Source organism: Coregonus lavaretus (assembly GCF_964263955.1).
Source record: "Coregonus lavaretus genome assembly, chromosome: 19".
Classification (NCBI taxonomy): Eukaryota; Metazoa; Chordata; class Actinopteri; order Salmoniformes; family Salmonidae; genus Coregonus; species Coregonus lavaretus.
Genome location: NC_140006.1, coordinates 37,856,797 through 37,927,475, shown reverse-complemented (window position 1 = coordinate 37,927,475; position 70,679 = coordinate 37,856,797). Strand labels below are relative to the sequence as shown.

At 44.2% G+C, this 70,679-nt stretch overlaps 4 protein-coding genes and 1 long non-coding RNA gene across 7 annotated transcripts in view; 4 read left to right on the top strand and 1 right to left on the bottom strand.

The window, feature by feature from the left end:
- Window positions 1-11,289: 11,289 nt before the first annotated feature.
- On the top strand, window positions 11,290-15,245 carry LOC311146420 (large ribosomal subunit protein uL18-like). Its single transcript, XM_084182926.1, has 8 exons — window positions 11,290-11,385; window positions 11,915-11,984; window positions 12,360-12,475; window positions 12,582-12,716; window positions 13,314-13,516; window positions 14,197-14,374; window positions 14,716-14,804; window positions 15,074-15,245. The coding sequence occupies exons 1-8, from the start codon at window positions 11,383-11,385 to the stop codon at window positions 15,174-15,176; spliced, it is 897 nt and encodes a 298-aa protein (XP_084039052.1). The 5' UTR covers window positions 11,290-11,382; the 3' UTR covers window positions 15,177-15,245.
- Window positions 15,246-15,328: 83 nt separating this feature from the next.
- dipk1aa (divergent protein kinase domain 1Aa) lies at window positions 15,329-28,751 on the bottom strand. Its single transcript, XM_084182915.1, has 5 exons — window positions 28,498-28,751; window positions 20,333-20,467; window positions 18,590-18,697; window positions 17,793-17,969; window positions 15,329-17,569 (listed from the first exon to the last, which is right to left on the bottom strand). The coding sequence occupies exons 1-5, from the start codon at window positions 28,549-28,551 to the stop codon at window positions 16,757-16,759; spliced, it is 1,287 nt and encodes a 428-aa protein (XP_084039041.1). The 5' UTR covers window positions 28,552-28,751; the 3' UTR covers window positions 15,329-16,756.
- A 5,241-nt stretch (window positions 28,752-33,992) lies between these two features.
- On the top strand, window positions 33,993-45,691 carry LOC311146409 (metal-response element-binding transcription factor 2-like). Its single transcript, XM_084182914.1, has 12 exons — window positions 33,993-34,088; window positions 34,946-35,046; window positions 36,040-36,179; window positions 36,256-36,351; window positions 36,475-36,543; window positions 36,837-36,960; window positions 40,437-40,504; window positions 40,586-40,744; window positions 40,992-41,100; window positions 41,199-41,242; window positions 41,320-41,445; window positions 43,289-45,691. Exons 1-12 carry the CDS (start codon window positions 34,013-34,015, stop codon window positions 43,668-43,670), a joined length of 1,494 nt encoding a protein of 497 aa, XP_084039040.1. The 5' UTR covers window positions 33,993-34,012; the 3' UTR covers window positions 43,671-45,691.
- An 11,403-nt stretch (window positions 45,692-57,094) lies between these two features.
- LOC311146427 (uncharacterized protein) lies at window positions 57,095-68,609 on the top strand. The gene is made up of 9 exons (XM_084182933.1): window positions 57,095-57,598; window positions 57,876-57,984; window positions 58,942-59,036; window positions 59,285-59,476; window positions 61,830-61,944; window positions 64,963-65,126; window positions 65,353-65,566; window positions 68,224-68,314; window positions 68,471-68,609. The coding sequence occupies exons 5-9, from the start codon at window positions 61,868-61,870 to the stop codon at window positions 68,570-68,572; spliced, it is 648 nt and encodes a 215-aa protein (XP_084039059.1). The 5' UTR covers window positions 57,095-57,598; window positions 57,876-57,984; window positions 58,942-59,036; window positions 59,285-59,476; window positions 61,830-61,867; the 3' UTR covers window positions 68,573-68,609.
- Window positions 68,610-68,708: 99 nt separating this feature from the next.
- The window catches only part of LOC311146438, an 8,658-nt gene continuing 6,687 nt past the window's right edge, over window positions 68,709-70,679 (top strand). Inside the window, exons 1-3 of one of the 3 annotated variants that reach the window (XR_014614671.1) lie at window positions 68,709-68,729; window positions 69,019-69,176; window positions 69,324-69,427. This is a non-coding gene — a long non-coding RNA (uncharacterized lncRNA). The other 2 variants (XR_014614672.1, XR_014614673.1) reach the window with 2 other exon arrangements.

The following is a 70,679-nucleotide window of genomic DNA, read 5'->3' as shown; positions in this document are numbered from 1 at the left end:
TTTTGGACTTTACTAAAGACGCTGTTCGTAACCTCTGTGTGTCCTGCGCCTGATTCTACACCACCTCTACACTCAACCTTGACATAATTACACACCGATCATGGAATCAGCAGGAGCTACCGCACCCAGTGAAATTATCGAGGAGCGTCTTCGTGGACAGGAGGACAGGATCAATCAAATCGGACACGCTCTGGATAGAGTTATGAACACCCTCCATCGATGGGAGACCAGCGGGGTACCCACGCCTCCACCTACCACACCATCACCATCGATCAGTCCGCCTGTCCAACTTCCGGAACCCAGTGGGATTCGGCTCTCGCTCCCGAGGGCGTACGACGGCACCGCTGCCGGGTGTCAAGGGTTCCTGCTGCAAGTGGAACTCTACCTCGCCACCGTACACCCGGCACCCTCGGGACACGAGAGCGTTTCCGCCCTCATCTCCTGTCTCACCGGCAAGGCGTTGGAGTGGGCCAACGCCGAATGGAAGAGAATAGACGCCGCTACTATCACCTATGCGGAGTTCTCCCGCCGCTTCCGTGCAGTGTTTGACCATCCACCAGAGGGGAAGGCGGCGGGGGAGTGTCTATTCTACCTCCGGCAGGGGATGAGGAGCGCTCAGGAGTTTGCACTGGAGTTCCGGACTCTAGCGGCAGATGCAGGGTGGAATGAGCGGGCCCTCATAGATCACTTCCGCTGCAGTCTCAGGGAGGACGTCCAGCGAGAGTTGGCGTGTAGGGATACCACGCTTTCGTTTGACCAATTGGTTGACATGGCCATTCGGCTGGACACCCTGCTCGCCACTCGCGGGCGTCCCAGGTGGGGGTCGCCCATTCCACCCTCCAGCGCCTCCGAGCCGAGTCCTATGGAGCTCGGAGGTGCTGGCGCTAGAGAACAGAGGAGAAGGAGCCCGAGGGGGGCCGTCCCCTGCACCAACTGTGGCCGTGGAGGGCACACCGCGGCTAGGTGCTGGGGAGGGTCTCCTGGTGGAAGAGAAGGCAGGCCACGCATTGGGGAGTCCTCCCAGGTGAGTAGACGCCCCACTTACCCAGAGCTTTCTGTCGTACACATAACTATACCTGTTTGTTTTCCACAGGTTGCACCTCGTTCCCAGCATAAGGCGCTAGTAGATTCAGGCGCAGCTGGGAATTCTGTAGATCGTAAATTCTGTGTAGAGTTAGGGAGCCCTCTTCTTTCGGTCAATAATCCTTTCCCAGTACATGCCCTAGATAGCCGTCCGTTAGGATCCGGGTTGATTAGGGAGGTCACAGTGCCACTTAGGATGGAGACGCAGGGGGGTCATGAGGAGACGATTCAGCTCTATCTGATCGACTCTCCTGCGTATCCGGTGGTACTGGGGCTTCCCTGGTTGATTACCCATGATCCTACTATTTCGTGGCGAGAGAAGGCTCTTAAGGGGTGGTCTGCCCAGTGTGAGGGGCTATGTCTGGGTGTTTCCGTAGGGGCGACCTCGGTGGAGAGTCCAAACCAAATGCCCGCACTGCACATTCCCTCCGAGTATGAGGATTTAGCACTCGTGTTTAGCAAGACGAGAGCGGCGCGGTTGCCGCCTCATAGACAGGGGGATTGTGCGATAGACCTCCAGGCAGGAGCTGCGCTCCCGCGGAGCCATGTGTATCCTTTGTCACAAGAGGAGAAGAGGGCGATGGAGACATACATTGCAGAGTCTCTGAGACAGGGGTACATACGGCCCTCCACTTCGCCCGCGTCCTCAAGCTTCTTTTTTGTGAAGAAGAAGGATGGAGGTTTGCGCCCGTGTATTGATTACCGCGGTCTCAATCAGATTACTGTAAAATATAGTTATCCACTCCCTCTGATTGCGACTATGACGGAGTCATTACACGGGGCACGGTTCTTCACAAAATTGGACCTCAGGAGCACATATAACTTGGTGCGCATTAGAGGGGGCGATGAATGGAAGACAGCATTTAGTACTACCTCCGGTCATTACGAGTATCTCGTCATGCCATACGGGTTAATGAATGCTCCATCAGTCTTCCAATCCTTTGTAGATGAGATTTTCCGGGACATGCAGGGGCAGGGAGTAGTCGTGTACATAGATGATATTCTGGTGTACAGTTCTACCCGAGCCGAGCATGTAGCCCTGGTGCGCCGAGTGTTGAGGAGGTTGTTGGAGCATGACCTGTATGTCAAGGCAGAGAAATGTCTGTTCTTCCAGGAGTCGGTCTCCTTTTTGGGTTATCAGTTGTCTGCGTCAGGGGTGAAGATGGAGGTTGACCGTGTGTCAGCCATGCGTAATTGGCAAACCCCAACCACGGTTAAAGAGGTGCAGCGGTTCTTGGGTTTTGCGAATTACTACCGGAGATTTATCCGGGGTTTTGGACAGGTGGCAGCTCCCATAACGTCCCTTCTGAAGGGGGGTCCGGTGCGCTTGCGGTGGTCAGCTGAGTGGGACAGGGCCTTTGGGAGACTGAAGGACCTGTTTACCTCGGCTCCGGTGCTGGCGCACCCGGATCCCGCTTTACCATTCCAAGTGGAGGTGGACGCGTCTGAAGCCGGTATCGGGGCCGTTCTCTCACAACGGTCCGGCACACCACCCAAACTCCGCCCCTGTGCTTTTTATTCGAAGAAGCTCAGTCCGGCGGAGCGTAATTATGACGTAGGGGACAGGGAGTGGTTAGCCGTGGTACAAGCCCTAAAGGTGTGGAGGCATTGGCTTGAGGGGGCTCAACACCCTTTTCTCATTTTGACTGACCACCATAACCTGGAATACATTCGGGCAGCTAGGAGACTGAATCCTCGCCAGGCTCGGTGGACTATGTTTCTAGCCCGGTTCGTGTTTAAGATCACTTACATCCCTGGGTCCCAGAACGGGAAGGCAGATGCCCTGTCTCGGCGGTATGACACGGAGGAGAGGTCCGTAGAGCCCACTCCCATACTACCTAAGTCTTGTCTGGTTGCACCGGTGGTATGGGAGGTCGATACGGAGATCGAGCGGGCGTTGCGCACCGACCCTAGCCCTCCACAGTGTCCGGTGGGTCAGACGTACGTCCCGCTCGAGGTCCGGGATCGACTCCTTTATTGGGCTCACACGTCACCCTCCTCTGGGCATCCAGGTATTGGCCGGACAGTGCACTGCCTTAGCACAAAGTACTGGTGGCCAACGTTAGCCAGGGATGTGATGATTTATGTCTCCTCCTGCTCGGTGTGTGCCCAGTGTAAGGCGCCCAGACACTTGCCCAGGGGTAAGTTACAACCCCTGCCCGTTCCACAACGACCCTGGTCTCACCTCTCGGTGGATTTTGTTACAGACCTTCCCCCCTCCCAGGGGAATACCACCATCCTGGTCGTTGTGGATCGGTTCTCGAAGGCCTGTCGTCTCCTTCCCATGCCGGGTCTTCCCACTGCCCTACAGACCGCTGAGGCTCTATTTACCCACGTCTTCCGGCATTACGGGGTACCCGAGGATATAGTGTCTGATCGAGGCCCCCAGTTTACCTCCAGAGTTTGGAGAGCGTTTATGGAACGGTTGGGGGTTTCGGTGAGCCTTACCTCGGGTTACCACCCGGAGAGTAATGGGCAGGTCGACGTGTCAACCAGGATGTGGGTAGGTTTCTGAGGTCGTATTGCCAGGGCCGGCCGGAGGAGTGGGCGAGATATGTTCCCTGGGCAGAGATGGCACAGAACTCTCTCCGCCACTCCTCCACTAAACTAACCCCTTTCCAGTGTGTGTTAGGGTACCAGCCGGTTCTGGCACCTTGGCATGAGAGCCAGATCGAGGCCCCTGCGGTGGATGAGTGGGTGCGGCGCTCGGAGGAGACGTGGAACGCTGCACACGTCCACCTGCAGCGGGCCATCCGTCGACATAAGACGAGCGCCGATCTCCACCGCAGTGAGGGGCCAGTGTACGCACCTGGAGATCGAGTCTGGCTCTCGACCAGAAACCTGCCCCTCCGCCTGCCCTGCCGGAAGCTGGGTCGGCGGTTTGTGGGGCCGTTTAAAGTCCTGAGGAGATTGAACGAGGTGTGTTACAGGTTACAACTGCCCATTGATTACAAGAATATTAACCCCTCGTTCCATGTGTCTCTCCTCAGGCCGGTGGTAGCTGGTCCACTCCAGGACTATGAGATAGAAGAGACTCCTCCGCCCCCGTTGGACATCGAGGGGGCTCCGGCGTACACTGTTCGGTCCATCCTCGATTCGAGATGCCGGATGGGGGGTCTCCAATATCTCGTGGAGTGGGAGGGGTACGGCCCGGAGGAGCGGTGCTGGGTGCCGAGGAGGGACATCCTAGACCCGTCTCTGCTGACCGAGTTCCATCGTGGTCATCCCACGCGCCCTGCTCCGCGTCTTCCTGGTCGTCCCCGAGGCCGGGGTCGGCGCACGGCTGGAGCCGCGCGTCAAGGGGGGGGTACTGTCACGGTTTCGGCCGAGGCTGCTCCTTCTCCTTGTTCGGGCAGGCTTCGGCGGTCGTCGTCTCCGGAGTACTAGCTGCCACCGTTCTATGTTTCTATGTTTGATTGGTTTTGTCTGTGTTGCTACACCTGTTCCTTATTAGTGTTTATTAGGTGTCCTATTTAGTTCTCTTGAGTTTGGTCAGGTGTTGTGTGTAATTGTTTCCGTGTCACGTTGTGTGCTAGTTCGACATTTTCTGTTCTCTCTGTATTTTGTGTTTTAAGAGAGAGTTCCGCACTTTGTGCGCCTTAGCATACTTTACTGTTGTGCGTGAAGTTCGCCTGTAGCCTGTTGCCGTGTTTGGCTCATTTTGGACTTTACTAAAGACGCTGTTCATAACCTCTGTGTGTCCTGCGCCTGATTCTACACCACCTCTACACTCAACCTTGACACGTTTCCATAAATCAAACACCCCAAGCGTCAAACGAAACTGTACAAGGGAAAACATCCACCTTGGCATAAACACAGTAAATAGTAGCTACACGCTCTCACAACAAACAATCACTCACAAAGACAAGGGGAACAGAGGGAACACTTATACACATACTAATTAGGGGAATGAGCACCAGGTGTGTGTGATTGACAAGACCTGACAAGTGGTGAGAATGGGATCGGCAGTAGCTAGTACTCCGGTGACGACGAACGCCGAAGCCTGCCCGAACCAGGAGGGGGGGCAGCCTCAGCGGAAGTCGTGACAATATTTGGCCTTGGGTTTTAGGCTATTGTCCTTCTGAAAGGGGAATGTGTCTCCCAGTGTATGTTGGAAAGCAGACTGAACCAGGTTTTCCTCTTGGATTCTGCCTGTGCTTAGCTCTATTCCGTTTATTTTATCCTAAAAAAACTCCCTAGTCGGCCTCACGAGTGGCGCAGCGGTCTAAGGCACTGCATCACAGTGCTAGAGGCGTCACTTCAGACCCGGGTTTGATCCCGGGCTGTGTCACAGCCGGTTGCGACCGGGAGACCCATGAGGCGGCGCACAATTGGCCCAGCGTCGTCCGGGTTAGGGGAGGGTTTGGCCAGCTGGGATGTCCTTGTCCCATCGCGCTCTAGCGACTCCTTGTGGCGGCCGGGCGCATGCACGCTGACTTCGGTCGCCAGCTGTACGGTGTTTCCTCTGACACATTGGTGCGGCTGGCTTCCGGGTTAAGCGAGTAGTGTGTCAAGAAGCAGTGCGGCTTGGCGGGTCGTGTTTCGGAGGACGCATGGCTCTCGACCTTCGCCTCTCCCGAGTCCGTACGGTAGTTGCAGCGATGGGACAAGACTGTAACTACTAATTGGGGAGAAAAAATGAATAAAAAATATAACTCCCTAGTCCTTGCCGATGACAACATGATGCAGAAAATATGAAGAGTGGTACTCAGGTGATGTGTTGGATTTGCCCCAAACATAACGCTTTGTATTCAGGATATAAAGTTAATTCCTTTGCCACATTTTTTGTCGGTTTACTAGTGCAAACAGGATGCATGTTGGAATATTTTTTATTCTGTACAGGTTTCCTTCTTTTCACTCTGTCATTTAGGTTAGTATTGTGGAGTAACTCCAATGTTGTTGATCCATCCTCAGTTTTCTCCTATCACAGTCATTAAGGTCTGTAACTGTTTTAAAGTCACCATTGGCCTCATGGTGAAACCTCTGAGCAGTTTCATTCCTCTCCGGCAACTGAGTTAGGAAGGACGCCTGTATCTTTGTAGTGACTGGGTTTATTGATACACCATCCAAAGTGTAATTAATAACTTCACCATGCTCAAATGGTCATTCAATGTCTGTTTATTTTTTTACCCATCTACCAATTGGTGCCTTTCTTTGCGAGGCATTGGAAAACCTCCTTGGTCTTTGTGGTTGAATCTGTGTTTGAAATTCACTGCTCGACTGAGGGACCTTTACAGATAAATGTATGTGTGGGGTACAGAGATGAGGTAGTCATTAAAAAATAATGTTAAACACTAATATTGCACACAGAGTGAGTCCCTGCAACTTATTACGTGACTTGTTAAGCAACTATTTAGTCCTGAACGTATTTAGTCTTGCCATAACAAAGGGGTTGAATACTTATTGATTCAAGTCATTTCAGCTTTTCATTTTGTATTAATTTGTAAACATTTCTAAAAACATTATTCCACTTTTACATTATGGGGTATTGTGTTTAGGCCAGTGACACAAAATCTCAATTGAATCCATTTTAAATTCAGGCTGTAACACAACAAAATGTGGAAAAAGTCAAGGGGTGTGAATACTTTCTGAAGGCACTCTATAAACCATCAACTTAGTGAATACCATTTTATTTATTTTACTTTCACTTTTATTTGTTGTAAATGTTTTGGTGCGAAACTGGTGGCAGTTGTGAAAAAAATCAATAGTTGGAAGAGTTTCAGAAGAGTTTCAGAGTTAATTGAAAATAATGGCATTGTTGATTTAGATGATTTTTTTCATTAATTAGGCTATTTTCTCTTGAATCATATAGTCTATCCAGTAGAAAGTGGAAAATATGGACACATATATATATATATATATTTTTATTTTTTATTTTTAAATGCTCTACATGAATACATTTAAAGGTTATTCAAGTATAAATGACCAAAGTTACCATAGATTGCTAATTATCATAGTACAGAAGATTCAGGTAACTTTGCTAAATTACCGTTAGCTTTGCAACCCTAGTTTTGACAGAGAAATTCTCTTCTGAATAAAACCGCTGTCCGCTTCTCTAAATTAGGTGTTAGAAGTCTGGTCAAAGTGTCACATAGCTGACTGAGAACAAAACACTTTTTCAAACAAAAGTTGCTAGATTTCAACGCCATCTCTGCTATTTCCGATGTATATTTGGCAAGTCATTTACTTATTATTTGTAGGGTAATTTATCGTAATGAGTAAGCCTTGGGCAAGTTTGCCTTTTCCAAGCCAGAAAGCCCATAGTAGGTACTGGCAAAAATTGGGTTTTATGTACTTACTAAATTGAATTGAAAAAACTAGGACTCCACTGAATTGACGTTCTGCACCCACAGTCATCCTATGCTAGATTTCACTGTTCTGCTGCAGCACCAGGCGACCATGGGCGACTTCTCACTCAACCACCAAGGCCTATTACAGCCACTACAAGATGATGGAACTGTACCGAACGGGCATGCAGGGCACGTGCCCCGGGGCCCCCAACCTCCAGAGGAACCACCAACCAAAATATTTTTGAGGTTGGGGGCCTCCCAGATAGCATATGATAGCAAAATGTGTAGAATTGCAGGAAATTAGCTTTAAAACTGCAAAATTATCTCTCAGCCTCATGGCAAAATATGTAGAATAGCAGGAAATGAGAACAATATCATGAGATAAGCTATTAAACAGAACATTTTTCTCTCTGACCTGTCGCAAAAAGTGTAGAATTGCAGGATATTAGCTTTAAAACTGCAACATTTTCTCATAGCCTCATGACAAAAATGTGTAGAATAGCATTATAAAACTGCACATTTTTTCTACACAAAACGTATTGTAATGCATGAAGTTAGCTGTTTTCAAACCCCAAAAAAGATGCCCCGGGGCCCCAAATTAGGTAGTCCGATCCTCCTTTCACAGTTGCACTCTTTTGCGAAATCAGTTCTGCAGAACAGAGCTTGGGAATGGCAGTGACTAGGACCCAATGTGACTGAATAACAGCAGTGATGTTCTCACTGAGAGTGAGAGAGAAAGATCTTATCGGTCATTTTAGCCAGAAAAGGAGAAGACATTGGTTCCTTTTTAAGGGTTAGGTAATCTACAGATAGGGCTTCATTTTAACAAACTCATAGTGTGATGAAGAAATCGAAATGTTTTATCTTTCTATCGTGAGAACAGGGTTTGAGTCGACCGGCTAGGCAGTTGTTTGTTATGTACCTTGAATGGACATATCAAACTCTGGGAAACGTTATTTCATAGTTTATCTGTCATTGATGTGCTATTGTTCTGTTATCTATATATATATATAACATTACAAATGAGAAACACTGTAAAGTTTGCTAAATTGTGCCAAGAGAACATCATTTGGTTAATCAGAATGCCGTAACGTTCTAAAACGTTTTGAATGTTCTTTAATTGAACTGTTGACCCTTTTGGATCTTATCTCAAAGACCGTTTCCCAAACATGACAAAGAGGTGGAAAAAGTTTCATTTTTTGGCGGACGGGTAATGTGATTTGAACATAATTTAATAAACAATGAATGATAGACAACTTAAATATGTCTAGTAATAACTTCTTTTTTTGTATTATCAAATAGTTAGCAATATTTCACCTTGTTAGTGAGGTACACACACAATAGTGATTTTTTAAATAAACATTTCAAGCACCCTGTCCTATAGTTGACCCGTGGAGTAAGGACCTCCCCAAGGTGTGACTCCTGCATGACACTGCACTGATTAATCAAAGCAGAGTGCTCATTGGGTGGGGTTACCACAGGTCAATGGTCTCTACTCATCACCACCGGCCCAACCAAGGAAGAGCTGGATCAGCAGAGCGGGCACTTCACTGGGCGTGGCTGCTTTAATGTCAAGGGAGGCTCTGTCCCAATATATTCACACTAGCATACCATTTAGTATGAAGCAATGTATTGAACATGCATTCTAAGTGGTATACTTAGTATGGGTATTGCAATGTGGCCATTTTCTTAACTACATTCCAATAGGTAACCAACTTTGGCAAACATCAACTCATTTCTTATAGAGGTAGAATTGACCCTTGCTAACTTAACTGGGTGTGGCTGTCCCTGCCATCGCTCTCCAGGACAGCAGAGCAGATACTGTGGCTGTCCCTGCCATCGCTCTCCAGGACAGCAGAGCAGATACTGATGGGCAAGCAAATGGAGCAGTGGTTCAATAGCTAGGGTTCAGTAGCCAGGGTATGGGGTTCAAAAGTCAAACAGAGTTCAAAGATTTGTCCCTATTCTGTCTCCACACTCTTAGAAAAAAAGGTGCTATTTAGAACCTAAAAGGGTTATTCGGCTGTCCCCAAAGGGGAACACTTTGAAGAACCCTTTTTGGTTCCAGGTAGAACCTTTTTGGATTCCATGTAGAACCCTTTCCACAGAGTGTTCTACATGAAACCCAAAAGGGTTCTACCTGGAAACCAAAAAGGTTAGACCTGGAACCAAAAAGGAACCCTTTTTTCTAAGAGTGCATCCATCCACCAATGATAAACGGACTTATTATTTCAACATTGAGCGTTCTCATGTTCAACCCAACTTTCATGAGTCATGACGTTTCACAATGCAGTTTACAAAGGAGCATGAGGTAGTGATTAATATCACTACTTTCTATTCAATTCAGATGGCTTATACTCAGTCTCTTTAAAAATGCCATTAACAACAGAATACTTTATTTTTAATTTTTATATTGATTAATTCAATTCAGAAAGCAGCATAAAAACTATTAAAGTAAAGCAGTGGCAGTCTGGTCTGGTGGTAGCGCTGCAAAGTTGAGACTACACATTGCCCCTTTGGGCATGGGTTCGAAACCCGCTCTGCAACCAGCAACTCAATCTCATTCTGATCTATAACTATACAAAAAGGAAGAAATACTCTCCTTCGAAACAGTACAAAGTATATAGGCTATAGGTCCCTCAAATTCAACTCTTGACCTCGAAGCACTTCCACTGCTTTTTTAAATTGTTCCCCTCTAATCAGGGATGGATTTAGACCTGGTACACTAGTGGGTGCAATTCATTATCAGGTACATTAGAAAACCAGCAGGCTCCGGACCTCGTAGGGTAAGAGTTGAATACCCCTGCACAGTAGAGGAGGCTGGTGGGAGGAGCTATAGGAGGACAGGCTCATTGTAATGGCTGGAATGGAATAAATGGAACGGAGTCAAACATGTGGTTTCTATATGTTTAACGTGTTTGATACCATTTTATGGTTTCCATTCCAGTCATTATAATGAGCCCATCCTCCTATAGCTCCTCTCACCAGCCTCCTCTGATGCACAGCTACATCCTTTTTAAACACTGTTATTGGAATTTCAGGAATGCCATGCCTAGCATAGGTAGTGAGCAGTGGAGGCTGCTGAGGGGAAGACGGCTCATAATAATGGCTGGAAATGAGCGAATGGAATGGCATGGAACCCATGTGTTTGATACCATTCCACTGATTCCGCTCCAGCCATTACCACGAGCCTGTCCTCCCCAATTAAGGTGCCACCAACCCCATGTGGAAGAGTGGCTCAAATGCCTAATTCTGAGATCACATACTGCACAGGGCTGGGCTACTGTACACTGGAATGGGTTGCTGCTGCTCTCTGCTGGTGTCTTGGTAAATATAAGCCAGGACAATTACCCTTATTTCTATTTCTGGTGTGTTTTTATTCTACCTTGTTATTTTTAGTGCTAAATTGATATTGATTACTGCATTGTTGGGTTTGGAGCTTGCAAAAAAGGCATTTCACTGTACCTGTGCACTTTACATTCAAACTTGACATTTTGTGATGGTTTATTATCATCATAGTAAGAACAGCCAGTGGTGCTAGAGGGGAAACAAACAGAGATAGTTTTACCACACAATGTCATGTAGAAGTATACAGGGATTCTTTACCTAGTCAGAATTTATTTTGAATGTAGTTTCATGGGTGTTAGTTTTATTTCCTTGTTGTATGTGTATTGTGGCTTTGCTTTCATTATGGTGAAATCCATAATTGAGAGGACAGCATAATTATTCTTGCAAAAGCGTAAATATTTTGCAACTTTGCTTGCAGCCTTGCACAGATAGGAGACACATCAGAGACTAATATTCTAGCCGAAGCTACTAATATCAGATACATTTTATTTGATAATCTTTGTTAATATTCATACAACTTCTCCTCCAATCCACTAGGGAGGGTACATTACCGTTTCTATTCACAGAACACATATCCTGCCTGCAACGTCAGCATATTTTACCAGCTCTCTGCAGCTACCTGGAAAAGGCTGTCAACAGAGAAGTTGGAAAAACTGCAAAAATGGTAAATAAATTGTCATCATATACTGTCAACATGAAACATTTTATGCTATTACTTGTCTTATTCGCTTCCATGTCTGATGTTCGTTTCTTTGTAAATGGATGACGTTGGATTTGTGCCGTAAACTTTCATCGGTCAGCAGAATGCTAGCTGCAGGCTAGGTTCCAGCGTGGCGATATGGCGCTCAAAGGCCTTACTTCGACATTTCCTAGTTATTCCTATTAATAAATGATGTCATGCCAATTGCATAAAAACGTGTTTGTTGTTGATATCGGCCTGCTTATCTTCCATGACAATTAAACTGATCATGGTGTGAAGAAGTTGTCCGTCGATACTCTTGCTTGGAAGTCCTAGTTAGCTAGCAAGTTAAGTTTGCAAGTTGGCCACCAGTCTGAAGAAAGTGTTTCAACAGTCCTAGTTAGCTGTGCCATGGAGAAGTTACACTGCAGGAATATTTATTGCACGTTAGCTGAGTGACACCCCTGTCACCAGAAATATGCAATGGCAGCTGTCTCACATCTCCTCTCCACAGGGCTTCGTGAAAGTAGTGAAAAGTAAGGCGTACTTCAAGAGATACCAGGTGAAATTCAGGAGAAGGCGAGGTGAATAATAAATAAAAAAATTGTTGATGTAATGCACATGTACTCCCCCTTTGGCGAACCACTGTCTCAATAGATTCTAGAACAAACAGTGTTTTAATTGGCTTATTTATTTTAATGGTGAATGCTGGAATACTAACCAGTTGTCAACTTGTGTGTTAAATTAGCTGCTTCTTGATGATGATTCCAAGATCTCTGAGCAATTTGTAGTTGGTCCTTCATTTGCAACAGCTGATGGTTTTTGTTCTTTCAAGATAAGGCTGAGAGAAGCAAGATTAATTAACTACTATTCGATGTGCTGAAGATAGGAAATAGCCAATTCCTAGACTATTGGCAAATGCTGGCATACTAACCAGTAGTGTGATTTGTTTTTGACAGAGGGGAAAACTGACTACTTTGCCCGTAAGCGCCTGGTCATCCAAGACAAGAACAAGTACAACACACCCAAGTACAGGATGATCGTGAGGTTCTCCAACAGAGATATCTGCTGCCAGGTGAGTGCTATGGAGGGCTGCTGTGTATAGGCTTGGTGGGATTTCAACAACTATTTAGATATGGAAACCACATCCTGGCCCTCACCACTTTTATCTATTTCTTCAGATCGCCTACGCCAAGATCGAGGGAGACCAGATTGTCGGTGCTGCCTACTCCCATGAGCTGCCCAAGTATGGCATCACCGTGGGACTGACAAACTATGCTGCAGCCTACTGCACAGGCCTTCTGCTGGCCCGGAGGGTAAGGGTCACACACTATGGCATGCTAACACACATATTGTATTCATACACATACTGAAGTCTCATACAGAGAAGAATGCATAGCTACATGCACGTCATTGTGCAATCCCATAGAGATGACTACATATGCGTGAGCGTACAGACTCTGGTTGACAACGTCACTGTGATTCAACTGGCAAAGGATTTTTTTAAAAAAAATTTAAGGGAAAGGAATTGTTGCTGATGTCAGGGGTTTGGTGAATTTTGACTAACACCTTCCACCACATCCTGTACCAGTATCATTGTGCTGACAAACCCAAGACAGATCTGACCTGTGTGGACTTCCCTTTTCGTGTATAGTTTTCTGATGCTAGTACAAGCTTATCATTTTGTTGTCTAATACACTGAACTATTTGTTTTGAGGGGGGGGTAATCTGGTGTGGGCATATTCCTTACCTGCTTTGACAGTCGGCTCAGTCTGATGTCCAACAGCACAGTTAATGCAACACATTTTCAGTTTAGCAAGCTTCTATTCATTAGACGATGTGAATTGTCAAAAGGGGTTGCTGCTGAATGTTAGACTGCATTTCTCTAATGAAACATCTTTGTCTCTCCTCAGCTGCTGAACAAGTTCGGCCTGGACCAGGTGTACGAGGGCCAGGTGGAAGTGACCGGAGATGAGTTCAACGTGGAGAGTATAGATGGCCAGCCAGGGGCCTTCACGTGTTTCCTAGACGCTGGGCTCGCCAGGACGTCGACAGGAAACAAGGTGTTCGGAGCACTAAAGGGCGCCGTTGACGGTGGCCTCTCAATTCCTCACAGGTTAGTTAGTGATAGTTCGAGATTTTGGCAATTAAGTTATTTTATCTACTTCCCCCCCAGTCAGATGAACAAGGGATACCATTTTTATGTCTCTTCGTCCAGTATGAAGGAAGTTTCTAACAAGCGTCAGTGCAATTGCTAAGTAGCGTTAGCTAGCATGCTAGCTGTTCCTGAGATTAGCAGTCATTGTGCTAACGCTGGTTAGCATTGGCGCGCAAAACTAACTTCCTTCATACTGGACGCAGAGACACATGGTATCTGAGTTTATCTGACACTGGGGGAAGTAGGTAAATGGCTTCGTTGCCAAAATCATGAACTATCCCTTTAAGTGCAGCTGTATCCCCTCTTTTGCCCATCTAGGACCTGAAGTGTCCTATATGACCAACACAGAGGGGTACAGGATGATAGTTCTCTCATAAACCTGTAGTGAAGGCTGAACTCCTCACTGCGGATCCTGTCGGGAGATACAATGTGTCCATGTTTCTTCTCTTGGTCTTCGCTGTGGAAATGTTTGAATAATGAATGGCCAAGACCAGACCATCGGCCCTGTAATAAGCCATGGCCTTTGTCATTATAAAATGTGAATATGAAGAACGTGTTTTTATTTGACTATTCAAAGTCACTGGACACTAAATCAACCAAAGTAATCCAGTGTGGTATCACCATCGTCTCCTCCTCAGCACGAAACGATTCCCTGGCTACGACATGGAGAGCAAAGAGTTCAACGCAGAGATGCATCGCAAACACATCATGGGCATGAACGTGTCGGACTACATGAGTTACCTGATGGAGGAGGACGAAGACGCCTACAAGAAACAGTTCTCGCGCTTCATAAAGAACGGAGTCACGCCAGACACAGTAAGTCCATTGGCACATCCCACTGAGTCAGACAGTAGAAATGTAATGCCTGCCAGACTGATGGTAGTCACTCCTGGTCCTGTAATGGGAGGGTATCAGTTGGTTTGGCAATTCCTTTCTGACACGTAAAGTTGTTAAATTCACTGCTTCTTGATGATGATTCCAAGATCTCTGAGCAATATGTAGTTGGTCCTTCAATTGCGACGGCTGATGTTTTTTTGTTCTTTCAAGACGGGGCTGAGAGAAGCAAGATGAATTACCAGTGCTGAAAGGCTGTTGGTTTTCTGTGACTCGTCCAGAACTGCTACCCTACCTGTCTAAACAATGTGTTGTTCTTTCAGGTAGAGGAGATGTACAAAAAAGCACACGCCGCCATCCGAGAGAACCCAGTACACGAAAAGAAACCCAAAAAAGACGTCAAAAAGAAGAGGTGGGTTTGTCACCGTTGCTGGCTATCCACATGGGAATGCTTTGAAATTGTGCATTGGGGTAGTGCTTCTTGATGATGATACGAAGTACGCTGAGCAAAATGTAGTTGGTCCTTCATTTGCAACGGCTGATGTCCATTGTCCTTTCAAGACGGGGCTGAGAGAAGCGACTGTATACTGTAGATCCACTTATAGCATCAACATTGAGCGGTCTGCCATTAATCTTGTTTATTGTGCTGATGGGTAATCGGGGCATTGTTTTCTGTCGCAGGTGGAACCGTGCCAAACTTTCGCTGGCACAGAGAAAGGACCGCGTCGCCCAGAAAAAGGCCAGCTTTCTACGAGCACAGGAAGCCGAGGCAGCGGACGGTTAGAGGGACGGGGACCACTGCCCGTTCCAAAGACACACCACACCATTGGCTTAATAAATGTATTGCAAATGACGTTCTTCATCACTTTGCTCTCTATGGAAACACTGCCCGTGTGTGGTGTGTCTTAACGACATTTTGGGGAAATTCTGGTGTGATTGAATGATAGACCTGATAGATTCTCATGTTTTCCATTTTTAACATCTTAGTAACCTTTTTTACTAGTAATTGAGTATGACGGAACGTATTAGGTATTACATTTCCTCACTCAGTCACTGCACACTACAGTCAGGATAATCAACAACTCAGCTGACAAAGAAACTAAGATGAGACCACAGTGAGTGGTATGTGGTTTTATTGTGCAAAATCATGCTGGTTCAAACTTCAAGGAAAACATACATCTATATTGATACAATTCATCCGGCAACAGCAGCTATGAGCTTCAGCTCCTTCAGAAACCACATCAGACGGGGTTTCCTGTTTAAAAGACATACAAAGTGTGACCTCCTTGTTTATAAAGGTCGCGCTTGAAAGAATGTAGAAACGGAGTCAAATACAGCAAGCATTCCATGTACAGTACCTCCTTCACAAGTGGTAGTCAAACATCCATACAAAAACGTGAGACTAGTTCCAAGTCTATTACAGTATTTTCAGCATGATCTCTTGTTTATGGCACTAGTATTCATAATACACTCCATGGTTAGTGGAAAACTACAAGTGTTCTTCGTGAGAAATGTACATGGTACACAAACCAAGCATAATGGTTCGTCATAGGCTGATTCAGCATTGCTGTATGCCAATAAACAAGTGAGGGTGGTAATGTCCAGCGACGTGGACGACTCCTGGGTGCGTCCCAATAATATCTCCTGAAGTGTACACTATCCACTATTTCCCATAAATCTAAAGGCATTGGATTAGTCGAGGTATGGACTACAGGGAGTTTCCACCATATTTCTTATACCAGTCATTTCCTTTCAAATAAGAGAAGGGAACAAGTGCACACTTAGGAGGAAGGACAATACCTTAGACCTCTATAATACTCAGTTTCTTCTGATATATTTCTTGGTCACATTGTCCATTTAAGAAACCGAAACATGCTTCAGTCTTCATATAATGTGCAAGTGTACTTCAAATGTGTAGTTCATACAACTACTAAACTACTACCACTTAAAATGTTCCATCAGTTTTTTCCAAGAGGGAAAAACAAGACTCCAATGAGACCCGTCAAACAGCAGATCTACAGTTATTTTCCAGCATCCTGAACATTAATTATAATTATCATTCTTCCAATGACAGTCAGCAAAACGTGGTAAAAAAAACAATGTAGTATGTCTAAAATGAACGATCCACCCAAAGTGGTAGAGTTTTTGTGATTCACCCATTTTGAATGTTATATTGTGTGTATTTCTGCCTGCTTGAACAGCAATAGCTCAGATACACGTGACAACATGAAATGACCCCGGGAATCCATAGAATATTGCTCAGAGATGCACAAAAACGATATAACATTCAAAATGGGTGAATCTTTCCTTTAAGTATTTGAGCATGAGTCAGGTCTTTGAGGACTTGGTTGTGTTGTCCCCTCATCACGAGTCTTTAGTATGGGAGATCTGTTTCCACAGCAGGGCCTTGAGGTTGTTCAGGATCAGGGAGTGCTCCATGTCCATCTGTCCCGCCGAGCCTCTGAGGGCCATGCAGGCGTACAGCTGTCTCTCCAACTCCTCCCTCAGCTCTGATGGCACCCCTCTCAGAAGGTAGTCCCTCAGCGCCCCGCATGCTTTGGCCAGGTTGGGCTGGGTCACCTCCTCCCTGCATCGTCTCTGAGCCACATCGCACGATGTCCGGCAGTCCGTCCCCAGCACACAGTCGTCGTCCTTCTCGCAGTGCAGCGAGCGCATGGTTTGCCGGAACGCGTCCTCGGAGACGATGGCCCTGGGGTCGGTGAGGCGGAGGTCGTGGCGGTCCGTGTAGCCAAAGTGATCGGCGCTCAGGTCGCACATGAGGAAGCTGCCGTAGGTGCCGTGGAAGATGTCCTCCACTAGCTCCAGGAGGCCCATGGAGATCTTGGCCTTGCGGGGCCAAGAGGGCGTGAACCACTGGTCCATGCTGCGTCGGGCCCCACTGGGGACCCAGGCCTCCAGGGGCCAGGGGAGGCTGACACCGTACAAGGGGCCGTAGGGGACCCTCTCGGTCACGTACAGGTCCCCACAGAAGCCCAGCAGCCGGGGGGTGTGGCCCCGGTCCTGGAGGAGCAGGCCCAGCAGCACCTCGTCCAACTGGAGAAGAGCCCAGGCTGAACGGGCCTCGGGGAGGGAGACGTGCCCGTCCTTATTGCCGTCGGCGACGGTGAGGATCTGGGTCACCAGGCTGGCCAGGTTGGCCTGCTCGCCCAACTTTGACTGGAGATGGAAGGATTGAGGGAAGGGGAGGTAGGAGGAAACGAGAAAGAAGTTAAGCTGATGACCTTATCCTCAATCTGGAGATTTTGGTAAAACTGCTAGTGAAATGACAAAATCCCTTTCAACAAAGACACTAATTATAGTTGTTATGCTATACTATGCTGATGATGTTGCCATTGTGACACAGCATCTGCTAAAGTCAAAGCAGCAGGAGTTCCAAAACCTTCAGGTGGTTGAAGACCATCTCTCTGAACTTCTCCACAGACGTGCCGCGGGTGGGTTTGTCGAAGACTGCAGCCTCCTTCCTGGGCTCCGGCTCTTCTCCCAGCTCATAGTGCAGCACCTCCCCCACCCGGCAGCGGATCACCCCGTCCAGGTCACCCCAACCACCTGTGTACACCTGAGGGCCCAGGCAAGGGGAACGATGAGGACAACCAGACCCAAGTTAGTGGAATTACATTATTATACACCTACAGTCGATAAGAAGAACCAATGGTTCTGACTTATTCTTCTGGTCTGATTATGTGTGGAAATACTATAGTGAACTTCTACTAAAGACACCACACCCTTCAATAAAACCATTGGCTACATACTGGCACTTGCCGAAGTGCCTTCTTGAGTCGACATTAGGGCTGTAAGTCCGGGTCGTAGTAGGTTGTCCCTAGATGCACTGATCTAAGGTTGATTTTCCTGATCCTGGATCTGTACTTAGTACAGACCAAGACAACGTGTCCAGTACAGGGCTCTACAGTGCGACCATTTTACTCGCATATGTGGCTAAATATTTTGCTGTGCGACCTGGAATTTGTATTTAGGAGCACCAGTGCGGCTAGAAAAATTAAGGATTCTAGCTTTATTATCTCAAATATGTTTCATTTTGCTCCTACATTTCTTTGTGTGCGCCTACATTTTTCAACTTAGGCGCAAACGTGCTCCTTTGTTAAAAAAAAGGTAAGCGTAGAGCCCAGCAGTACAGTAACCCCTGCAGCTCAAAGGGAGGGTCATGGTCTGTTACCTCACCTGGTGTTCGGGGCTGGTAGAGAGACATCTGCCCAGGTAGAGGGTGTCTTTGTCACAAAGGCTGCTGCAGGCCGAGCCGTCGATGATGCCCCTCCTGTATTTATCACACTGAGAAGTGGAGAAGGGTTGGTGTTAGTCTCTTCCTGTCCATTTATTTACTCAATACAACAATATGCTAGGTATTACAAAGTCAGAACCATAGAGCATAGAGCTAAAACAAGATTGCAGACTGCTTGTGACACGGATTTGAATCTTAGTGACCTCTCTATTGTTTTTATTTCTATGGTCAAAACAAACAACACTTCACTTAAGATGAAAGTGAACTGCTACAGACTGCCCAAAGACCTTTCACTAACTTCTTTCTCTGTTTGACGCTATCATGCTACATGAACACTGGGTGACAATGTTTAGCCAAGTAGGAATGAAATCAGTCTCGTGGTTGCTGTTTTGGTAACAGCAACGGTCCGAATGCCAAATAGCTTGTCCTTGAGCCTTTGCGTCTGTAAGCTTCATTCGCCTCAGTGCTCTAACCCTCAACGGTTGAATGAGATGGATGATGTCAAACTGTGGAGTATGAAAATGGGTGATGCCTTGTACCAGGGATCCCCAACCGGCGGCCGCAAGCCGAATTTGGCCCGTGGGTGATTTCATTTGGCCCCCCAAGTTTTCTGAGCAAAACGTTTTTTATTTCATTGTATTTTTTAAATTGTTGGACATAAAATACAGTAAAAACACCATCAAATAAGCTGCAAGTTATTTTAATTTGAGAAATCTGTTCCGAAGTATTCCCATAATTCCGCATAATAGAGAGATATATGTGATTGTATACAAATGTAAGCAAGGCTTGAAATGATTATATTTTAGTCAAATGTTATATCTGTTTGGGCTTCTAGTTGATGATTCTACACTACAGCAGTGCTACTACTACTACTACCACCACTTGCTCCAGTACCACAGTAGAACTGGGTCGTGGTCTAGCAGTTAGTGCCGCCGATCGTCCGCCCCCATATTGTGTCATCATTCCAATCTGGCCCACAGCCTGTTTGACACACTCCTCCTGTCATTCCTGTCCAGTGGTGGAAAAAGTACTGAATTGTCATACTTGAGTAAAAGTAAAGATACCTTAATAGAAAATGACTCAAGTAAAAGTGAAAGTCACCCAGTAAAAGTCTAAAAGTATTTGGTTTTAAATGTACTTAAGTATCAAAAGTAAAAGTAAAAGTATAAACCATTTCAAATTCCTTACATTAAGCAAACCAGACGGCACAATTGGTCTTGTTTTTTTTTATTGACGGATAGCCAGGGGCACACTCCAACACTCAGACTGAATTTAGAAACGAAGCATTTGTGTTTAGTGAGTCCGCCAGGTCAGAGGCAGTAGGGATGACCAGGGATGTTTTCTTGATAAGTGTGTGAATTGGACCATTTTCCTGTCAAAATGTAACGAGTACTTTTGGGTGTCAGGGAAAATGTATGGAGTAAAAAGTACATTATTTTCTTTAGGAATGTAGTGAAGTAAAAGTAAAAGTTGGCAAAAATATAAATAGTAAAGTAAAGTACAGATACCCCAAAAAACTACTTAAGTAGTACTATAAAGTATTTTTACTTAAGTACTTTACACCACTGTTCCTGTCCCCCCTACTGACCGTCTATCAATAAAAGCATAAAAATATGAAAGTTCCCACTCCTAATAAAAAAATAAGTGGATCATGGATATGATATGACAGATGTGTCCGTACTCACTATGGCGTTCTTGCACTCATGTCCTCGGCAGAGCTCAGTGTAGTTGGAGTACTGGACATAGATCACCCAGCCCCCCACGAACACTGTCAGCCAGGTGAGGAACAGGTATTTCACCCGCACAAAGGAGATGCGAGCCTGCAGGGGTCAAACAGAGAAAGAGGGTTGGTTGGTTGCTTCATTCAACATGTCTTCACATTCCCTACCATATCATGTTGTGAGATTATACAGTGTGCCGAGTCCCTACCCTACATAGTAAACATCATACCATCTGATATAACTGATTATATCTTAAGTTCAGTTGATAGATGTTATTCGATTTTCAATGCATCAGAAACAATGGATTTTCCATTAATTTCATTATTATTTATTATTATTATTAATTTCATGATCTGGCTAAGGTGAGCTATTCTGTTATGACTTATAACAGTGGTTCCCAATCAGGGGTACTAGGACCCCTGGGGGTACTTGAGAAGAGTCATGAGACCATAGGCCTACTGGTAAAATGCACATGAGGGGGTACTTCAGGGGTACTCCGGGCAGAGCAAAATTCAGTTGGTGGTACAGTAACCAAAAAAGGTTGGGAACCACAGACTTTAAATATGACACATACACACGCATCTACAGTACAAACAAATGGAGCGGGAACATAAAGAACATGCCCCATTTAGCCATGAGATGGAGAAATGTGGCCAGCTTGGTCAATGGCAGTATACTAATTAGCACTTCCTAATCAACATCGTCATGTGACCAACAACTGACAGCCCAGCAGTACTGTAGTTTCCACGGTGATGGTGGCCCTTTTGAGACTAAACAACAGAGTTCTGGGGTTAAGTGTTGGTTTGATCCTAATGTAATAGACGGCTCGAGACATAGTTGTAAATCAATTGAGTTACAACTTCAGCTGTGGCACGTATCACATGACAAGATATCGGGCTGTATACAGACAGAGGCTAAGTTCCAATGTCCATATTAGCATACTACTTTTGCATGCCCAATCAGGGATTGACGTTAAGGCCTGCCCCATTGCCATGACAATACATTTATTCATACTAAGTGGTATGCTAGTGTGTGGATATTGGAATCAGACCATGTCAGAAAGGTCAACTGCGACCAATAAGATCCTTGTGAGACGACAGGGACCAATCTCCTTCGACTTTCTCTGACTTGGTATTTCTAATCAGAACTATTACCAGGGCTGGAGATTAGAGAGGTGTTGTTTTGGGATGAGAAGAATGAACAGTGACAGAGTTATGGCTTAAAGGGGTGTGAGAGAGTGAGCGTGAGAGAGAGAGAGAGTCCTGAGTTGTGTTCACCTGACACGAAATGAAAGAAAGCGATCTGAATTCTGAAACGGTGTGAAATGGGAACCAACTATCTGAACTTGTATGAGAAACGCTCGTTTCCATTTTGTTTTGCTACTGTATGCCCCAATGAACACGACCCACATCTTTCAGTGTTGTCCTCACAGAAAGGCGGTAACAGATAGGGATCAGATATTCCCCTCCCAAAAGCCTCGCTAGCTGAAGGCACCAGGGGAGCACAAGCTGCTACACTATCTGATCTGATCCCTTTAGTGTGTGTGTGTGTGGGCTAACACATACTTTAAGATACAGGGCTCTGGCAGTCACTTACAGTGGGGAAAAAAGTATTTAGTCAGCCACCAATTGTGCAAGTTCTCCCACTTAAAAAGATGAGAGAGGCCTGTAATTTTCATCATAGGTACACGTCAACTATGACAGACAAATTGAGAAAAATAAATCCAGAAAATCACATTGTAGGATTTATAATGAATTTATTTGCAAATTATGGTGGAAAATAAGTATTTGGTCACCTACAAACAAGCAAGATTTCTGGCTCTCACAGACCTGTAACTTCTTCTTTAAGAGGCTCCTCTGTCCTCCACTCATTACCTGTATTAATGGCACCTGTTTGAACTTGTTATCAGTATAAAAGACACCTGTCCACAACCTCAAACAGTCACACTCCAAACTCCACTATGGCCAAGACCAAAGAGCTGTCAAAGGACACCAGAAACAAAATTGTAGACCTGCACCAGGCTGGGAAGACTGAATCTGCAATAGGTAAGCAGCTTGGTTTGAAGAAATCAACTGTGGGAGCAATTATTAGTAAATGGAAGACATACAAGACCACTGATAATCTCCCTCGATCTGGGGCTCCACGCGAGATCTCACCCTGTGGGGTCAAAATGATCACAAGAACGGTGAGCAAAAATCCCAGAACCACACGGGGGGACCTAGTGAATGACCTGCAGAGAGCTGGGACCAAAGTAACAAAGCCTACCATCAGTAACACACTACGCCGCCAGGGACTCAAATCCTGCAGTGCCAGACGTGTCCCCCTGCTTAAGCCAGTACATGTCCAGGCCCGTCTGAAGTTTGCTAGAGTGCATTTGGATGATCCAGAAGAGGATTGGGAGAATGTCATATGGTCAGATGAAACCAAAATATAACTTTTTGGTAAAAACTCAACTCGTCGTGTTTGGAGGACAAAGAATGCTGAGTGGCATCCAAAGAACACCATACCTACTGTGAAGCATGGGGGTGGAAACATCATGCTTTGGGGCTGTTTTTCTGCAAAGGGACCAGGACGACTGATCCGTGTAAAGGAAAGAATGAATGGGGCCATGTATCGTGAGATTTTGAGTGAAAACCTCCTTCCATCAGCAAGGGCATTGAAGATGAAACGTGGCTGGGTCTTTCAGCATGACAATGATCCCAAACACACCGCCCGGGCAACGAAGGAGTGGCTTCGTAAGAAGCATTTCAAGGTCCTGGAGTGGCCTAGTCAGTCTCCAGATCTCAACCCCATAGAAAATCTTTGGAGGGAGTTGAAAGTCCGTGTTGCCCAGCGACAGCCCCAAAACATCACTGCTCTAGAGGAGATCTGCATGGAGGAATGGGCCAAAATACCAGCAACAGTGTGTGAAAATCTTGTGAAGACATACAGAAAACGTTTGACCTGTGTCATTGCCAACAAAGGGTATATAAAAGTATTGAGAAACTTTTGTTATTGACCAAATACTTATTTTCCACCATAATTTGCAAATAAATTCATTAGAAATCCTACAATGTGATTTTCTGGATTTTTTTTCCTCATTTTGTCTGTCATAGTTGACGTGTATTTATGATGAAAATTACAGGCCTCTCTCATCTTTTTAAGTGGGAGAACTTGCACAATTGGTGGCTGACTAAATACTTTTTTCCCCCACTGTAGGTATGAGGCTCCATGATGAGTCTATGTGTTTGAAGACTCGAGACATAGGCCTAGTTGTAAAATCAATTGAGTTACAACCAATAGGCTAAAGCAGTGCTTGACTTGGACTGAAATAGGTGTCGGTACTGTTTATATTTATTTACATTTAACATGTACATTTAAGTCATTTAGCAGACGCTCTTATCCAGAGCGACTTACAAATTGGATTTATGTGCAGGAACTCCTCAATACGTTTGAGCTGATATTCTATAAGCGGTGGAGGAACTCAAGCAGAAGAAAATTTGAGGTGCCGGTACTCAGGTCCGGTGATCTCCAGCCCAAGTCAAGCACTGGCCTAAAGGCTATGTCACAGGTCTTATATAATCTGACAAGAGAACGGTCTGTAGGCAGACAGAGGATGTCTGAAAAGTCATTGTGTGAGTTTCAGAGAGTAACTACCTCTACCTGTGCTTGTGCTTGTGTTTCGATGAGGAGCTGAGCGTGGGTGTGTGTGTTAATCGATGTGTTTAGTTTGCATGCAGTAATAATACTCCAGTCTAACAAGTTGAAACAGGTAAGATCAAAATTGCACATCTACTAGTCCCCTGTAGCTCAGTTGGTAGAGCATGGCGCTTGCAACGCCAGGGTTGTGGGTTCGTTTCCCACGGGGGGCCAGTATGAAAATGTATGCACTCACTAACTGTAAGTCGCTCTGGATAAGAGCGTCTGCTAAAATGTAAATGAGTACTAGCTTCCGTCTGATAAGTGAAACTGTTGCAGTCAATGAGGAGCCAAAATGCAAATTGTGTTAGCGTGATGCAACAAAAATGAATATAATAATAGGTTTAACACTTCATGCCCTTTGGTTGACCTTTGACTCGTAGACAGTTAGGGGCTCTGTCATGTGTGAGTAACATTTATCCCACAGTCCATTGCTCTTTGCTTCTAAGGGTCTACTACTGTATGCGTTACCTACAGTATGTCATTTTCACATTCCCTGGCACTGTTACGCAATAAAGGCTCTCATGATATGCTGCATCCCCTCCCTCCAGACCATGGCTAGCTCTACAGTAAAAGCATCACTGCATAAGCCAGGCCTGCCACTTAACTCACCACAGGCAACATCCACTAACACATGTTTAATAATACAGTAACAGTAAAAATGGTAATATCACCTGTTTACTGCCCAGGGTCAGTCTGTGCAGTTTACACATAGCACAGACTGTCTTTATACTGAAGGAAAGAATAGCACTTCCTATTGGCCTTGCTCAATCCCACACTGCTCCTTGCTACAGTGAGGGAAAAAAGTATTTGATCCCCTGCTGATTTTGTACGTTTTCCCACTGACAAAGAAATGATCAGTCTATAAATGTAATGGTAGGTTTATTTGAACAGTGAGAGACAGGATGACAACAAAAAAATCCAGAAAAACGCATGTCAAAAATGTTATAAATTGATTTGCATTTTAATGAGGGAAATAAGTATTGGACCCCCTCTCAATCAGAAAGATTTCTGGCTCCCAGGTGTCTTTTATACAGGTAACGAGCTGAGATTAGGAGCACACTCTTAAAGGGAGTGCTCCTAATCTCAGCGTGTTACCTGTATAAAAGACACCTATCCACAGAATCAATCAATCAATCAGATTCCAAACTCTCCACCATGGCCAAGACCAAAGAGCTCTCCAAGGATGTCAGGGACAAGATTGTAGACCTACACAAGGCTGGAATGGGCTACAAGACCATCGCCAAGCAGCTTGGTGAGAAGGTAACAACAGTTGGTGCGATTATTCGCAAAAATGAAGAAGCACAAAATAACTGTCAATCTCCCTCGGCCTGGGGCTCCATGCAAGATCTCACCTCGTGGAGTTGCAATGATCATGAGAACGGTGAGGAATCAGCCCAGAACTACACGGGAGGATCTTGTCAATAATCTCAAGGCAGCTGGGACCATAGTCACCAAGAAAACAATTGGTAACACACTACGCCGTGAAGGACTGAAATCCTGCAGCGCCCGCAAGGTCCCCCTGCTCAAGAAAGCACATATACAGGCCCGTCTGAAGTTTGCTAATGAACATCTGAATGATTCAGAGGAGAACTGGGTGAAAGTGTTGTGGTCAGATGAGACCAAAATCGAGCTCTTTGGCATCAACTCAACTCGCCGTGTTTGGAGGAGGAGGAATGCTGCCTATGACCCCAAGAACACCATCCCCACCGTCAAACATGGAGGTGGAAACATTATGCTTTGGGGGTGTTTTTCTGCTAAGGGGACAGGACAACTTCACCGCATCAAAGGGACGATGGACGGGGCCATGTACCGTCAAATCTTGGGTGAGAACCTCCTTCCCTCAGCAGGGCATTGAAAATGGGTCGTGGATGGGTATTCCAGCATGACAATGACCCAAAACACACGGCCAAGTCAACAAAGGAGTGGCTCAAGAAGAAGCACATTAAGGTCCTGGAGTGGCCTAGCCAGTCTCCAGACCTTAATCCCATAGAAAATCTGTGGAGGGAGCTGAAGGTTCGAGTTGCCAAACGTCAGCCTCGAAACCTTAATGACTTGGAGAAGATCTGCAAAGAGGAGTGGGACAAAATCCCTCCCGAGATGTGTGCAAACCTGGTGGCCAACTACAAGAAACATCTGACCTCTGTGATTGCCAACAAGGGTTTTGCCACCAAGTACTAAGTCATGTTTTGCAGAGGGGTCAAATACTTATTTCCCTCATTAAAATGCAAATCAATTTATAACATTTTTGACATGCGTTTTTCTGGATTATTTTGTTGTTATTCTGTCTCTCACTGTTCAAATAAACCTACCATTAAAATTATAGACTGATCATGTCTTTGTCAGTGGGCAAACGTACAAAATCAGCAGGGGATCAAATACTTTTTCCCTCACTGTATTTTTACATTTTAGTCATTTAGCAGACGCTCTTATCCAGAGCGACTTACAGTGAGTGAGTGCATACATTTTTTTTTCATACTGGCACCCCGTGGGAATCGAACCCACAACCCTGCCGTTGCAAACGCCATGCTCTACCAACTGAGCTACACGGGACTATCTATTTCTCTGTTGCTCTCTCACATAACTGCTTCTTATGGGCAACTCTTATATACTGAGTAAACACAGTATGTCCTTGCTGTGTTAGTGTGTTGTCAATAAAGAAGGGAAAGTTAAACTTTTTTATGACCTTGCGTTGCTCAAAATAACTAGCCAGACACTGGCAAGTGGTGGTAACCTCAGGAAAACATGGGGGGCTCAGGAATTCACACAGGGTGAAACGTCCTTTGATGTGCCTGAGAACTCATAGGTTGTTAGAGGTCATAAAGACCCTGTGGCAGACAGTATTTCACTTCGCAATCAAATAGTACTGTGCCTTTGGCAGCCAAACCTTTTGCATTGTGAAGTACTTACATGACCTGCCAACACATAGCGTTGTTGCTATGACAGTCTGGCAACATAGAAAGGGGTTTGGTGCCAGCCAGGTGGTGGACTGAGTACTCTGTAAACCTCTCAACCCACGTGTATTAATAAGTAGTCAAGGATCCTTTTATTTCTAAACTAGCAAAAACAACAGCTATACTTCATTATCTCTGGCTATACTAAACATAAAGTGTCTGCAATCTTAGGATCCTAGAAAAGTACAGACAAAAGGTTGAAACAATGTAACTGCTTAACTAAAGTGCCTCTATGGGAAGAAATATATATAAATAAATGGATTTGCTAAGCCACGTTTACATTTCCGGTGTCTGGTCTGGTCTCGGACCACTTCGGTCAAGGCTGTTTGGATTTATGGTCGCCTCATTAATCACTGTAGCAGGCATATTCTGTTGACCCTCCTGCCAAGAGGCCACATTCTACAGAGAGTAGTAATATTGTTCTAACAACAGGGGTCTGTTCAGAAGGATGTAGTGTTACAGAACGTTCAGATAGAAATGTGTCGTGTAGAACAGATATGATTGTCTGTCAGATAGAACAGGGAATCGTGTGTGCTCTATTCATTCTGATTATATCTGCAATGTTCAGAACATTTCCCCTCACTGAATACACCACATGCTGTGTTTTAACAGATGGTGGAACAACTGTTAAGTACAGCTAAACATGGAAATATAATATTATCATGTGCTATTGAATGCCCTCAACATACCCCTACAGCCAGTAGTCCGAAATGTATTCAGGAGCTTGAATAAGTTACATATTAGCTAAGTCTCCATTACATATTTAACAAAAGCAAAGCAAGCCTGTCAGACGCTGAGAGCAATGTCAACATTACCATAGCGATGGATTGGGAACCTTTCACATCCAAGTGAGATATAATTTTCTACATTCTATCCAACCCAAAACAAACTAACAGACAAAGACAAACACACACACTGTGTGACCCACATCCTCCTCCCACTGTTGGAGGTGACCTGTTATTAAGAAATCTCCAACTTGTAATTAAATATAAAACAATATTATGAAAATTGGACAGCAGGACTACATTGAGCCAATGAATTAGCCTACATTCAATAAGAGTGTATTAAGCTATATGCAATCAAGTGTAGCCTAGTGCCCTAGTCTATAACATCACATTAACGAGTCAGGCATCATTTATTTCTGCCAGTTCTTAGGAGTAGCCTATTTTTCCAAACCAAATTGACGCACTTCATGGCAGCATCAACAATTTCAGCATGCAATAATATGCATTGCAGCCAGACTATCTTTTCAATCTCTAAATGTCTAATACGTGACTATCTTCTGGCCTTACTGTGTAGGCTACTATAAAGCGAACATTTGAGTCCCTTCAGAATTGTAAGAGGCTGCACTGTGTCCCGCGTGCGTAATATTGCACGACAAAAATCACACTACAGCTGTCGATGACAGTGGCCACACGACGTCAATCTTCTTGCGGCGCGGTTGATTGTAGACTCAGCTCAGTCAATATAAATTGTACAACGGTTTAGAATTGTTACCTGGAAATAGAATGATTTATTTATCCAGGCACGTGGAAACAGACGCCTCGCCATCACAAAAATAGATCATCTCAATACGCGATGCTGCGAAAGAGAATCCAAATAAATGGAGAGTGAAGCTCGAGCGCAGAAGACGGCCCTTGACGTGTTCGTAGGCTACACAATTCAGTGCATTCCTATGCGTTCGAACAGGTTCTATTAACACTGAAAATATCCGTTACAGAGTTATTCTTAGTTCCCCTTTAGTGTAGTTACAGCCAAAGCCTGGCTCTGTACGCACGTCGCAGCGCTGCTGTCTTGCCGGTGCAGCTGCTGATCACCAGCCACATACCTCACAAGAAAGACCGCAGAAAATAATGGCGCTGTGGAGATTTTTTTTGCCAACGCAAAAGCTTTGATCTCCTCTGTGCAAAGTAATGCATAACCATCATATTCTCTATGAAGTCTTCCCTACGAAATAATTATAATTTATATGAAATCATTATACATTTATAAATTATAACTCTTCTCTCTCACTAATTCTGAATTTCATGAATGCTGGGATGTGCCATACAATTTGACTATTACAGCAGCTCGCAGTCATAAAAAGTAACAATGTTGCAGCCATTCATTGTGACAAATGTGTAACTGTTACACAATGTAACAATACACAATGGTACAGGACGACTTATTGTAACAGAAGTGAAGATGGTCCAGGGTATGGTTCTCTAGCGCTGACAAGTGGACGGTTGATTAATTCATATATTTCATTGGAATGAAAATAATATTACAAATATTAATAACTATAGGCTAGTCTACTACAGCTATACATTTTCCAAAACTAAAAAATATTCCAGAATAGTAGGTTGCCATGTCCACTATGCACACTATAATTAAGTTGTGGACTCACGAGCTGGATATGCAGTCTTGGTGAGATTAAACAATTAATGTAGATAATAATAATTGGACTGGTCCTGACAGTAAAACATATATATTTTTTAAGTGGGTCGTGGGTGGAAAAGAAAAGTGTCCTGCCTTCATTTTCAAATGTATTAAAGGTTGGTTAGGTTGGAAGGTTGAGGGTTATCTAGTGAAAGATTATTGATATACTGCCAAGATAAATGTCTCTCCGCCCTCACAATGGGAGTCGTTGTCCACAAAGCCGCATGGCTGACTGTCTCGCTCCCGCCTTTCTTTTCTTTGGATTGGTGGATACATCTCATGATTGTTGTTCTTAAAAATATATATATTAGATGATGGTTGTTGACATCAACCGCAAGTATTCAATGGAGAGAGACGCTATGCCACTAGCCTCATTTAATGAACATGCATAGCCATCTCGAGACAACTCCGATATAAAGTGTTTTTTCTCCAAGTTGCCGGGATGTCACGTGCCCTACTTATATCAGTACACTATTAACAACTTTTAAGCAGTATGAAACTTCTATTGGATCAAATAAACCTCACGTAGCAAATAAGCCATAAATTTTTTTGTTGACCAAATTCGACACTGTCTCATTGACCTCCATACAAAGCTCATTGCTTGGTGTGCGAAACAACGCTGGAGACAGATTTCCCGCCGACTTGGGCCTCTCTGTGCCATGGTTGACCGAGCGCTTCCCACAATGCACTCCCATATCAGCGGGAAATAAAAATGGCGAATGTATTAGGGGAGAATGACCCGTTTGTTATTTTCTAAACAAAATTTATAGTGTGTCATTTTGAGAGGTGCATTTCAAAGAGTCTTCCCGCTACTCAGACAAGACGTCAATCACCGGTTACGACCGAGTATTTAAATATATGTTGCATTTTGTCCCTCCTAACTGACCGAATGAGGTAACTCGCTAGCTTATCAAAATACCTTGTTATTCACTGAGGTTGTGGGTGCGCTCCAGAATCATTCCGTCTGTTATTATAGCTCGAGACCTGTCTGCCTGTAGACAACTGCTAAGACAAATTACATACCTGATGTATCGAGCTAGCCATTGAACTGAAAACGTATGTGCAGCTAATTGTATCAATTCATTATTTCATCCTGGATGCAAATGTCCAGCTAGCTAGCTAGCTAGCCCACGAAAAAAATGAGAAAGTGACGCTGCATAGAGTGAGAGAGTTCGAACACTCCATTTTACAACCGATAAATACATTTTAGTGAAGGACTTATTGCACCAACAATGTTAATTTTCTCACATATCTAGTATGATGAGTTACTTGACAGCTGAGTTGACACAGCCTGTCAAATTCTAGGCTATTCTCTGTTGATTAGCGTACATGGCTTGCTACTGTTACTTAAAAAATATGTGATTTGGCTTTCCGTGTTCCCATTGAAAGAATCCCCTTTTAGTCTGTGTCTCAGATATGGTGAGACTCAACTGGCCTGTAGCTTCAATACAATGACAACGCTTGACAGTGACACCTATGTTTTTGGACAATGTAGGAATTAATTCACCTCTCTCCCAATACGACAGAGACTCAACGGCATTAGAGCGCTTGCCGGTCCACCAGCAGAAAGCACAATCCCATCCGCAGCAGTGCAAGACGCAAGTGTCCCTGACCAGCGTCCACCCTGCGGAGGATAGACATGGAGGGGACACGGGCAACAAGTTTGAAGAGGGACAAGAGGTCCTAGCCCGATGGTCGGATGGCCTGTTTTATTTGGGGACTATCACGAAGGTAAGCAGATTTAGTTACTAGGTGGGAAGTTTCAATTTGGTGTTAATTTGGATATGTAATATAAAATGCAATTTAAGACATATCTTATGTTATTTTGCAGTAAAGGATCTTGATTTTTTTTCTCTCCCTCAGATAAATAAAGACAAGCACCGCTGCTTTATTGTCTTTGAAGATCGGTCAAAGTCCTGGGTTCTGTGGAAGGACATTCAGACAGGCAAGTAGTTATCCTGCAGAAGACATGCTGCCATGTCAAGTTCCAGTCATATTTTTGATAGTCAATGCGATGGACAGTTTTATGCTAACCTGATAGTATGTTAAACTTGCATCTTGTTGGATATTTGCCATCTGTGTAATATATGTGTATTACACTCTAAAGAAAAAAGCCATCTGCTAGTAAAAATAATGCCTTTCTATTTTCTCCACAGATATTGCCAATAGACTGTGGGCAGAATCCTTAGAATTTTGCTTTTAGAAAGTGTATAATTTATTCTCCAAGATGTACAGTTTTCTGTTAAATGTGTTAATTCATTCCGTTTGGCTTGCCCTCATTCATTCTATCTCTAGTTGTCTAGATATCCTTGGTTGAGATTTCTTCCGTCTATCTCCTCCGGGTTTATCTTTTGTAATTTGTCCCTGACCGTTAACAGACTACAGAATTTCTGGGCATACGTCAACCGTACATTCCCCACAGAGCCCGCAGACAAGCATAGGGAAGGAACTCCTCAGCCTGTGTTACTACTGTGTTAATACATGTTCATTTTATACGTGTTAATGAGTCACACTTCAGGGAGGGGCCAAGAAATGAGATGGTCATCTAGCTATGTCATCTATTAACATCTATTTAAGTTAGATGACTCATGACTGAATTGGAATTGCACATAAGCTTATTTGGTCTAAGTGGCAGAAAATGTGACAGTGTTATGTTGAACCTCAAATGGCACACCCGGTGGTATTTGAGTATGAATTCATATAAATTGGGCCTCTCGACTAAAGTCACCTAAAGTTGTAAAGTTCATATTCTATGGCCTTTGCACTGATGTTTACTGTCATTTTATTTCGTGAGGTTGCAGGTGTTGCAAAAAAAAGTGTTTATAGTGTCTTTACAAAATTACAGCCTCTTCAAAAAGGGGCCCTCCCTCTTTGGATTGGATATGAATGACAGATAACAATTTCAGTCAACTTTGGGTGAAAGCAGCATATCTTGTTTGATTGGAAGCACATGGGGTTACAGTGCATTCGGAAAGTATTCAGACCCCTTGACTTTTTCCAAAAAATTTTACGTTACAGCCTTACTCTAAAATGGATTCAATTGTTTTTTCCCCCTCATCAATCTACACACAATACCCCATAATGACAAAGCAAAACAGGTTTTTAGAAAATGTTGCAAATATATTGCAAATCAAAAACGGAAATATCACATTTACATAAGTATTTGGATCCTTTGCTATGAGACTTGAGCTCAGGTGCATCCTGTTTCCATTGATCATCCTTGAGATGTTTCTACAACTTGATTGGAGTCCACCTGTGCTAAATTCATTTTTGATTTGGAAAGGCACACACCTGTCTATATAAGGTCCCACAGTTGACAGTGCATGTGGTCGAAGGAATGGTCCGGACAGCTCTGAGACAGGATTGTGTCGAGGCACAGATCTGGGGAAGGGTAGCAAAACATTTCTGCAGCATTGAAGATCCCCAAGAACACAGTGACCTCCATCATTCTTAAATGAAAGAAGTTTGGAACCATCAAGACTTTTCCGAGAGCTGGCCGCCCGGCCAAACTGAGCAATCGGGGGAGAAGGGCCATGGTCAGGGAGGTGACCAAGAACCCGATGGTCACTCTGACAGAGCTCCAGAGTTCCTCTATGGAGATGGGAGAACCTTCCAGAAGGACAACAATCTCTGCAGCACTCCACCAATCAGGTCTTTATGGTAGAGTGGCCGGACGGAAGCCACTCATCAGTAAAAGGCAAATGTGACAGCCCGCTTGGAGTTTGCCAAAAAGCACCTAAAGGACTTTGACCATGAAAACAAGATTCTCTGGTCTGATGAAACTAAGATTGAACTCTTTGGCCTGAATGCCAAGCGTCACGTCTGGAGGAAATCAGGCACCGCTCATCACCTGGCCAATACCATCCCTACGGTGAAGCATGGTGGTGGCAGCATAATGCTGTAGGGATGTCTTTCAGCGGCGGGGACTGGGAGACTAGTCAGGATTGAGGGAAAGATGAACAGAGCAAAGTACAGAGAGATCCTTGACGAAAACCTGCTCCAGAGCGCTCAGGACCTCAGACTGGGGTGAAGGAAAGGCTTTGGGACAAGTCTGAATGTCCTTGAGTGGCCCAGCCAGAGCCCAGACTTAAATCCAATCGAACATCTCTGGAGAGAATTGAAAATAGCTGTGCAGTGACGCTCCCCATCCAACCTGACATAGCTTGAGAGGATCTGCAGAGAAGAATGGGAGAAACTCCCCAAATACAGGTGTGCCATGCTTGTAGCGTCATACCGAAGCTGACTCGAGGCTGTAATCGCTGCCAAAGGTGCTTCAACAAAGTACTGAGTAAAGGGTCTGAATACAAAAAAAAACATATCACATACATACAGTACCAGTCAAACATTTGGACACACCTACTCATTCAAGGGTTTTTCTTTATTTGTACTGTTTTCTAAGTTGTAGTATAATAGTGAAGACATAAACTATGAAATAACACATATGGAATCATCTAGTAACCAACAAAGTGTTAAACAAATCAAAATATATTTTATATTTGAGATTGTTCAAAGTAGCCACCCATTACCTTTGGCAAACCCTGGTGTAGAGGAATGACCCGTCTGTCTGTTTTTAGGGGATGAGGGAGGAGAGGACATGGTCTGCACAATATGCCTTGACGAGTGCTCCGAGGATCCCAACGAGATTGTCATCTGCGACAAGTGTGGACAAGGTAGGGCTGAATCACCATCCTAACAGTGTGGACAAGGTAGGGCTTAATCACCATCCTAACAGTGTGGACAAGGTAGGGCTTAATCACCATCCTAACAGTGTGGACAAGGTAGGGCTTAATCACCATCCTAACATTGTGGACAAGGTAGGGCTTAATCACCATCATAACAGTGTGGACAAGGTAGGGCTTAATCACCATCCTAACAGTGTGGACAAGGTAGGGCTTAATCACCATCCTAACATTGTGGACAAGGTAGGGCTTAATCACCATCCTAACAGTGTGGACAAGGTAGGGCTTAATCACCATCCTAACAGTGTGGACAAGGTAGGGCTTAATCACCATCCTAACAGTGGGTTTTCACCAACAACAAATTCAGCAAGAGAAGTTCCGCCCCCATTAATTTCCAATGAGGGCATGTAGAGAAATTGTGGGAGGGTGAGCCCTGCTAGCAGAGCAGTGGAAAAAGTTGAGCTCTACTTTATGCAAATTTCAAGCGGAACGAAGCCTTGTAGCTCAGTTGGTAGAGCATGGCGCTTGCAACGCCAAGGTTGGGGTTCGATTCCCAAGGGGGACCAGTATGAAAAATGTATGCTCTGGATAAGAGCGTCTGCTAAATGACTAAAATGGAAAATGTTAGAGGAGGGTTCCGCCTCTTGTAACGTCACTGTAACTTCTTCGTCCTGTAGCGCAAAGACAAGGTTGGGAAATGATGCCTGGGACCAGATGTTTGTTGGTTCATATCCCAGTTAAAGAGTCCTTGTTTGCTATCTAGTCATTAGAGGTCCCACCTCTGGGGGAAAAAAGGGATTGATACAATAGTAATTCTCTCTGAACTGTGACCCGTCTTTTCCTTTCAGGATACCACCAGCTCTGCCACGCCCCCGTCATCGACTCCAGCCTGATCGACACAGATGAGAAGTGGCTCTGTAGGGAGTGTGTGTTCACCACAACAACAAAGGTACTTACGATACTATAGGTTTACTTAACACTGAGTGTACAAAACATTAGGAACACCTGCTCTTTCCATGACCTAGACTGACCAGATGAATCCAGGTGAAAGCTATGATCCCTTATTGATGTCACCTGTTAAATCCACTTCAATCAGTGTAGATGAAGGGGAGTAGACTGATTAAATAAGGATTTTTAAGCCTTGAGACAATTGACACGTGGATTGTGTGTGTCCCATTCAAAGGGTGAATAGCAAGACAAAATATTTTGTCTTTGAATGTGGTATGGTAGTAGGTGCCAGGCGCACCTGTTTGAGTGTCAAGAACTGCAATGCTGCTGGGTTTTTCACGCTCAACAGTTTCCCGTGTGTATCAAGAATGGTCCACCACCCAAAGGACATCCAGCCAACTTGACACAACTGTGGGAAGCATCCCTGTGGAACACTTTCGACACCTTGTAGAGTCCATGCCCCGATGAATTGAGGCTTTTCTGAGGGCAAAGGGGGGGGGGTGCAACTCAATATTAGGACGGTGTTCTGCATGCAAGGTACACAATCAACACACTATAATTAAGCAATAAGGCACGAGGGGGTGTGGTATATGGCCAATATACCACGGCTAAGGGCTGTTCTTATGCCCGACGCAACGTGGAGTGCCTGGATACATCCCTTAGCCGTGGTATTTTGGCAATATACCACAAATACCTGAGGTGCCTTATTGCTATTATAAACTGGTTACCAACATAATTAGAGCAGTAAAAATACATGTTTTGTCATACCCGTGGTATACAGTCTGAAATACCAATGGCTTTCAGCCAATCAGCGTTCAGGGCTCGAACCACCCAGTTTATAATACAATACAACATAACGCATTATGAAAATACTGGAAAGTGAACCCACACATACTATCATATTACGGAACCACTGTGTGAAAATGTTGTAGTAATAGTAAGGGGACGCTCCAACCAATTGAGCTCACAGTGGGGTGTGTGTGTTCTCTGACAGAAGGGTGCGCTGAAGAACGGTCCCGAAACCCTGCAGGAGCTGAAGCAGTCTCTGCCTTATGCCCTGGAGGACCTGGTGTGGGACCAGGGCCACAAGACCAACATTCAGCAATGCTACTGCTACTGTGGAGGGCCTGGAGAGTGAGTAGCACACACACACACACCCATACATACTCATACATAATCTGTTTTAACCCTTCTCCCCTCTCTCCTTTAGCTGGTACCTGAAGATGCTGCAGTGCAACAGGTGTAAGCAGTGGTTCCACGAGGCGTGTATCCAGTGTTTTAAAACGCCCATGTTCTATGGAGACAGGTACTAAACAACCGCTCCTTTAAAGCGTCATATGATAAAAGTAATCTCTCAGGAAGCATGTGCTAAGTGACTACCTATGACATGCAAGAAAATAAATATACTCTTGTGCTTCTTTCTCACCAGGTTCTATCTATTTATTTGCTCAGTTTGCAATAGTGGACCGGAGTACCTCAAAAGACTGCCTCTTAGATGGTGAGAGAAACTTGTGTAGAATTGATTTGTGTACGAGATGGATTGGTGTGATTCACATCGAGCCATTGATCTATTGTTTCCTGTGTTGAAGCAAACAAGATAACCCACTGACACTGCATCAGTTTAACAGTAGTACAGTATATACGTATTGTTTGATGAAACTGGAGTAGCAGTCTATCGTAGTTCCCTCTAGGCAAAATGAAGCTATTTAATTATATTCCACGTCAATCCCATACTGAATCATATTGACTTTTGGCTGTTCTACACTTCCCTTCCTCGTTTCTGACCAATAGGGTGGACGTTGCACACCTGAGCCTCTACAATATGAGTGTGATTCACAAGAAGAAGTACTTTGATTCTGAGCTGGAGCTGACGACTTACATCAACGACAACTGGGAACAACTGCAGCTCGGGGAGGTAGGACGAAGCTTGACACCGTTGGGAATAGGGGTGTGAATGTTTAAACGATCACACGTTTAAACAAAATTGGGATCCTTGGCATTAAGAAAAAATCCAAGGACCAAGAGAACGGTGCACATCACTCCGGTTCTTAAATCTTTACATTGGCTTCCAGTCAGTTACAGAATTGATTTCAAAGTGGTGCTTTTAGTTTATAAATCTTTGAATGGTTTAGGACCCGAGTACATGTCTGATATGTTTGAAGAATATAAACCGAGCAGGGCTCTTAGATCCATGAACACAGGTCAGCTAGTAGAGCCCAAACTAAACATGGAGAAGCTGCGTTTAGCACTGATGCTGTACACAACTGGAATAAACTACCAGAAGATCTTAGATGTGCCCCAAACGTATCCATTTTTAAATCCAGGTTAAAAACACTTCTCTTTTCACGTGCCTACGACTGAGCACTTAAACTTAACCACACTGTTTAGCCTTATAGCTTCCTATGTTTTTATCCCATTTTTAATTTTTAATCTTTATATGTTTTTTTTTTTATTGTATTTTTATTATTATGATGTTTTCATTATTTTTTGATAAACATCTTTGTAAAGCACATTGAATTGCTTCGATGTATGAATTGTGCTATATAAATAAACTTGCTTGCTTGCTAACCCCCCCCCCCCCAAAAAAAAATATGTTTTTTCCCCACAAAATTAAAATCACAGTGCAGTTATCACAAAACATATTATTTTCTGTGATATAGCCTAACTAGACTATATGGCTCTAAAGACCTGGGGAAAGTTGTGTAATTTAAATAAAACCAGAGAGGGAGAGGCGAACTTTAGGATACTTTGGAGAATTTGCGAGGCTTGCAAGACAAGACATTGCGAGATACAGATTACCAAGACGCACGGTACTGCCTGCCCCCTCCTCTTTCCCTCACGCTGGCCTGCCTGCCCCCTCCTCTTTCCCTCACGCTGGCCTGCCTGCCTGCCCCCTGCTCTTTCTCCCTCACGCTGGCCTGCCTGCCCCCTCCTCTCTCTCCCTCACACTGGCCTGCCTGCCCCCTCCTCTTTCCCTCACGCTGGCCTGCCTGCCCCCTCCTCTCTCTCCCTCACGCTGGCCTGCCTGCCCACACCTCTCTTTCCCTCACGCTGGCCTGCCTGCCCCCTCCTCTTTCCCTCACGCTGGCCTGCCTGCCCCCTCCTCTCTCTCCCTCACGCTGGCCTGCCTGCCCCCTCCTCTCCCTCCCTCACGCTGGCCTGCCTGCCCCCACCTCTCTCTCCCTTACGCTGGCCTGCCTTCCCCCTCCTCTCTCTCCCTCACGCTGGCCTGCCTGCCCCCTCCTCTCTCTCCCTCACGCTGGCCTGCCTGCCCCCTCCTCTCCCTCCCTCACGCTGGCCTGCCTGCCCCCTCCTCTCTCTCCCTCACGCTGGCCTGCCTGCCCCCTCCTCTCTCTCCCTCACGCTGGCCTGCCTGCCCCCTCCTCTCTCTCCCTCACGCTGGCCTGCCTGCTTCCTCCTCTCTCTCCCTCACGCTGGCCTGCCTGCCCCCTCCTCTCTCTCCCTCACGCTGGCCTGCCTGCCCCCTCCTCTCTCTCCCTCACGCTGGCCTGCCTGCCCCCTCCTCTCTCTCCCTCACGCTGGCCTGCCTTCCCCCTCCTCTCTCTCCCTCATGCCTGCCCCCTCCTCTCTCTCCCTCACGCTGGCCTGCCTGCCCCCTCCTCTCTTTCCCTCACGCTGGCCTGCCTGCCCCCTCCTCTCTCTCCCTCACGCTGGCCTGCCTGCCCCCTCCTCTCTCTCCCTCACGCTGGCCTGCCTGCCCCCTCCTCTCTCTCCCTCACGCTGGCCTGCCTGCCCCCTCCTCTCTCTCCCTCACGCTGGCCTGCCTTCCCCCTCCTCTCTCTCCCTCACGCTGGCCTGCCTGCTCCTTCTCTTCTCTAGTGATGCCAGTGTGTGTTCAGTTTTCGGACTGTTGCATGTGGAATATCCTAGCCTATTTATTGATGATAGGCCCTGCTTTACTGAAGTGAGACATTGCAAGCCAAGAACTTGCAAGGTACAGCATTCCATTGCGAGGTACAGCTTTTGATTGCCGATAGATAGGCCTAGTGCACGGTTCTGACTCTGTCTGCCTAGTGGTCAACCTGCCTATACTGTGCCCCTCCCCTAGCTCTCCGTCCCGCCTAGCTCGCTATGAAAATGCAGGTGTTTGTGTTCTCGGAAGTACGGCAACAAATCAGTCTCCTCCGATCCCAAAATACTCTAGTCGATTCTGCTATCTTGACACTCAGAAATGGGATTCGATACCGGTAGTTGACAAATCAATTATTTTGGAGTCGACTCCCCACCCTTACGTCATCGTCGTTAACAGTTGGAAAGGCAATCGACAGCAGCGAAGTCCTGTATGGAAATACTTTGAAAAACATTAGCAAGGTGGAATCGAGGTACAGTAATGGTAGTACAGGTGCAATGCTTAACCATCTGAAAGGGACGCACCGTGAGACCCAAACTATTGCTGGTAGCAGCCTCCTTTTGAACTCAAATTGAATTTTTTAGTCTTATAGTTTTAATGGAAAACCAATTTAAAAAATGGTAGTTTAAATGTTAAGATTTTCAATTTGTCACATCCCTAGACGGGCAACATTCATTTATAGAACTTCTCAAATATATTTTGTTTGTTTTAAATCCACTCTTTCTATGAGAACAAAAATATAAATGCAACATGCAACAATTTCAACGATTTTACTGAGTTATAGTTCATATAAGGAAATCAGTCAATTGAAATAAATTCATTAAGCCCTAATCTATGGATTTCACATGACTGGGCATGGGCACAGGCCCACCCACTTCGGAGCAAGGCCTACCCACTGGGGAGTCAGGCCCAGCCAATCAGAATGAGTTTTTCCCCACAAAAGGACTTTATTACAGACAGAAGTACTCCTCAGTTTCATCAGCTGTCCGGGTGGCTGGTTTCAGATGATCCTGAAGAAGACGGATGTGGAGGTCTTGGGCTGGCGTGGTTACACGTGGTCTGCGGTTGTGAGGCCGGTTGGACATACTGCCAAAATCTCTAAAACGACATTGGTGGCAGCTTATGGTAGAGAAATGAACGTTCAATTATCTGGCAACATCTCTGGTGGACATTCCTGCAGTCAGCATGCCAATTGCGCGGTCACTCAAAACTTGACATCTGTGGCATTGTGTTGTGTGACAAAACTGCACATTTTAAAGTGGCCTTTTACTGGCGCTCCGGTGTAATAATCATGCTGTTCAATCAGCTTCTAGAAATGCTCACTAACAGGGATGTAAACACATTTCTGCAAAAAGAATGAGAGAGATAAGATTTTTGTACGTATGGAACATTTATTTTATTTCACATCATGAAACATGGGACCAACACTTTATATTTTTTGTTCAGGATATTTTATTTGACATAGCAATATATTAAATTCTAACATTAAATAAATCAGACTTTCATTTTCTCAACTCCAGCTTTCAGCCACTCCTCATTCGGACCGATATGAAAGTATTCTGGAAGCACTGAATAGCAACCACAGCATGTGAGTAACGCTCTTTCCCTATGACCTCATGATTTGTGATGTTATTATACAAATCCACCCTAATTTCTCCATCTCTTTCAGGTTCATGTCAGGGAAGGAGATCAAGAAGAAAAAGCACCTCTTTGGGCTGAGGATCCGTTTTCCTCCGGGTCCCCAGAGCTCTGAGCTGCTGGCCGACAGAGGGGAGCCAGAGATCAAGATTAAAGACAGGAAGGCTATCAAGCCTCTTTCCAACACCAGGTGGGGACTCCGCTTTCTACTAAATTATGTTATGAGAAACTTGTTAAAAAACGAACTAATTAAAAAACATATTTTTTGCATGTTAGATATCCTGGTAAGGCTGTTTTTGGTTTTTATCAGTACTTTTGGTTGGGTTTGGTTAGCCAGAAGTTGACTGGTAAGAAAAGGTAGCAGAAAAGTGAACTATCCTTTTGTTTTCAGTAAACTATGATGACTCAATTTGACGGTGTGAATCTTGTTGTTCCAGTGAATTAACCAGTGGCATGGTGAAGAAGGCCAAGAAGAGGAAGAAGCAGGGAGGTAACTCCCTGGAGACTCTGGCCAAGCTAAGTCGCTCCAGTGAACTATTGGCCCAGGTGTGTGTTTGTTTAATACTACTTGTATTGATCGATGTTAAAACATTTGAGAGGTATGTTGTTCATCCATGTGTAATGTCTTTTTATCCCCCCTGAAGGATGTGAAGCCACCACTGCCACTGGATTCCCAGTCCTTAAGGAGGTAAGCTATCCCCAATTTTGTTTAATTTGTGACATTTTTGCTCAGTTTGTGAAACTGTTGAATGGTGTTGTTACCAGTGTCATCTTAACTCCAAGCAGCAGGAGTGAAAAATCTCTGCCCTGCTCCAGTATCTCCGACATGGAATCCATCGGTGCAGTCCACACCACTGAAACTACCTCAACTAGCCTCTCCGGACAGTCCAGGTACATTCTACAAAAGCATTAAGGTACACGACATGGCCAAAAGTATGTGGACACCCCTTCAAATTAGTGGATTCCGCTATTTCAGCCACACCCGTTGCTGACAGATGTATAAAATTGAGCACACAGCCATGCAATCTCCATAGACAAACATTGGCAGTAGAATGGCCCGTACTGAAGGTCCTCTGTAGCTCAGCTGGTAGAGCACAGCGCTTGTAACGCCAAGGTAGTGGGTTCGATCCCCGGGACCACCCATACACAAAAATGTATGCACGCCTGACTGTAAGTCACTTTGGATAAAAGCGTCTGCTAAATGGCATATTATTATTATTATTATTATTATTATTATTATCAGTGACTTTCAATGTGGCACTGTCATAGGATGCCACCTTTCCAACAAGTCAGTTTGTCAAATTTCTGGCCTGCTAGCGATGCCCCGGTCAACTGTAAGTGCTGCTATTGTGAAGTGGAAATGTCTAGGAGCAACAACGGCTCAGCCGCGAAGTGGTAGGCCACACAAGCTCACAGAACAGGACCGCCGAGTGCTGAAGCGCATAAAAATGGTCTGTCCTCAGTTACAACACTCACTACCGAGTTCCAAACTGCCTCTTGAAGCAACGATAGCACAATAACTGTTTGTCGGGAGCTTCATGAAATGGGTTTCCATGGCCGAGCAGCCACACACAAGCCTAAGATCACCATGCACAGTGCCAAGCGTCAGCTGGAGTGGTGTAAAGCTCACCGCCCCGCCATTGGACTCTGGAGCAGCGGAAATGCGTTCTCTGGAGTGATGAATCACGCTTCACCATCTGGCAGTCCGACGGATTAATCTGGGTTTGGCGGAAGCCAGGAGAACGCTACTGCCCAAATGCATAGTGCCAACTGTAAAGTGTGGTGGAGGAGGAATTATGGTCTGGGGCTGTTTTTCATGGTTAGGGCTAGGCCCCTTAGTTCCAGTGAAGGGAAATCCTAACGCTATAATATACAATGACATTAAACGATTCTGTGCTTCCAACCTCACTAATGCTCTTGTGGCTGAATGTAAGCAAGTCTCCGTGGCAATGTTCCAACATCTAGTGGAAAGCCTTCCCAGAAGAGTGGAGGCTGTTGTATCAGCAAAGGGGGGACCAACTCCATATTAATGCCCATGATTTTGGAATGAGATGTTCGATGAGCAGGTGTCCACACACTTTTGGTAATGTAGTGTACTGTAAATACTAATATCCACACTCAGGCTCTCACACATTCACATGGAAAGTCATTGTACCCCTCATAATTGGGAGTACCTCTTAAGTATTTTTCTAATCTCTCTCTCCCCCCTTTCTCTCTCCCTCTCCCTCTCCCTCTCTCTCTCTCACGCTCTCCGTCTCCCTCTCTCTGTCTCCCTCCCTCCCTCTCTCTGTCTCCCTCCCTCTCTGTCTCCCTCCCTCTCTGTCTCCCTCCCTCTCTGTCTCCCTCCCTCTCTGTCTCCCTCCCTCTCTGTGTCTCCCTCCCTCTCTGTGTCTCCCTCCCTCTCTGTGTCTCCCTCCCCCTCTCTGTCTCTTTCTCCCTCTCTCCCTCTCTCTCTGTCTCCCTCTCTTTCTCCCTCCCTCCCTCTCTCTCTGTCTCTCTCTCTCTCTCTCTCTCTCTCTCTCTCTCTCTCTCTCTCTCTCTCTCTCTCTCTCTCTCTCTCTCTGTGTCTCCCTCCCTGTCTCTCTGTGTGTCTCTCTCTCTCTCTCTCTCTCTCTCTCTCTCTGTGTCTCCCTCCCTGTCTCTCTGTGTCTCTCTCTCTCTCTCTCTCTCTCTCTCTCTCTCTCTCTCTCTGACTCCTTCTTTCTCTCTCTCCTCTATTCCTCTTCCACCCCAGCTTGTGTAACTCCAGTAAGACGTTCACGGGTCGCCACTGTCCCATCGCCCAGCCCCCCCTGAAGAGGAGAAGGGGCCGGCCACGACGGGCCCCCCTCCAGCCCCCCAACCCTGAGATCCCCCCTCCTCACCAGCCAGACCCCCACCACCTCCCCGATGTCCCAGAGCCCCCCAACCCCCTGCCGGGGCTCCACTCCACGGACATAGTGAACGGCCTGGGCCAAGGCGGACAGCTGTCCCACCTGAAGAGCTCAATCAGTAGCTACTTTGGAGTGGCAGGCCGCCTGGAGTGCGGGGAGAAGTACCGCATCCTAGCTCGCCGGGTCACCCTGGACGGCAAGGTTCAATACCTGGTGGAGTGGGAGGGCGTCACTGCCTCCTAAACTTGTCATAGCGCTTACGTAGTTTATCACACATTTACGTAGCTCTTATAATACGTTTACACTACGCTTATAAAGCATTATAACACTCGCCTTCTGAGATCGGGCTACCCCCGAATTGCCCGGTCTGGAAGGGAGCTTGTGTTTCCAGTGATATGCTCCAGTGATATGCTCCAGTGATATGCTCCAGTGATATGCTCCAGTGAAATGCTCCAGTGAAATGCTCCAGTGAAATTCTCCAGTGATATGGTCTTTCTGTGACTTGTCTTTTGTGTTTCAGATCTGTTTCGGTTTTGTAAACTGAAGGGGTTAAGAGACCATCTTTGACAGAATGTAAAAGGAATGGTGTTTAGAGTGGGTTAGATAGGGGGTGTGAATGGTGTTTGAGTGCCTTTTGCGCCTGACCTGATATGTTAAAAGTGTGCCTGTTTGCGAGTAGTTGATGTTCGAGAGGGACTCAAACAACAGAGATATGATGTTGTGCTGCTGCAAACCCGTTTTATTATTGTTTATTATTAATTATTATATATATCTTTACTTTTCTACTTGTTTTTATTGATATGCCTCGGAGAGTGTCTAGTGAGGCACAGTTTATTTTTTACGATTTGGATTTGATTGCACATACTGTCTCAAGATCAGCCTGTCATACAGCAATTCTCCTGAACACGTTTTACCCAGGCTCATAAAATCATTTAGAGACAGAGATATGAAGTTTCTCTTTTCACTCTTTGGCAGCTGAAAGCGTGTAACCTGTAGCTCTAATCTGCTTCATGTTCTGCAAATCATCTCAGTATGAGTAGTGTTATTTTCACTGTGTTATAGTCCAAACCTAACGCATTATTCATTAATAACACTGGTAGAATTTGCTTTTGATGGCTGAGCTTGTGCGAAAGAACGTTAGTGACTGAATTCATGTGTCATGCGGTAACTTATGCCGTTCGGCCTTGTGTTGTTACATGTGAAAGGTTCTGAGTAATGTACCCACGTTTTTAATTGTCTTCTTCAATATATGTTCTGAAGATATACATTTTAGCTGCATTTTTTTTTTATATGCAATCATTGTACATTTAGTTTATTTACATTTATGAACCCCTCTTAAAGGACTGTTCCTTCCCTCTGTGTGCGGTTATATTTTCGGACTTTGATCAGTAAATGCAAACATTGAATGCAAAAACCTCATGGACCTTTTACTTTTTAAAAACTGAATTCAGTTCTATGCAACTTAAGTCTCGAAAAACCGTTGTTTTTTGTATTTCAATCACTTGACCGTGAGATTGGCATCAGCAACAAACCGTAGCAATATTTTGGTTACATCTGACTCAGGCCTTTTTGTTGATTTTATTTCAGGTGCTATTTATTTCACCTTTTACTCCTCAGAACTGTGCACTTAGTCAGACGTCTGCTGGTACAGCCAAACTCACCTGTAACCCACTCAGGATATGCTCAGCAACTTTACTGTATGTATGATGTGCTCATAGAACTCAAAGATTTGGATTGTAACATGTTGGGATTGATGGAACATTTTCTGTGGCGTCAGTATTTCATTGAGAAGTTAATTTTAAAGAAAATGTTGCATTCATTTATACATTCCTCTGTGACTGGTTGTTTTCAAAAGGCTGAAATTCAGTCCATTATGCTACAGTGTCACATCTATTAGTTCATCTGAGAACATTATCTTCCTGTTGAGTTCCCTGCACCTCTGATTCAGAGGGGTAGGTTCAATACGGAAGACACATTTCAGTTGTACAACGGACTAGGTATCCCCCTTTCCCCCTGTTTCATTGTAAGAGTTCAAAAAGTTAATGCCTCTTGTTGTTGGATGTGTTTTGTTGTTCTCAGAAAATGCAGTTTTCTCCTTGAGGCAGTGGAGTTGGGTCTTGATGTTGATACCTCTTTATTAAAAAAGTACAGTTATATTTTAAGTTTTTCTTCTGTATGTTGTTGTTCCAGTGTTAGACCCCTAGATATTTTTGTTTTTCTACTGGCTTTGAGCAGGCTTCTTCAGTCAAATAATAAATATCTAAAAGCCTACTGATATTGTTTATTTGTTCTGTCACATTGGCACTTTTTATTATGATTCCAGTAAGTCATCTTGACTATTTTATTTTATTTTGTATGGCATGTTACATTTCCATGAGGTAAGACAGTGTAGAGAATTAATTCAGGTGACAGGTTATTACCAGCTAGCTAGTTAACAATAACCCAGAAATACTTGGAAGAAATTATTAAAGTATTTCTGATTTCACTCTAGTAGTTAGCTTACAGCTCAGCTGTGCACTGTATCAGTATGGTCACGTGGTCATCTCAGGTGCTCATCATTTAACATGATACAAGGGTAGTTTATATTTATTCAGAGATGTAGAAAGTTTTTATTCAACAGATGAATGTGACCACCTTGAAGTGGCAGTAGCCACTTGGTGCTTTCAAAACAACTGGGAACTCGGGGGAAAAAACGAGGTCAAATCATTTGACCTCGGAATGTCGGAGATCATGAAAGATGCCCGAGTTTCCGAATTGGAATTCCGTTTTTCCCAGTCGGAGTTCGTTTCTTTCGAGTTCCCAGTGGTCTTGAACGCACTGAAGTCAGAGAAACCAAGGCAAGATGGTATACTTTACAATAAGTGTTGCCTATTGTTGTAGGGGGGTATTTTCTGCTGTTAGGTGACACTTATTGTAAAATATTTCATATTTCATCTGTATTATATTTGTTGAGATTCATAGGTTGAAGCAGAGAGGGTAGAAAACTAGCAAGGTTAGAAAACCTTTCCCATCTTCGTTGTCGACGTACACAATAGACATTGGCCTACACGTCGCACCATTGCGTCATGCATTCAGTTGCGCAACTGATTATGTATCGTTTTCCCTTTATTTTTTTACGTCTATGACGTAATCAGGTCCAGAAATACATCACTTGAAAATGAGCGTGACAGGACTTCATTGGTCCGTTCTTCATCAAGGAGTCAGTCAGTCTGTAGGCCTACCATCAGCCAGGAAAGGAGACCGGCTCAGACTTCGTGCGGTCAAGTCAGTCACAGAGGCTAGTGTAGACTTTTCCACGAGGTAAATGTATGTAGATTGTAGACCACTGCAGCTGGCCCGTCAATTCGTTGCTAGCCTCCGCTCCAGGCTTCACTCAGGAGATGAAAGCCCGTGGCAGAGGCTAGGAAAAGAAAACGCAACCGCAGGTTTCTATGTAATGTTAAGCGGACACGGGGCACACGCAAGGACATTTTTCTCTGCCTCTCCAGTAAGGAATGTTAACCTTGTTGCCGCCTGAGTTTGCTAGATGTTTGATAAACGTGGTTAACGTGTTGCTAACAGGACACTGAAGATTAACACCAATAAGGATGTCATAGAAACGTTATGATTATTAGCCATGTGGTGGTGGGACTAGGTAATAGGGTGGTTTGGGGTTAAACGGCCCCCAGGGTTAAACGCCTCCCTCCTGTAATTCTCACATAAACCACTAAATGTCACCAACATTTTTTTCATCACTTTAACTGGATGCCACTAGTTTTGCTGAACTAAAATTGTCATCTGTCTCATCTCAACTTTTTAAATCACAAAAAAAAAGATTTTGAAGTACATTGATCTATTATTTTGTCATTTACAAAAAGTTCTATAGCTATATAATCAAATGAAGTTAGAGCTATACATTTGTTTTTATATACAACCCCCTTTCTAAAGTTTCTGTTTCTTATTTCCCTTTAAAAAATGTGTTTGCCTAAGGATAGCCAGTATACACATATCTAAATCTTACCAAACTTTGCTTTTTTCTGTCAGAAGAAACATTTCCCTTAAGGGGGGCGTTTCCTCCCAAGTTACCCTACATTCTTTGAAACATTTCTGTTAAATGGGCAATCTGAAGGTTCTAGGCACTACAATGCCCCTTTAAAACCTGAACATGCATTAATTTAATTGAGTTGTGGGAATAAGACACATCTGTTGATCTTCAGACAACTTCATTCTGAAAATGTCTGACTACATTGTGAAGATCGAGGGAACTGGTCCCGAGGAGTCCGTGGCGACCCCTGAGAAGTCCAGGTAGCTATCTTTAAAGCAGACAGACAAGACAGACTGACAGATCTAAAATAGATCTAGATAGATGCTCAACAACCACTGACAACCATTAAATAGACTCAACAACCACTTACGACCACTAAATAGACTCAACAACCAAATCTCAATGGTTAACTCAGACGTGCTGTGGCCCACAGGGACCCGTCTCCTGAGCCTGCTGTCCTGCCCGTGACAGATATGTCCTTCCTTGGAGCAATGGAAGACACGGTGAAAAATTACAATTGAAATTGTCGAAGAAATCTTGAGCATAATTGTTCTTCTTCTAATCTTCTGGTTCTAGTTAAAAGCATAAAACATTATATCAATCTATAATCTACAATAGGTTATCTAGTACCATTAGTCAAGCAAGCTACTAATCAATTGATTTTACACTCACAGAATGAGATGCCTAGCTCGCTGGAACAAGCGATGGACACTCAAACACAAGAAAATGGTGAACAAGTGGAAGCGACTGAAAGTCAGAGGAAGAGACTAAAGGTAACAATCATGCCTTCAAAAGCCAAGGGGACTCTCGTCAAAAGCCAAGGGGACTCTCGTCAAAAGCCAAGGGGACTCTCGTCAAAAGCCAAGGGGACTCTCGTCAAAAGCCAAGGGGACTCTCGTCAAAAGCTTTTAAATCTTGCTCTTTAACTCAGTGTATTGCTGCATTTCATCATCTACTGCATCAACTCATTGTGCTATCAAATGTTATGATTGCTGCCTTGCTAAATGTTATGATTGCTGCCTTGCCAAATGTTATAATTGCTGCCTTGCTAAATGTTATGTTTGCTGCCTTGCTAAATGTTATGATTGCTGCCTTGCTAAATGAGTATATTTGACACGGCTTACAATTGTCTCCAAACAGGGAAACCTAGGTTTGTCCTCTGCTGGGTGCTCACTTGGATTTATGCCAAGCTTTGACTCAGGTCAGTGTTTAGTCTTTACTTGATTACTTTATTGTATCATTATGATAAGACCAGCAATGTCCAATGTGTAAGATAAGTGTCAGACATTTGATCTCCTGTATTTTCTCTAGTGTCCCTTACATCTACGGTAAACACGGGTAACAACTCAGGGGAGAGTCTTGAGCAGCTGCAGTACCAAGGGGTCCTGAGGATGGATACATGTGATGAGGTGGAGGTCAAGGTGCCAGTAGATAATGACACCCTGACGACCACAGTCGTTGACTGTGACTCCTCGACCACCCTGGACCAGATGGCCTCCTTGAGGACCTTTAAGGAGGAGAAGGACAGAGTGCTGGACATGGATACTGTGGATTGTCTCTCGAGAACAATTAGCTTTGAAAGCAGCCCAATTCCGGATAGGATTGGAAGCGCAGAGACATATAGCAGTGGTGTACGCTCGGCAACCCCCTACGCTTCAAAACCGTAAGTTCATTTCGTTTGATCAATCCTGTGACAGCCTATGCTTTTCTCATTCTTACTTTAATCTAAAATGTGAAAGTTGAAAACAAGTCCTAGTCCTAGATCAATGAAAGTGATCTGTATAAACCCAATGTTGTTGTTCATTGTCTATTGTAGATCCCTTACATCTATTGACGCACATTGGGCTGAAAACGAGGTGGAGGTCAAGGTGCTCGATATTGACTTCGCTTCATTCACCCTGGACCGGATTTCCTTCTCCAGTACTGTTCAGGAGGAGGATGACAGAGTGACGGACATGGACAAGGTGGATTGTCGCTCCCTGTCGAGAACAGTTCGCTTTGAAACCAGCCCAATTCCGGAGAGGAGTGGAAGCGTGAAGACGTATTGCAGTAGTGTACGGTCACCCACCCCCTACCAGTCAAGATTGTATGTTCATTTTGTTTGGCTACGTTATTCATTTCATTCTCATTATTGTAAGAGTTGAAAACAGGTCCTAAACACGTCTATGGCATCACTTATCTGATAGTCACACATTTTCACATTTGTGTTTTTTCACCTTTGTGTGTAAATTATTACTATTTTAATATTAATAGTACTATTCTTAGAATTTTTATTAATAGATTTTAGCTTGAAAATGTGTTTAGTTACTAAAAATGGTATTTATCCATTGTTTAACCCCTTTACACTCGTGGGAATTGGCCTATATGGATAGGGCGAAATTGAAATTTCTTACTGAAGAAATATGGAAAGCATATGCATAACCATGGTAACAATTCAAAGGGAACAGTTTTGAGATTATGGGGAAATTATTAGACTAAAGGTGACGACATAACAGTTCACCTGACACAAGACTGAATCCAAACATTATACTGTTGATATTATGTGCATTTTACATTTACTGTAGGCAACTTTTTGCTGCATTTGTTGATAAAGAAATCTTACATTCAGGAACATGATACGAATATTCTTAGAAAATTTGGGGTAGGTGCAACATAAGACAAAAAAAGGACAATGGTTCGAGTGAGCGGTCTAACTGGTGTTTCCAAGTGGCCACACACCTCTCCAAAGTGTGCTCAGTTCCTAAGTCATTTCAATGCACTTTTATGACTCAAAGAAGAGTCTTCAGCTATAAGGTGCTTTTTTGAGCTCTCCAAGGCTGTGCCGTTGAAGAACTAGACCAAGCACGCTTTTAGTTGTTTTGTTTGGAACACAGCCCTGCATCCCTGTCTTTACACAATTACTGTTGTTGTTTACGCAATCCAAAAAAACAGTTCATTTTAAATGGTACGCAGCAAACTTTCTTCACAATACAACAAACATTTGGAATGAAACTCTTTGTATGTTCCCAACGATGTTCTTCATTGTCAATTGCAGATCCCTTACCTCCACAGAGGCACATGATCATGTTGCACACAGCTCAGACAGCACACAAGCGAGCCTCCGAATCCTGATGGACCCTCTGGAGGAGCTTTTTGGTATCTCTCAGGATATGATATACACAGATGTCCAGGATAGAGTGATTGAAATGCTGCAGGACATCTACTCGGCGGCTAACCAACTAGAGCAACAGCTATTCCAGAGTGTCTCTGACAGGCAAGCCAGAGCCATTGTAAAGGCGGTAGTGCAGCAGATCAATGCTGCCCTGTCCCAGGCTCTCCAACAAACCTGCTCGGGATCACAATTACTTACTATAGTGGGATCTGCCAAGCTCTATAGCAAAGATGGGTCGGCAGGGGTTGAGGGTCAAGGAGTTCCTTTGATCACCCCCTCAGCAGAGGGAGACATGGATAGCATCGAGGAAGGAAGTAGACCGTTGAAACGTAGTTTTAACAGCTTCGTTCGTGTTTTGTCAGCAAAAATGAGGAGGATCTCCAAAGGGATCAAACAGAGCAGCAAGAGTGCACAACAAGAGCACAGGCTAGTTGTTGAACTGCCAGTATCATCTGACAAGGGTACAGAGCAAGAGGAAACTGGATCTAGTACAGTTTCAGTACCCTCTAGGGAGGAGATCACCGAGGTCAGTGAAGTTCTTCAGTCGGAATCTGATGATTCTCTACTTCCTACCATCGGGGCAATGCTGTTCCACGTTGGATCCATGCCTCATACAGAGGATTCAGTGGAGCTATACAGCAGGGTCCCATCAAAGTTGACACCAGAAAGTATGGTGCAGGAAGAACGTGTTGATGAAGGCTTGTCTAAGGCTTGTTCCAGGACAACTTCTTCAACCAGCACCACTTTAAGCATGGACGACATCCAGAAGACTGTTGCTACTATGACCACTTCTGGAAGTGACATGGGTAGAAGCATTATCACTACCCCAGAAATGCCAGAGCAGAGTCTGCACCACCAGGGAAGTGGACTGGACAGCCCTGTCTCCTCAGAGAGAAGAGTGGCTGAAAGTGGCAAAAACAGCCCTGCAACTTGGTCAGACACAGAGGGATTAAGTTCTGCAAAAAAGGCTGTTTCGGAGTTAATGGAGAGGATGGTGCTCAGCCGTGAGGATGCAGCGTCAGCAGAGAAAAGCCTGGATATCCTCCTCTCCTCTGGCATTCTCCGTCCTCACACTGACAAGTTAGTCGACCAGCTGCACAGCCTTTTGATGGTGAACAGCACACTTACAGCACAATCTCTGTCTGGCAGGTCAAAATCAGAATCTGCTCTGCCTAAGTCCAGAATGACAGGGGAACTCCAAAGGGAGATCTCAAGGAAGGGTTTGCTGGAGATAGCATATACTATCACCGAGAGATCTATAAAGACCCTTTTGGAGCAGTTGCTCACTGCCCTCCTCCCTCCTTCTGCAGTGGTTGAGGTTGCCAGGTCATGCCAGAACATCAGACCAGTCACTCCCTCTCAGGTGATGAGTTCTGAAGTTAGCCCAGGGTGCTGCAACCCTCTTTCAATGATTTGCCGTGTGATCATAGATGTCTTTACGATCACAAGACAGGTGGTTGAGACAGCCAGTGAAGTGGATATGTCTCCCCCCGGAAAATACATTGATGGAAGGCTTTGTAGCAACACAGCACCACTGCCCACTGATTCAACCCCACCTGTCCCCCCGACCAACCGCGAGACCGACAGATCTTTGGCTACCAAACCAACAAACAAAGTCAAGAGCTTGACATTCTCATTTCCTAAGCTTCCAAAGATCAGTCTCAAAAAGGTAAAACCCAGTCTTCATTATTTAGGGCAAGGCATTGAGATCAACTTGTACAGTAAATGTATTGGTATTTTGACTGCAATCAAAAATAAATGTTAAGCTTGTTTGACATTCTTCTTTGAATTCTTCTTTCCTCACATTTAAACCATCAGAGCAAGAAAGTCAACAAAGTGGATATCGCTCCCTTTGAGACCACCAAGGATCCTGTTGATGTCGACTATAATAGTATGTAGCTAATAGATTACTAACTTTGCTTTCAAAAGCATACAGGTAGTGCCGTGCATGATCAGTATTTGCTGTTATCTCTTTTCTAACACCACATCCTTTGTTCCACAGTATTCTGCACTACTCCAACACCAGAGAATGCACCACGACAAGAGGAAGATCTTGCCTCCTGCTCCTCACAGAGGAAGGAGAGGCCAAATAACCAATTCTTTTTAATCAAGGTATACTCTGCCATGACTAGGCCTGACAACAGCAAGCATCAGTAGAAATGTCCTTTTGGTTATTTGGCAACACCACCAGAGGACCATCTTTTCTCCTACTCCACAATGAGGAAGGAGAGGCTCAAGAAGCATTCCTTTTCACTGCCATAACCAATCATTTCAACTCAGTCCTATTGACATCCCACTGGGCAAAAACTGGTTGAATCAACGTCGCTTCCACATCATTTCAACCCCCCCAAAGATCTATGTGATGACGTTGAATCAACGTGGAGAACTGATTGTATTTGCTACAAGTCATCAACGTAAGGGCATTTCCTCTTTTTTTCACCCAACTTTTAATCTAAATCCAATGACATGGTGACTTTTTTTTTTTACGTTGAAGTCCCATTAGTTGACAACTCAACCAAATGTAGATCAAAACTAGACGTTGAACTGACGTCTGTGCCCAGTGGTATTTGCTGTTGTCAGTCTTCTACACTGATTTCGCAGCTACATCAGAGGACCATCTTGCCTCCTACTCCCCAACAAGGAAGGAGAGGCCCAAGAATTGTTCCTTTTTTTTTAACCAGGCCTTTCAACTCTTTCAAAACTCATTTAAAAACTCTCCTTTCACCTATTAATCTCCTTCACGAAGCTTCCAAAGATATATCTCAACAAAAAGGTAAGTGGATCTCACTCCCCTTCCGACCATCCAGAGTGAGACCACCAAGGGTCCTGCTTATACCCTTCGGACCATCCAGGGTGAGACCACCAAGGATCCTCCAGATGCCCTTTTGACCATCCAGGGTGAAACCACCGAGGATCCTGCTGATGCCCCTCCAACCATCCAGAGTGAATCCACCGAGGATCCTGCTGATGCCCTTCTGACCATCCAGAGTGAGACATAAAACATACAGGTAGTGCTGTGCATGATCAATATTTGTTATTATCTATTTTTTAACACCACATCCTCTTGTCTTGTTCACAGTGTTCTACACCACCACCAGAGGAAGAACTTGCGTCCTGCTCCCAAATGAGGCAGGCGAGGCCCATGAAACGTCCTTTCACTTCCTTCAATAATAAACTGCCCCTTCCTGCATTCATGAGTCTTTTAGTGAAATTTATATTTTTTTAAATTAGAGTGGAGAGATCGACAAACAAGAAAATTAATGGGCATTCAAAGTTCAAAATAAATCCTTCATGACATTCTGTGAGTCTCACTCCAGTGGTAGAGTTCAAACCAGACTATGTAGGGTAGAGTTCAAAACAGACTATGTAGGGTAGAGTTCAAAACTGACTATGTAGGCCTGGCTGCCAAGCCTGTAAATCCTATTCTAGTCTATTCTCCCCTTTGGACTCAAATATTGATAAAGTCCCTGGCAGTCAGGTTGATGTGTGACACAAATGGTCTGACAAGAATATTGGCTATGAGTAGTACACCACTGCAAACCATGAGGCAAGCTGACCATAAATAAATAGGACATTTATCAACATTGTTACCGTTTCAAAGGCTTTCCATAATATACTGTGATCCTGGCTTCAATCACACATTCATTAAGTTGGTTGTAACAGATTATATAACAGTATTGATTACTCAAATGTAACACAGAGGCCCCAAAGGTCAAAAGAGCCTCCTCTTTTGCAGTCTCTGTTTCTGCAAAGGTAAGTGTCCGTACATTCCTCATCCTCTCCATGACATCTGAGGCATCTTCTGCATGCTCCCAGTCTTTCGACAGCATTCAGCTTCTCACTAGGCTTTAGTTCTTTGAACTGCTTACAAAAGAAAATCTTCTCACGGTGCTTTTCATCTCCACACACAACGCATCCTCCCTTTCTCGTGGACCTTGTGGAAGCATACCGCTTCTCCGGGTACGTAGCTTTCTTTTCAGGGTTTTCACTTACACCCAACTGGTCTAGTTTCCTCGCTCTTTCCAGCTGTAGTTCATAGCCGTCCCTGTTAATAGCAGTGACGGGGGTTTCTTTGGCTCTGTCACAGGCTTTCTCCGCTTCTTGGATTGCAAAGTCTACCTCCTCTTTACCGTATCTTGGCCAGAGGTTGAATTGGACTGCCTCTCGGACTTCCTCCAATTTCATGTCGCACTCTTCAATCGTCCTTTCAAGATCAGCATGCTGGTCCTTGTCGAGCTTGACCTCTTCATCTCCCTTAGTTCCCGCTTCAGCCAGTAGGCCAGCCGCGTAGTCATCATTTGAATCACCGACACTTCTAGCCAGGGAACTGAGCTTGCTGAACTCCTCTTGTAGTTCATGCTTAATCATACCAGCTGCAGCTTTACTCAGGTAGTTCGCTTGTCTGGTGAAAGCAGATTTGGCTAAGGTCCGCTCTTGCTTCAGTTGCTTGACTGTTTTCCCAAAAGTTTCCTTGGCCATGGTGTAGAGTTTCACAGGCAATTCTTCCTTCGCGTCGACAGCTTGACTTCAGCCCTTTGATCCTCGTCCTCACTGCCGCGCTGGTTATCAACTGTCAAGTTCTGCGTGATTTCTGGCTGACCACTGCTCTGCCCAAACTTGAAAACGGCTTTATCCTTGATGAACGCAAAGGACAACTCAAAACTGTTCACTTTATGATTTTTTATTGTCATAAAGATGGAACAGAATAGCTTGATAACCTTCAAAACCACACAAACAAAAAACCATGGATTAGTTACAAATAACTCTCAATTCCACTTTCTCAAAAATAAGCATAAACTAATGTTACTGAATCCTCAAACCTAACCAAACAATCATTTCATCATTTAGATTAACCTAGGATCATTGCAAGTTAATAATTAAATATCAATATCATAATTAAACATTTAACAATACACATGATTATAGTAACGTTACTGTCAAGTTCTACGTTCACATAATGAAGTCTTCACTATTTAATTTAATTAATAATTGTATTGTATGTTACAACCAAACCAAAAGGGCATATAGAAGCATGAATTCACAACACATTCTGTCCTACCAGTTGCGTCTTTGGATGATCAGGAGCTGTGGTCATTGGTATCTCTTCTCAGGAATGAGTGAGAGCCAAGTAAGCTTTTACCAAACATTTCGATGCCATGCACATGCACTGCTTGTGGGTGCGCAGGTTAATATGGTCCCCAGTGCATGGTTGCCCCCTGCAGGTTGGGAGTGCTTTGAGCACCCTGGGTGGATTTAGGCTTGAGTGCTCGGTATAGCTTGTAGTCAGGAATTGACACAACAATTACTGATGGTGCAATCTTCTATCCACCCATTGGCTAATATACAGTAGCTAAATATATCATATAAACACACTCTAAAGCCTGTTTCCCATTAGAATGTGTCTCCTTGATCAGAGTCCAGTGGGAGTCATGGGACTGGAGCACGAAGTCTCAATGTGTTAGGGGAAATCAGGAGATATGTGTTAGCACTTAGCAGAGTGTAACACACACCCATCTCACTTTCTCTCATGTGTAATGCACTTGATCCATATTCAAGAGTTGATCAAATAGTCCAGGTAGTCGGTTCCACAGAATCTTTATATTGAATGTCTAACGGATGAAGCAACTTGTGATATAAACATAGGTATGTCGAATCTGGCACTCATAAATGGTGGCATATTGGAACCCTCAATTGAATGTCTCATCTGTAGATACTATCCCCTTATGTTGTTTCTTCCCTCCTCTTAAATTACCTTAAAAGTAATTGTATTTCTTTATGATTGGGGTAGCAATTATTAATTGTGTCAAAATGTTGCCGTGAGCAATTTGTTCTCTCATCAAATGTCTGCGATCAGTCTCATTTTGAAGGGAATTTCTTCAGCTATATAATATGCCATTTAGCAGACGCTTTTATCCAAAGCGACTTACAGTCATGCGTGCATACATTTTTTGTGTATGGGTGGTCCCGGGGATCGAACCCACTACCTTGGCGTTACAAGCGCCGTGCTCTACCAGCTGAGCTACAGAGGACCATATGACTCATGAAATGTTGTTGTCAGCTACATGAATCAAAAGTAAACATGACCATTGACTTCATCTCTATGCATTCTACTTTTTATTATGCATTATCTTTGGTCATTCTGTATATTTATGAAAAACAATTTGCCAGGAGTATCAGAAACCAACACACAAACATAAAAAATAAAATTCATGGAGGCCGAGATGCAAAAATATTATTAATTTAAATCCATACTCAAAATAATGGAAATAGTGTCACGTTTGTATTATTTTGAGTATGGAATTAAATTAGAAATATTTGGCAATGCTTTGAATTGGGCAGCCTAAACGCGCCACCATTCGCGGCCTTTGCAGTTCAAGACCTCTTTGTACAACCAATCACATTTTAGACACCCTCTCGTCCAATCGGATGACGCGATGTTGGAGTGTGTAGTTGTGTTGTTTTTATTTAGGAAGTGAGCGAATCAGTGAACTGTCAAGCGGTAAAATATTTTTATGAACCTTTCCTTTTAAAAGAGCACCGCATATTTTCCAGAGTATCACAGTAGCTAACTAACAATAACCCTAGCAACCTGTTGATTGATGTAAGCAGGCTAACGTTAGCTAGCTAGCGTGTGCGAATGACAGCCACCAATGTTTAACAACGAGAAGGATCTTGTAATGTGGCCACTTTAACCTCTTAAGGATCGGACCCTTTTTTCCCCCAATTTTCGCCTAAAATGACATACCCAAATCTGACGCAGCGCAGCGGAGCTAGATTTTTGTTTTTGCACCACCCTGTCACTCAATCATGAACTTTTTTTTTTTTTATACAGGGATCATAAAACTGAGGGGGCTAAGCCCTTTGTTTCAGGACAAAAAGTTAATTTCTTTGCCACATTTTTTGAAGTTTTACTTTTGTGCCTTATTGCAAACAGGATGCATGTTTTGGAATATTTTTATTCTGTACAGGCTTCTTTCTTTTCACTCTGTCGTTTAGGTTAGTATTGCAGAGTAGCTACAATGTTGTTGATCCATCCTCAGTTTTCTCCTAACACAGCCATTAAACTCTGTAACTGTTTTAAAGTCACCATTGTTCTCATGGTGAAATCCCTGAGAGGTTTCCTTCCTCTCCGGCAAGTGAGCTAGGAAGGATGCCTATATCGTTGTAGTGACTGGCTGCATTGATACACCATCCAAAGTGTAATTAATAACTTCACCATGCTCCAAGGGATATTCAATGTCATTTTATTTATTTATTACCCATCTACCAATAGGTGCCCTTCTTTGCAAGGATTGGAAAACCTCCCTGGTCTTTGTGTTTGAAATTCACTGCTCAACTGAGGGACCTTACAGATAATTGTATGTGTGGGGAACTCAGATGAGGTAGTCATTCAAAAATCATGTTAAACACTATTATTGCACACAGAGTCCATGCAACTTATTATGTGAGTTGTTAAGCACATTTTTACTCCTGAACTTAACAAAGGTGTTGAATACTTATTGACTAAAGACATTTCAGCTTTTAATTTTTAATTCATTTGTAGAAAATTTGAAAAACAATTCCATTTGGACATTATGGGGCTGCATTGTGTTTAGGCCAGTGACACAAAATCTCAATTTAATAGATGTTTAATTCAGGCTGTAACACAACAAAATGTGGAAAAAGTCAATGGCTGAAGGCACTGTATGTAGTAGCTCAACAAAAGTTTTTTGTCACATACACCGTATGTGAAATATGTTGTTTTACAGGGTCAGAGGATCTTCCTCTTCCTTTACACCCATTCCCTCCCCCCCTCATCTTTCCATCTCCCTTCTCTTCCTCTCTCCCTCATCTTTCCGTCTCCCTTCTCTCCCTTATCTTTCTATCTCCCTTCTCCCCCTTCTCTCCCTCATCTTTCCATCTCCCTTCTCTTCCTCTCTCCCTCATCTTTCCATCTCCCTTCTCTCCCTCATCTTACCGTCTCCCTTCTCCCCCTTCTCTCCCTCATCTTTCCGTCTCCCCTTCTCTCCCTCTACACCCTTCACACCTCTCCCTTTCTCTCCCCCTTTTCTCTAGCTTTCACCTCATGCATATCAACTGCATGTAGTGTAGTCTACAAACCTCAGTCTTAACAGTTACTACTGTAACAGTCTTGAGCTTTGCATGGAATAAATCATATCAAATGTCTTACCATTATCATACATTAGGTCATTGATCAAGGATGTATAAAAGGATGTGCAGTATGGCAAGGAGAAATTACAGTAACATGTATGTTTGACATAAATACATAACATATTGCATATAACATGAGCGTTTATGATTACATGAACATGTTTGTTTCTGTGTGTCATGTGAGGCAGCTGGAGACAGCACTGTCCTGTAGAGATGAGCTGAGGTCCTACCTACAGCAGAATGGGAGCAGTACCAGAGACAGCTGGACGTCAAGAGCCAAGAGGTGTGTGTGTTTTTGCAGTGCTGCGTGTAGGTACCTCCCTGTTGCTTATACCGCATTGTGACTGTCTGACAGTCTCCGCTACCATGCTTGTGTGTGTTTGCTTGTGACTGTTTGTTTGTTTGTTTGTTTGTTTGTTTGTGTGTGTATCACTTTGTGTTTCTGTCTGTCTGTCTCTCTGTGTATGTGTGTGAGAACCAATGTCTGTGTGTGTGTGTGTAACCCCCTGTACCTCTCTACTCCGTCCCCAGCTGTCGTTGCTGCAGGAGGAGTTGCGTAGCAGCACTCTGGTGTGTAGTCACTCCAGTGAGCAGTGTCCAGCTCCAGTACTCCCTGCAGCAGCAGCAGAACATGTTACAGGAGAGCAGCACCTGCTGGCCGAGCTGGAGGACAGCCAGAGCCAGCTACAGGGAGAGGTAGAGAAACCTACTGGAGAGACTGAGGCAAGTACTCTACCTAGAGGAGACTGAGGCAAGTACTCTACCTAGATGAGACTGAGGCAAGTACTCTACCTAGATGAGACTGAGGCAAGTACTCTACCTAGATGAGACTGAGGCAAGTACTCTACCTAGATGAGACTGAGGCAAGTACTCTACCTAGATGAGACTGAGGCAAGTACTCTACCTAGATGAGACTGAGGCAAGTACTCTACCTAGAGGCGACTGAGGCAAGTACTCTACCTAGAGGAGACTGAGGCAAGTACTCTACCTAGAGGAGACTGAGGCAAGTACTCTACCTAGATGAGACTGAGGCAAGTACTCTACCTAGATGAGACTGAGGCAAGTACTCTACCTAGAGGAGACTGAGGCAAGTACTCTACCTAGATGAGACTGAGGCAAGTACTCTACCTAGATGAGACTGAGGCAAGTACTCTACCTAGATGAGAGCCGAAGAAAAATACTTTACCTAGATGAGAGACAAAGAAAGATATTCTACTTAGATGGGTGTAAATGTGTCCTATAGAGGGATGTCACAAATAACGATGTGTAGTGACAACTTGGTAAAACACATGTGCCATTGAGTCAGCTACAGGGAGGTAAACCTACTAGAGAGACTAAGACAAATAGTCTACCTATACGACAGGGATGAATATGTGTCTTACAGACAGGGAGAACCCTAACATTGCGTTGAGACCTAAGGTAAAACACACATTTTGAAATGGAGGTGCTACAGGGACAGGGAATCTTGATGGAGAGACCCAGGTTGAATCTCAATGGTCAATAGTCTTCATGTGTCTTCATGCAACTGAAAATACAGGATACAGCCTATTCTATTGACTTCAGTGTTAAAGTGCAAACCACTTCCAAGAAGACCCCCCTGAAAAGTAAAAGGAATTGCATAATATTCAATTCATTTTAGTCTTGACATAGAAGGGTTCTTTTTTCTCGTACTACACCAAGAACTTAGTACAAAGGACTCCATTGACCAAATCCAATCGAAATATGCACACTTGCAGGGAATAACATTTCTGTTTACAAAGCGCGGCTTGACAGGAGACATAAAAGCTGAACTTCCAAAGGCAACACGTTTTCTGTGTAAACTGTAATTGTAGGGTATCATCAAGTCTTCTTCATGTTAGTGGTTATTTTACAGTAATAGAAAGGAGTCATTCAAGCAATGAGGTCATTCCTTACGGGGAATTCCTTATCATGGGGAATTCCTTATCATGGAGAATTCCTTATCATGAGGAATTCCAAATTGACAGACATAGCTTTATCAGACATAATGGTCTTTGTGAGATGCAGAGCTGTGGGTCAATCCCAACACAATTCAGAAAATTATCCAGTGGCGACCCATCATTCAGGGCAGGTGGGGCAGAGCCCCACATTTTTAGCAAAATAAATAAATAAACAGGCTTGCCTGTTTTGCATGTTATTTTGGCATTAATACGTGTCACATATCAGTTTGCAAACAATGTAAAAAAATACAAAAATACAAAAAAAACATTGAGTTAATAAAGCTGCATACAAACATGGTCTCTTTTTTGCTTTCTTGAGTAAGGCAGCTCCAAAATGCAGCCTAGCTCAGTGCTTTCTGTGGTGGTGGGGCAGCCAACAGAAAATAGGGAGCGTAGGTGTTGGTAATGTTCTCTAGTTGCGCCATGATTAGCTCAGTGTTCTGTCACTCGTGGGGACAGTATGTCACCGCCAAGTCTAGAGAGGTAGAGCAAAAAAATTCAAGCCCCTTGGGTGCTGCCATAGAGTTACATTAGAAGTGCCCATCCAAGAAGGCTCAAGGTCATTGGCCACAGATAAAATGACATCAAATCACGTTATATCTACAGTAGCTTTGATTGGACTGATCATATCAACATCATGCTTTCAAAATCTTAGCTAGCAGTCATCATCATTAATCAAGTCGACAATCTACTGGCAAATCCTTTTTAATCCTTGTCATATGAAGGGAAATTATAGATAAAACCTATCGGTGCTCATTGGACATAAACATTACACAACAAGTTGGAAATCGTAAATTCACCAATGAGTGGTTTGGAAGGAATCAGTGACAGTGGCTAACTGCAAGCATTGCAAAGCAATCACTAGCCTGCTATTCAGTGGAGTGGCTGTGTGGTCCCAAATCTGGGATAAACATTCAACATTGGCCATGCTGTCAATGAAGCATGATTTGTGCTGTGCTCAAAACAACTTTTAACTTGGAACTGTGAAAATATGACTTCAGTGAGTTCAAGACAACTGGGAATTCAACTCGGAATTGTAAATCCGGAACTCTGCCTCTTTCTAGAGCTACAACCTGAAGATCAATGACGTCATCATGATTCAACCTTGTTTTTTTCAGAGTTCCCAGTTGTCTTGAAAGCACCAAAAATCCAGAGAATGCCAGACTTTGACAGAATTTGCCCACGAAGGACCGCCGCGCCACCTTCCTGTTCAAGTGAGCACATCACAACAAGGTGAGTCCAAAAATGTATTGTATGCTGCTGCATAAATTATATAATATGCCAGGGAGATATGTATACTGTAGCTGAGAAAGTAATACTAAGTGTATGTTGTGTAGTAAGCTGTTAATAGCCCATATGCCTCACCCTAATAATTTGGTCTATTTACCCCTCTTAATTTCGCCTACTGTTCTGACTTGATGGTGCACGATGGTGCACATGTAGCCTATAACCTCTTTTAGAGAAATGTAATCATCAAATATTGTAAGAGCTTTCATTGTCTGCTTATATGCCCCCTTTATTTATCCTACGGTTCTGACTTGGTGTACAGGGAGAATACTGTAAGAACGGCCCATGTTCTGAATTCTGTTGTTGTACATTTCAAAAGTGCTGAACAAATAGTTATATTGACTACGTCTGTCCTAGCTCGCTCATTAATGTCTTAATCGAAATTACGGATTGCCTCTTATCCGCTTGTCGTCCCCTTATGCCATAGTTTGTACATCTCAAATGTCATTAGAAACCACATTTGTTTAAGCATGTCAGCCATATCAGCTATGTTTTCTTTAAAGGCAGTAAATGAGGCTGAATGAACTGTTTCGCTGCCAGACAAGGCTCCGCTGATAGCCAGGTGTAGCAGTGGTAAGGTGTTGGGACTGCTGTTGGGACTGCTTTATGTAGGCCCTAACAGTTTGTGGGCACCGTTTGTCACCGTTATAGTGCAAGTAATGTATTGTTTTAGTGTTGCGTAGTGGGTTGCTGGCATGCACCCCATTTCTTATTCATAATGGTCTGCATTTGTTCAAACTTTAATGTTACGCCCACAGATTATCACAAATCATGTTTCGGTCCATAGTGAAATTCAAATCATATGAGTTTGAATGTAGCTCTGGTGACAGGGACTCTGGTCTAACTTGCTAATAGGGCCTTCTTTGTGTCTGTCTCATACTAGGCTAAAGACACTAATAACACTGTTTTCCTACTGGAAGCGGCACTAGAACAAGAGATCTACTTTTATGCAAGTCTTGTGCTTCTTGAAATCCCTCCGACTGACGCACATACTATCGCCTACGGAAATAAATATTTATCGTTGATTTATCTGTGTACTGTACTTTGCTTATCTGACTTGGACAGACATTCAGTTCAACATTTACAACCATAAACAAAACGAAGAATAAAACAATAACAAAAAACATTGGTTTCCATGACTACACAGGGATGAAAGCAACTTAATGTGAAGTAAAAACAGTTGTATTACAGTATTTGTAGCCTATGTTTAGTATTGTGCTTAAACAAACACATTATTAGTAATTTAACATGAATATGTGATATTAATATATAAAATTAATGAGATTTGTGGAATGGAGGTCGTCCTCAGGTGGAATTATGTTTTTTAAAATTTTGAGTAAATATGTATTCAACCCCTTTGTTATGGCAAGTGAGTAAGAAACTCATTAATGAGTTGTATTCGAATTTGCCCCAAACGTAACACTTTGTATTCAGGTCAAAAAGTTAATTGCTCAGCTTTTCATTTTTTAAATTAATTTGTACAAATAAAATAAAACATAATTCCACTTTGACATTATGGGGTATTGTGTGTAGGCCAGTGACAAGAAATCTCAAAATAATATATTTTAAATTCAGGCTCTAACAACAAAATGTCTAAAAAGTCAAGGGGTGTCAATACTTTCTGAAGGCACTAGAGAAACCATCAGATAAGACCTCATAAAATCCTTTCTGTTTGTAGACTCCAACTGTTCACTGTTGTATAATGGGAGTCATTTGAGTTCAGTCCAGATAGAGCAGCTCCTGCCCTGTAACAAAGAGAGGGAGAGAGCTAGATAAAGAGGGAGAGAGCTAGATAGATAGATAGATAGATAGACAGACAGAGGGGGAGAGACAGAGGGGGAGAGACAGAGGTAGAGGGAGATATATATTCTTATACCCTGAGGAGCTGACAGAATGAGACAGCCCCATGACTCTAGAGCCTCCACAACCAGGGGGCTTATTGTGTGTCCCATCTCCGCCCCTAACCCCTCACGCCCCATCTCCGCCCCTAACCCCTCACGCCCCATCTCCGCCCCTAACCCCTCACGCCCCATCTCCGCCCCTAACCCCTCACGCCCCATCTCGTCCCCCCACGCCCCATCTCCGCCCCTAACCCCTCACGCCCCATCTCCGCCCCTAACCCCTCACGCCCCATCTCCGCCCCTAACCCCTCACGCCCCATCTCCGCCCCTAACCCCTCACGCCCCATCTCGTCCCCCCACGCCCCATCTCCGCCCCTAACCCCTCACGCCCCATCTCCGCCCCTAACCCCTCACGCCCCATCTCCGCCCCTAACCCCTCACGCCCCATCTCGTCCCCCCACGCCCCATCTCCGCCCCTAACCCCCCACGCCCCATCTCCGCCCCTAACCCCTCACGCCCCATCTCGTCCCCCCACGCCCCATCTCCGCCCCTAACCCCCCACGCCCCATCTCGTCCCCCCACGCCCCATCTCGTCCCCCCACGCCCCATCTCGTCCCCCCACGCCCCATCTCGTCCCCCCACGCCCCATCTCGTCCCCCCACGCCCCATCTCTCATGGAGTATATATACAGCGCTCTGCTCTCTGAAGCATCCTTTTAAGGAAGAGTGAGTTTTCGGCTCTTAGGGTGGAGTTTAATAGCGGAGCACTTTGCTTCTTCTATTTAGTCTATACTTAGGGAAGATAGATGCTCAGATTTCGAACACTTGTCAGTTAGTACTTAAGTTACTCAGTTAGTACTCTAGTTCAAGTTACTCAGTTAGTACTTTGTCCTACAGAGCCTGAGTTTTTTTGTGAGTAGTGCAGTAGTCTAGGTCGCTGAGAAGTCGAATGCGAGCATTCCTAATGGGGGCACAGTTGTGCACAGTTAGGTGGGCGCCAGATGGAGGGTGTCTAGAATGTGTGTGAGTTCACGGTGTGATCTCTGCATGTCTGTGACACTGTATTTTATTTTATCTGTGTGAGGATACTTGTATCCTTACTAATGTGTTTGTGTGTATTCCAGTCAGCTGTCATCTGAGATAAATAAGTGTCTTGGGGAGCTGTCATCCATGGAGCAAGAGCTGCAGAGGCTGCGGAGGGATGCCAGCATGAAGTCCTCCCAGCTCAGCCGCGTGGAGGAGATCGTGCAGAAGACCCAGGGCTTACTGGAGGAGAAGAACGACACGGGTAGGACACGGGGGGGTTATTTTAGATTCTTCCTTTCTTTTGTTCTTTTTTTCTTCCTTCAGTCATTTCTTAATTCCTTCAGTCATTTCTTAATTCCTTCAGTCATTTCTTAATTCCTTCAGTCATTTCTTCATTCATTAAAAGTTACGACCTATTTTCTTTAGGTTTCTGTGATTCTAGAACTGAACTGAACATAGAACGTTCTTTGTGGAAACCCCCTCCGCAGTTGTGGACTTGGAGGAGAAGCTCCACTGCTGTGAGGAGAACAGGCGGAACTCTGCGCAGCGGGCGCAGGCTCTGGAGGGACAGCTACAGGAGGTGCGCGATGAAATGCACGACACCCTAAAGAACCTACAGGAGCTGAGAGACCTGTTACAGCGCACGCAGCTCAGCGCAGATGAACGACAGATCTCACTGGAGAAACTGTCCGCCGAGCTCAGGTGAGCCTCTCTCTGTCAACTGCCCGACACACACAGACACACAGCCTTGACCGGTAGTCTCCATTTGTTGCTTCATTGAACAAGACAGGTCTCCCCTCAAACCTTTAGGAAATGCTTCTTAAACCAAATCAACTCCAAACACACAAATAAAAGTCCCCCTCCCCAAGTACGGTCAGTGGAAAATGTCATAAAATGCTATTTCATTCCACGTTTCATTGAAGAAGCGCTGCCAGCACACCGGAAGTCCCACGTGCTTTCTATGGGCAGTGTAACCATGGCAACCGCTGACCTGTCGAGAGCTGTGGGTTTGTGTCTGCGACCTCGTTGACCAGGCGATTTGGGAAGACTGAATCCAAAGTCATATGTTTTGATTTTGTTATAACACAATGAAGACATTCTTTGGTCAGATTTTTAAAACCATTGATTTTGGATTACCTTGTTTGTCTTTAACTGTGACGTTATACTATATATGAAAGGAAATATTATACAGTATGTGTAATATACAGTTATGTGAAAAAGTATTTGCCCCCTTTCTAATTTTCTCTACTTTTGCATATTTTTGATATTGAATGTTATCAGATCTTCAACCAAAACCTAATATTAGATAAAGGGAAACAGAGTGAACAAATAACACAGCAATTACAAAGTTATGTAACACCCAATTCCCCTGTGTGAAAATGTGGCATAATGGGACCCATGTCGTCCAAAAAGTTATACATTGACTCATCTGTCCATAGAACATTCTTCCAAGAGTCTTGATGATCATCCAGGTGCTTCCAGGTGCTTTTTGGCAAACTTGAGTCAACTCTTTGGACGACATGGGTCCGATTATGCCTGGCATTCCACAGTAAGAACCTCATACCAACGGTCAAGGATGGTGGTGGTAGTGTGATGGTTTGGGGATGCTTTGCATGCAAGAGTGGGCCAAAATTGTGTGAGAGACTGATCAACAACTACAGGAAGCATTTGGTTGCAGTCATTGCAGCTGAAGGTAGCACAACCAGTTTTTGAGTGTAAGGGGTCAATTACTTTTTCACACAGGGGAATTGGGTGAAATAAATAAAATAAGTATCAATTTTTTTTGTTATTTGTAAACTCAGCTTCCCTTTATCTAATATTAGGTTTTGGTTGAAGATCTGATAACATTCAGTATCAAAAATATGCAAAAATAGAGAAAATCAGAAAGGGGGCAAACACTTTTTAACGGCACTGTACGTATATACTTTTTAAAAAGTAAATTTGTACTGTGCATAATTTATTTGTTGTGAATTAGGTGCAATGTTGAAAACGTAACTCCTCTTTGCACTGAATCCTGACATGTGAGCTCATCGTCAAGTGAAAGACTGTTTCAAGAGGATAGGCTAACTGTGTATTACTACACAGTGGCAGGCTGAGTTGGTCTCTGTCATTCATAATATGTATCATGCTATTTTTTATTTTGTTCTATATTTCATAATGCATTGTTTTTGTAATGATTAAATTGTGTATTCTTTTGAGGCTTTGTCGTAAGTGCGGTGAACAAACAGCAGTTGCTTTGGACACACGGATATCAAGCACCCACGGGAATCATAAAATGAGTCATAAATAATTTGATAGACATGATCTCTTTGTGTAAATAGAGACACACAGAACAGTATATGACATTTTACATCCTGTTCTCCATTCCAAATACAATATCACTCTTGTCTATCTGGTATGGAGTTAATGGCCTCTGTCTGATATCAACCAGCCAGTTCATCTTTGGTAAACGTCTTTGTCAAATACACAGTTGTCCCCCAGCCAACATGCCCCCAGCCAACATGCCCCCAGCCAACATGACTTGACAAGTTGACAGTGTCAAAAACTGTCCAAGGACAAGCTCTAACCGGGTGTATATAATGGGGATTATTGTGAAGCTTTGACAGGTATACATGTGGATCGTCTCTCATTTAAACATAATGACAACTACAGTAACACCTGATGAAGATCTGTAAATCCTATTGAACAGCTACAGTGCTGTAACTCCTCCCCTCCGGCACAGATGCAATAGTATTGAAGTAAAAATAAAGGCATCAAAAAGACGACGTACTGTAACTGAGCACAGGGTGTCTGAGGGGATCAGTTCGTCAAGGTGAGGCGCAGCATCACTAATCTTGGTCACACACTGATTCATCTCTCGTGGACAGAACTACTTAAACATGAACACCTGACCAAATTATGTGAGATTTTTGTTATGGGTTAACTGAGATAACTGAGAAAGGTGATTTGTAGATCAGTGATTCAGACTGCAATGCAGTTCATCTCAAACACGCACAATATGTCTGCATTACAGTCGCAAGTAGTTTTCCTTTGATTCCCTTGTGTGTGAAACAAAACGCCCTCTACACAGATGTGATCGGATGTTGAGATCTTCTGGTTGAAATAGAATATGCCCCTGGTGTACAGTGATTTCACAGCCCAAATATGTATGAAAATTGAGTGGGGGGGTGTGATTTCACAGTTGTGTCTGTGCTTCTGGGTGGGTTTCCTGGCTCCACACAACATGATTTCAGATCCAGTGTGTGTTCATGTTGGTGTTTGTAGATTTCCTAGCCCTGTGTAACGCGATTTCATTGTGTGTATGTGCGTGTGTGTGTGTGTGTGTGTGTGTGTGTTCGTGTGCGTGTCTGTGTTTACAGGGAGAGCCAGAGAGAGTTGGAGGAGAGGAACCATGAGGTGTTAGACATGGACACAGCACTGAAGGAGAGACAGGGGGAGCTCCAACAGAGAGTACAGCTGCTACACACACACAAATACTAAACTGAGGCAACATTTAATTGCGTGGCGCGATATAGTGTATTTAATTTGAACGGTCAAAGTCTTAATGGATGGAATGGTAAGAAATAAGAGCCTTCTCTCTCTGTGTGTCTCCCTCCTCTTCCTCAGCTGGGCCAGTTGGACGTGGTCATCAGAGACCATAAGCTGGAGATAGACAAGAAGGGTCAGTCCTTACAGCAGACTGGACCAGAGAGAGATGTCAAAGACTGAGACAAACATCCATTCACTCATTTGGGGTCGTTGTTGCTCCTGGAAAGTATATTCTTGTTACAAGTACTGTCCATTCTGGTATAGTGATAAACGTGAAGGGCTGTTGTTGACGATTCCCCCATGTTTTGTCTCCACAGGTGGAGTTTCTGAGTGAGAGGTTAGACCTGCTAAAAGCACAATGACAAGGGAAGGAGGATTCTTAGAAAGATATGGTGGGATGGTGGGATGAATGGATAGATTGATAGAGCGAGAGATGAGTTATGTTATTATTATACTGATGGATGGTTGCAAGGTGGGTTGTTTACCTGAAGTATTGCTCTGACAAAACACCACCAGTAACATCATAACATCATTTCATGGTGTTCAGTCTTCAGTTACCTTTCAGATATCCGATTGACCATCTAGGAGTAGGCACCCTCTAATTGACCTTTGACATTTTGCTCCAGGACTCTGCATCAGGGCCAGCACCTGTGTGTGTGTCGGGGGCAGCTGGAGAGAACAGCGTAAGAACTCCAGAGGATGACTCAGGAGCTGCAGGACACTCACTCGCTGTGAGAGCCTAAGCAGACAGATGGACAGCATCACCCAACATGTCAAGGAGAAGGTGAAACCTTCATTCTGTTGCTGTTTATAAAAGGACGTACCAAATGAATCCATGTATTCTTTCTGTGTTGTATCCATAACAACAAAGTGTAGTATTTCTGTCAATTCTACTATGGCTAGAAGATGACCTGTGTGTTGTCTCCTGTAGGAGGTGCAAGAGAGAAGTCTGGAGGAGGAGCTGTCTGCCAGGGAGGTGCGCTGGGTCCAGGGAGAGGCCAGACTGTCTCCTCCCTGCAGCAGGAGCTGGACCAGGTGAGAGAACGGCACAACAAGGAGGTACAACTGGGCCCAAGAACGGCTGATGTCTCTGTAGTGTCTGTCAGTCGTTCTGTCTCTCTCTCTTTGTTTCAGTCAGTCTCTGTTGCTGTCTCTGTCTGTCTCCGTCTCTCTTTCTCTCTCTGTTGCTGTCTCTGTCTGTCTCCGTCTCTCTTTCTCTCTCTATTGCTGTCTCTCTGTCTCGCTCTCTTTTGTTTTCTTTCTTTGTCTGTCTGTCAGTCAGTCAGCATGTCTCTCACACACAGTCACTATCTTCGTCTTTCTCCTCAGTTCCCTCTGTCTCTCTCAATCTCTACTGAATATATCACCTAATCTCTGCTCTTGGATCAATCTCTTCCCCAGTTCCTCTTTCACTTTGTTGTTTCTCTTTTTTTCCCTAATCACCTCTTCGCTTTATTTCCGTAATCACCACTTCTCTTGATTCTTAAAAGTCTAAGACATTGTGGTGGGGGGGGGGGGGGGGGTTCTAAGCTGACAAATGGAATTGTTTTAAGATGGTCATACTATGGATAATTTAGCTATTTGATTTGGAATTTTAGGACCCCTTTAGGTATAAAACAATATATTTAAAAAACATTTGATAAAATATTGAATTTGGCCTTTACTACTATAGCCTAGAGAAACACATTGAATAACACATTCATAAATGGCAAAAAAGACAATCAAAAAATAAATCATAGCAAACAAGGTTTTGAAATGTCTGGAGATATAAGGCAGCTCAGGATATATATATGTCCCCAGCACAAGGTGCACCTGTGTAATGATCATGCTGTTTAATCAGCTTCTTAATATACCACACCTGTCAGGTGGATGGATTATCTTGGCAAAGGAGAAATGCTCACTAACAGGGATGTAAAGATATTTGTGCACAAGAAGAATTAAGAATTAAGCATTTTGTGCATATGGAACATTTCTGGGCAGTGATGCCAATTTAGCAATTTTGTTGTTAGATTTAGCAACTTTTCAGAATACCCTGGCAACTTTTTTTTCACACAGCACCTATCAACACATTTAGCTACTTTAAAAAATGTATTTGGAACTTTTAGCAACTTTTGAAAAGTGACTCAAACGCTAAAATGCATGCGTTTTCCCTCTAAATGACACAAAAACGATTTTCTCTGTCACACACTCAGTCACAACACACGTGCCTGGCTGCAAAAGTGCTTTGTGAGTGACGTCAGCAGCAGGTGTGTTGGGGTAGTATAGTAGGTATGTTGGGGGGTAGTAT

What these genes read in the sequence shown, in the direction of transcription:
- LOC311146420 (XM_084182926.1), top strand. An exon ending in GAAATTCAGGAGAAGGCGAG is followed by an intron (nt 11,985 to 12,359) that starts GTGAATAATAAA and finishes TGTTTTTGACAG; the next exon opens with AGGGGAAAACTGACTACTTT. An exon ending in GGCCTCTCAATTCCTCACAG is followed by an intron (nt 13,517 to 14,196) that starts GTTAGTTAGTGA and finishes TCTCCTCCTCAG; the next exon opens with CACGAAACGATTCCCTGGCT.
- dipk1aa (XM_084182915.1), bottom strand. Translation starts at nt 28,551, where the DNA reads ATGGCGAGGCGTCTGTTTCCACGTGCCTGGATAAATAAATCATTCTAT. An exon ending in ATGAGTGCAAGAACGCCATA is followed by an intron (nt 18,698 to 20,332) that starts GTGAGTACGGAC and finishes TCCACTTCTCAG; the next exon opens with TGTGATAAATACAGGAGGGG. An exon ending in CTACCAGCCCCGAACACCAG is followed by an intron (nt 17,970 to 18,589) that starts GTGAGGTAACAG and finishes CTGGGCCCTCAG; the next exon opens with GTGTACACAGGTGGTTGGGG.
- LOC311146409 (XM_084182914.1), top strand. Translation starts at nt 34,013, where the DNA reads ATGGTCTGCACAATATGCCTTGACGAGTGCTCCGAGGATCCCAACGAG. An exon ending in TACTGTGGAGGGCCTGGAGA is followed by an intron (nt 36,180 to 36,255) that starts GTGAGTAGCACA and finishes TCTCTCCTTTAG; the next exon opens with CTGGTACCTGAAGATGCTGC. An exon ending in CTGAATAGCAACCACAGCAT is followed by an intron (nt 40,505 to 40,585) that starts GTGAGTAACGCT and finishes CATCTCTTTCAG; the next exon opens with GTTCATGTCAGGGAAGGAGA.
- LOC311146427 (XM_084182933.1), top strand. Translation starts at nt 61,868, where the DNA reads ATGCCAGACTTTGACAGAATTTGCCCACGAAGGACCGCCGCGCCACCT. An exon ending in AGTGAGCACATCACAACAAG is followed by an intron (nt 61,945 to 64,962) that starts GTGAGTCCAAAA and finishes TGTGTATTCCAG; the next exon opens with TCAGCTGTCATCTGAGATAA. An exon ending in AAACTGTCCGCCGAGCTCAG is followed by an intron (nt 65,567 to 68,223) that starts GTGAGCCTCTCT and finishes CTGTGTTTACAG; the next exon opens with GGAGAGCCAGAGAGAGTTGG.